Here is a 72,089-nt window from a genome sequence, read left to right as displayed (position 1 = left end):
AACACGTAATGATTGTATTATGATAAACTATTTCCTTTACTCGCCCCCCCCCCCCCCCCCCCAGCGATGTCGAATCGCCACGACACCCCGCATCGTTCTCCCCGAACCGGAAGACGACAACCAGACTGTATCAGTGGAAGGGAACGGCAGCGACGGGTCCGAGTCAATCAAGAACAACGCAACAGCGCCACCAAACTACGACTCCGCAACGGCGTTAAACGGTGAAAAGAAAGTTGATTACGAAAACGAAGGATTCACTCCGTTATAAAAATGACAAGGGATTATACTGAAAATGACACTGTTTAGTGCAATTTGAGTTTCACATCGGGGCTTTTTTTATCAGGATGAAATAAAAGCCCGATGAAACCTGCTGCTCCGCCATTGATGAAGCGTCGGCGATTTGGTGTCAAGGTGAACAAGATCTTCTTCTTCGAACGGTCTTCGTTTGAATCAACATGCATTCTTCATCATATGGAAATGATGGTATCGGAGCCAACTAGTAAACATAGATTGACAATTTCAGTCTTATTATACTGGCTCGATCATTCTTCCAATTTTTTTATCCCGCCATTTTGTTTCTAATTGTGTGAAGCGACTGTCCGATATTTTTTCCAGTCATCTGATAGTGGGGATCGAATCAAGGTTGTTGTAATAATGATGAAAGTGAAATCACGATGATGTATGATGAATCAGAGATGTCGATTTAAGAACGCCGAGGATGGTTGTGGCCCTCTATCTATTTGGTTTGGTTTGGTTTTATTTACCGCACAAAAATCACAATAAAATACTTTGCACAGGATATGAGAATAAATATAAATATATAAACATGCACATAAAAATATACGGATGGATCACTCTATTCAGAGCCATTGATGTAATGGCTTTGTTCTTCCTAGAGGTCTATCATAAGGCCTGCTTATCACATTTGCTCAACACTATTGCAGCATTGCTTGTTCCACATGCGGTTTGATCTAAAACCACTTTTATTAATATAAAAAAATGTCTATAGATGATATTTCAGTGATTCAGTCACTCGTGTAATAATGGTCCAGCTAATTTTCTACCTGCCTTTTTTTGGGGGGTCACTTCTTTTTAATGCCTCCGCTCTGAAGGGTGCCGAGGGCATAAATTGTTGCTTATTTTTTTCTCTCTCCTTCTTTCGGCACCTTCTTCTTGTCCTCTTCTCCTTCTTCGCCTCATTCTCCAGTTTTCTTCTCCTCTGTTTCATTTATCCTTCCTGTCTTGTCTCTTTTTTTTTTTTAATCTGCGCAAAAATTGTAGTCTAAGTTTCTTGAACTTGCCTTTTTATAAGACGAGATCATTTCAATCAGAATGGGAGTAATTCTTTTTTTTAGTGAATACTTTTTCTACTTAAGAACGTTAATGAACGCAGCTGGTAGGTCAGGTATTTAATCTTCACTTGGAGCAGTTGATTTGCAATTGACATTTAAACAAGTCAATATTATATTTCTAATTGTAAAATGTGTTACGTGAAATTATATCGTGCTATATAATGCATAAATTTTATTTTGCTTTTATCGTTATTTGTTTATTTGTAATCTATTGCATCTAAAAGGTGGTCGTTTCAGTGTCCTAAATTCTTACTGATTGGCTGGCACTGTTTAGGGATTTTTTTTATTAGAAAAAATGTTTTTGTCATTTCATCTCAGGAAATATTTTGTCTCCTTTTCTACCCCTCCCTCTCTCTATATATCCCTCTCTTTCAATATAATCATAGTGTAAGGTTCTATAGTACAGATAAGAAAACACTTTATTTTTGGAATTTGGATGAACTATATCATTAAAATGTATGCATATATGTATTATAGTGTACATAAAATAACATTGAATCCCTTCGTATACCACGGCTAGGATCAAAGTTGAGACTTTATTGTAAATGTTTATGCTTGGATAAATTGGAACATGACAACATCGATTGGGTAAAATATTTTAATTTTTTATTCAGAAAGAAGATTAGTTTAGAAGTTAGCCTAAAACTTCTTCAAATAGTTCTCTTATTTTGTTTTGATGGAACTCTCGACTTTCAAGACCAAGAGTTATATTTCAATCAGAGCATTCGGCTTACATCATTGCAGGAGCCTCTTTCACAACCAATTGTGAATATACTAGTTTTAGCTTTACCATTATGGTCAATTTCAATGGAAAGCTTGATTTTATTTGGCTGACGGTCGAGCCCTTTGGCCATGGTCAGATGGTAGTTGACATGGCAAAAATACTAAAATCGTAAAATATTTTTAAACGGGGAACCATATTTGTATTACAGTAAATGAACAATAATATTTTCTTCTTTTCTCTTTATCCTCCCATGTACCAGTCAAATTAAGATATTTTTTTCAATGGTGTGCTGCGGTTCGGATGCATCTAAAATTATACGAATTTGATCTCTACCAAATAAATGCAATAAAAGTCGAGCAGAATTTAAACAAACAACCAAATGACATTTGTAAAATAAGTTTCCATTCAACACGTAAAACGGTATATTGTTTTCCTTTTCTCATCCAAAAGTTGTAAGAATGTCTTTGTTTTGCTCACTTGATATGTTTTCAAGTTTGGTGTTGACCTTTTAGTGTTGGTGTTGGCCGTTGGGCCGTTTTTACAGCATTACACAACACTCTGGATGCTGCTCCTGCGGCGAATCTAACTAAGATCAACGCTGTGATTCAGGTCAATGTATATACTCAAATTTTGTATAAATTATATAGGAGCTATCAAATTCAATTTGAATTGTGTTCCAATACCAACGCATAACTTTGAAATTACCCATTATGATTGTAACTAGTAACATAAGGATTCTTTCCGTGTAGTATATATGCAGCATCAAACTGTATTGTTACACGAAAGATGAAAAGGCTGCGTATGTGTAAACATACTATATAAGTTGTTTGGTGATATTCACTGCTAGTTAGTTATTCGATCATGTCACATTGGTTTGTCTTTTGTATTTTCTATCAATGCACAATTTCCCCTTTGCAAACAGTTGATCTGTGTTGGTTAATGTCTCCTTGTGACGCAAGCATTCAGGGAACAACTCTGCAGTGCAGGTGTGTTTTACATTAAACTAGAAATCAGTATTTAAGTTCAACATTAATTCTCAGTTCCCTATTAGTTTAGGACTAAATAGCCTTTCTAAACTAAACGTATACAGCGATGTTCATCCATGGTGATATAATAATCCCGATGAAATTTAAAGAGGAAGATAATACAGAACTGAAGAATCGCTCTGATTCGCAACATAAATCGCCAAATGATATCAATTCATTTTCATTTATTTTCCAATAACGGAGTAGACCAGAAATTGAATATAAAATATACAGCTGCATTCATTCTGGGGAATACTTCAATTGCAGATTGACTTTGAACTATATATACATTTATATTTTGCGTGTAACATTTATTTGCTCACTCTAACTTCAATCTTTTATTTGTCTGTCTTCCTCCACATGTAACAGATGATTAAAGTATGATTATTTTTCTTCCACTTCTCAGAGATATTTGTATATTGTGGAAGATAATAAAAGAAGAGACGTTTCTTCAATGAGTGTGAAATAGTTATTTTTATGTGTTCTCCAAGAAAAAATATCATACATTGTTGGTCCAAGCCAAGTCACATAAATTTTTACCCCCCCCCCCCCCACCCCCTCTTGTTCCTCTCTTCTCGCCCTCTTTTCTCTCTCTCTCTCGCATATTCTGAAATCTTCATGATACATTTCCGATCCTATCCTCTTTCACCCAAAGTCCACACAGTAATTATCACATTATCAGGGTTCAGTGGCGTAGCTACGGGGGGCCTGGGGGCACGTGCCCCTGAGATTTGGTGTGCCCCCCCCCCCCCCAGGTGCCCCCCTTGAAAAAATTGGCAGAGCAAAAAAAAAAAAGGAAGAAAGAAGAAACGAAAAAAGGAAAAGAAGAGGAAGACGAGTGAATGAAATAATGTGAGGGGAAGACTTGCAAAAAAAAAAAAAATCTTTCATGTTACTATATAAAATTTTTGCTTGCGCTTCGCGCCAGAATTGCCTGTTCGATGAGATTCATATCTTGCTCAATAGGCTGATATGGAGCAAGTTTTGAAGTCAATATACAAAACATTTTTTTTTTCATTTACAAATTTAAGTGCTCTGTAAAATGTCCTTTTTATGGTCTAGTATATCAGCATTTTAAGCTCACGCTGCGTGGTCACATTGTTTGATTTGCCAATTCATATTATCTACGTGTATTCCATGTTCCATTAAACAAATGTATTCAGAATGCCCAGGTCTAAATCCAAAACATGCGCGATAGCCTGCATGTTCTTTATTCAAAATGTACTAAGATTATCCAGTTTCACATCAGAATATCAATAATTGTCTGTTCACGCTTCACGATCGCATTATTAATGATACCCAATTAACTATATCATATTTATGATTTACAAAATATGAATAGTGTCCCGCTTTATAGGTCTAAAATCTCAATTTTCTTCCCCTCGCGCTCGCATCAATTGTTTAGTTACATACCTATCCCATTTATTAATACAAAAAGTGCTTAGAATGACCATTTTGTCACAAAAAATTGCTCGCGCTTCGCACTCGCATTATTGAAATACATACCGTCTTCGTGGGTAACTGTAAGCAGTCCTTAACAGGTCCCTTTTCGACAATGCTAGAACAGTTAATAAAAATTTCTGCTCGCGCTTGGCGTTCGCAGTAACCATCTAGTTACATATGAATCTTGAATCAGGATCACACATAACGTTGCCAGAATATTAAATTTTCAGGACAAAATACATGAAAGTAAAAAAAAAATCGCTCGCACTTCGCGCTCGCACTTTTTATAAGGCTTATGAGATTATTTCATGTTTATGTTGTTTTATAAGAATAAAACTAAGAAGTGACTGATCAGGGAAAATATTAGCCTCTTGGCGAGGCCCTGTCGGCTATGGAACGCGGAAAGGCTAAAATTTGATCACTGTCACTTTTGATTTGATGGACCTCCGTACCAGCCATCATCAAATCAAGTGCAGCCATCAGTAAATCAAAAGTGGCCATCATCATATCAATTTTCAGCATCATATCCCTCTGTACCAGCCATCATCAAATCAGTTTCTAACATCAAATCAATGTTGTCCTTTCGGCGTTCCTGATGTGCGCGCCAAAAGGACACCTGTAAGTTGATGGCAGCCACTTTTTATTTGATGACGGTTACTTTTGACTTGATGACGGCCACTTTTTATTTGATGACGGTTACTTTTGACTTGATGACGGCCACTTTTTACTTGCTTTTTATTTGATGACGGTTACTTTTGACTTCATGACGGCCACTTTTGACTTGATGGCGGCTGCTTTTGATTCGATGATGGCTGCTTTTGATTTGATGATGGCTGCTTTTGATTCGATAGTGGCCACTTTTGATTTGATGATGGCTGCTTCTGATTTGATGATGGTTGCTTTTGATTCGATAGTGGCCACTTTTGAACTGATGATGGCCACTTTAGATTTGATGATGGTCACTTTCAATTTTTTTATCGCTTTTCATTTGATGGTCACTTTTTGTTTGATGGTCACTTTTTATTTGATCACTTAATTTGATGGTCACTTTTTATTTGATGGTCACTTTTTATTTGATGGTCACTTTTCATTTGATGGTCACTTTTCATTTGATGGTCGCTTTTAATTTGATGGGCACCTTTTATTTGATGATCACTTATTTGATGGTCACTTTTAATTTGATGGTCACTTTTAATTTGATGGTCACTTTTAATTTGATCATCAATTTTTATTTGATGGTCACTTTTAATTTGATGGTCGCTTTTTATTTAATGGTCACTTTTTATTTGATGGTCACTTTAAATTTGATGGTCACTTTTTATTTGATGGTCATTTTTAATTTGATGCTCAGTTTTTATTTGATGGTCACTTTTAATTTGATGGTCGCTTTTTTGTTGCTCACTTTTTATTTGATGGTCACTTTTAATTTGATGGTCACTTTTTATTTGATCATCACTTTTTATCTGATCATCACTTCTTTGACGGTCACTTTTTATTTGATGGTCACTTTTTATTTGATGCTCACTTTTCATTTTATGCTCATTTTTCATTTGATGCTCACTTTTAATTTGATGATAGATTTTTATTTGATGGTCACTTTTTATTTGATGGTCAATTTTTACTTGATGGTCGCTTTTAATTTGATGGGCACCTTTTATTTGATGATCACTTATTTGATGGTCACTTTTTATTTGTTGGTCACTTTTTATTTGATGGTCACTTTTTATTTGATGGTTACTTTATATTTGATGCTCATTTTTTATTTGATGATCACTTTTTATTAGATGATCACTTTTTATTTGATCATCACTTCTTTGACGGTCACTTTTTATTTGATGGTCACTTTTTATTTGATGCTAACTTTTTATTTGATGCTCACTTTTAATTTGATGGTCGCTTTTTATTTGATGGTTATTTTTTATTTGATGGCTACTTTAAATTTGATGATCACTTTTTATTTGATGGTTACTTTTTATTTGATCGTCACTTCTTCTTTGATGGTCACTTTTCTTTTGATCGTCGCTTTTCATTTGATCATCACAATTTAAGTTGATGGTTTCGGCATTCCATACATGGTCGCTTTATATTTGATGGTCGCTTTTCATTTGATCGTCGCTTTTATTTGATCGGCACTTTTCATTTGGTCGTCGCTTTTCATTTGATCATCACTTTTTACAGTACGTGCGCATAAACGTGTCGCAGTGAGCATGCACTGAGCAAATCCTCATGTACGTATAGCTAGCGCGCTCTTTTTGCTTCCGAGAATTGAAGTGCAGGTGCATATATATGAATCTATTGATCGTGAAAAAATAAATCTGGAAAATGGAGGGTATACTTAATAGTTTAGGGATGCCTATGGCGCGCCATCTGTTTCATAAAGGCGATAAACTCAGTTTATCGCCGAAAAACCTAGTTTATCAATCGAAAAACCTAGTTTTTCAATTGAAAAACTTAGTTTTTCGCCGATAAACTTAGTTTTTCGCCGATAAACTAAGTTTATCATTTGAAAAACTCAGTTTATCAAGAAAAACTAAGTTTATCGCCGAAAAACTTAGTTTTTCGATTGAAAAACTAGGTTTTTCTTGAAAAACTTAGTTTATCAATTGAAAAACTAAGTTTATCAATGAAAAACCTAGTTTTTCACCGATAAACTTAGTTTTTCAATGAAAAACTAAGTTTATCAATGAAAAACTAGGTTTTTCAAGTGAAAAGCAGAGTTTCTTGAATAACTAAGTTTTTCGACTGATAAACTGAGTTTTTCTAGATAAACTGAGTTTTTCAATTGAAAAACCTAGTTTTTCGCCATTTGTCCCATAAAGGCGATAAACTAGGTTTTTCGCCGATAAACTAGGTTTTTCAATTTCGATAAACTAAGTTTTTCAATTCGAAAAACCTAGTTTATCGAAATCGAAAAACCTAGTTTATCGAAATTGAAAAACCTAGTTTATCGGCGAAAAACCTAGTTTATCGCCTTTATGAAACAAATGGCGTTCTTCGATAAACTCAGTTTATCACTTGAAAAACCTAGTTTATCGCCTTTATGGGACAACTGGCGTTCTTAGAAAAACTCAGTTTATCAGATTCGAAAAACTTAGTTTATCAGAATTGAAAAACTAAGTTTATCACTTGAAAAACCTAGTTTTTCGCCGATAAACTAGGTTTTTCGTTTTCGATAAACTAGGTTTTTCAAAATTGAAAAACTTAGATTATCACTTGTTTATCGGCGAAAAACTAAGTTTTTCAAATCTGATAAACTAAGTTTTTCGAATCTGATAAACTGAGTTTTTCTTAGAACGCCATATGTCCCATAAAGGCGATAAACTAGGTTTTTCAAGTGATAAACTAAGTTTTTCAATTCGAAAAACTAGGTTTTTCGATTTCGATAAACTAGGTTTTTCGATTCGATAAACTAGGTTTTTCAAAATTGAAAAACTTAGATTATCACTTGAAAAACCTAGTTTATCGGCGAAAAACTAAGTTTTTCAAATCTGATAAACTAAGTTTTTCGAATCTGATAAACTGAGTTTATCGTAGAACGCCATTTGTCCCATAAAGGCGATAAACTAGGTTTTTCAAGTGATAAACTGAGTTTTTCTTAGAATGCCATATGTCCCATATAGGCGATAAACTAGGTTTTTCAAGTGATAAACTAAGTTTTTCAATTTGAAAAACTAGGTTTTTCGATTTCGATAAACTAGGTTTTTCGATTCGATAAACTAGGTTTTTCAAAATTGAAAAACTTAGATTATCACTTGAAAAACCTAGTTTATCGGCGAAAAACTAAGTTTTTCAAATCTGATAAACTAAGTTTTTCGAATCTGATAAACTGAGTTTATCGTAGAACGCCATTTGTCCCATAAAGGCGATAAACTAGGTTTTTCAAGTGATAAACTGAGTTTTTCTAAGAACGCCATATGTCCCATAAAGGCGATAAACTAGGTTTTTCAAGTAATAAACTAAGTTTTTCAATTTTGAAAAACCTAGTTTATCGAATCGAAAAACCTAGTTTATCGAAATCGAAAAACCTAGTTTATCGAAATTGAAAAACTTAGTTTATCACTTGAAAAACTTAGTTTATCAAATAACTCTGTTTATCAAATGAAAAACTTAGATTTTCGTTGATAAACTCAGTTTTTCGCCGATAAACTTAGTTTTTCAATTGAAAAACTAGGTTTATCAAAAAAAACCTATTCATCAAATGAAAAACTAAGTTTTTCGGCGATAAACTTAGTTTTTCTTGATAAACTTAGTTTTTCAATTGAAAAACTAAGTTTATCAAAAAAACCTTATTTATCAAATGAAAAACTAAGTTTTTCGGCGATAAACTTAGTTTTTCTTGATAAACTGAGTTTTTCAAGTGATAAACTTAGTTTATCGGTGAAAAACTAAGTTTATCGCCGAAAAACTAAGTTTTTCGATTGAAAAACTAGGTTTTTCGATCGAAAAACTAGGTTTTTCGGCGATAAACTGAGTTTATCGCCTTTATGAAACAGATGGCGCGCCATAGATGCCTCAATCAGTTATTAACAACTTTCAACGGGAAGGGGTAAGTTGAAGTTAGAATTTACTTAGATCTAGACCTACGCTTTAGATCTAACTTTGTTTGTCTATTTTGTTGGTGTGAAACGGTACTATAGGCCTTGGCCTAGGCCCTACTCCCTCACAACATTGTCACTGGGGTGTTGCACTGGGGCCTATGCTCTAGTATAGACCGGCTAGGCTAGGGCCCTATCTATAAGTGTCACTAGGCCTAGTCACTAATAAGCCTAGACCAACCTGACTCCATTGTTGAGAACTGTGCTAGTAACTTAGTGTTAGAGCCAGAGGCTACACACGAAACCCATGCAAATGCAGAAAAAATACAGTTAGTGTTCAGTTCTTAAATATTTTCAGATCTCTAGACCCTAATAATATTAATTTTAGCTGATGATTGGCATTGCCCATTTTGCAAATGCAGCGCGGCGGGGGCAGAGGGAGGGGGTAACACTAACGAGTAACGTTGAGTCTTATCCATTGTAGTTATACACTCAAGCCTAGCGCCTATAACATACAGTTCAATTGTTACTGTTAACCCCCTACCCTCTACTCCTGCCCCCGTTGTGTTGAAGAAAACCTTTTTTTTTTTTTTTTTTTTTTTGCTATAGGCTATTCATATTTATATATATATATATATATAAACAAGGCCATAGATATGAATAACAACAAACCGAGTCGCCCTTTTCCAAAACTCCCAACCCCCCTCCCCCCAGAAAATTTGTTGCGTCTATTATTGGGCTTATTTTCTTTTTACCCAAAATTAAGGGGGGGGGGCTGCGTGCGCAACCTCCCAACCCCCTTGGCGACGGTCATGCAGTTGACCCACAGAAATTTAGAAAATTTATATTTTTCTTGCAAAAATGCATAAAATTTACAAAAAATTGTGCAACAAATCCTTCAAGTTCTGCTCGATTGCTTCGCTCCCTCACTTTCGAATAGGGTCTATTTTTGAAAATTGCAAGAGTTTTTAACAATGATGGGATGAGGATGTTTTAAACACTCTATCAAAAGTAGGTTCAATTTTGCACCTTTACCAATGTCACACCTGGAACACATTTAATGATGCAAATTTGCACCTTTCAGAAAAGAAATCACCTTAAAAGGTACAGCTTAATTGCACCTATTTTTCTGAAAGGTGCAAATTTGCATCATTAAATGTGTTCCAGGTGTGACATTGGTAAAGGTGCAAAATTGAACCTACTTTTGATAGAGTGTTTAAAACATCCTCATCCCATCATTGTTAAAAACTCTTGCAATTTTCAAAAATAGACCCTATTCGAAAGTGAGGGAGCGAAGCAATCGAGCAGAACTTGAAGGATTTGTTGCACAATTTTTTGTAAATTTTATGCATTTTTGCAAGAAAAATATAAATTTTCTAAATTTCTGTGGGTCAACTGCATGACCGTCGCCAAGGGGGTTGGGAGGTTGCGCACGCAGCCCCCCCCCCCCCCCTTAATTTTGGGTAAAAAGAAAATAAGCCCAATAATAGACGCAACAAATTTTCTGGGGGGAGGGGCCGGGGTTGGGAGTTTTGGAAAAGGGCGACTCGGTTTGTTGTTATTCATATCTATGGCCTTGTTTATATATATATATATATAAATATGAATAGCCTATAGCAAAAAAAAAAAAAAAAAAAAAAAGGTTTTCTTCAACACAACGGGGGCAGGAGTAGAGGGTAGGGGGTTAACAGTAACAATTGAACTGTATGTTATAGGCGCTAGGCTTGAGTATAACTACAATGGATATGACTCAACGTTACTCGTTAGTGTTACCCCCTCCCTCTGCCCCCGCCGCGCTGCATTTGCAAAATGGGCAATGCCAATCATCAGCTAAAATTAATATTATTAGGGTCTAGAGATCTGAAAATATTTAAGAACTGAACACTAACTGTATTTTTTCTGCATTTGCATGGGTTTCGTGTGTAGCCTCTGGCTCTAACACTAAGTTACTAGCACAGTTCTCAACAATGGAGTCAGGTTGGTCTAGGCTTATTAGTGACTAGGCCTAGTGACACTTATAGATAGGGCCCTAGCCTAGCCGGTCTATACTAGAGCATAGGCCCCAGTGCAACGCCCCAGTGACAATGTTGTGAGGGAGTAGGGCCTAGGCCAAGGCCTATAGTACCGTTTCACACCAACAAAATAGACAAACAAAGTTAGATCTAAAGCGTAGGTCTAGATCTAAGTAAATTCTAACTTCAACTTACCCCTTCCCGTTGAAAGTTGTTAATAACTGATTGAGGCATCCCTAAACTATTAAGTATACCCTCCATTTTCCAGATTTATTTTTTCACGATCAATAGATTCATATATATGCACCTGCACTTCAATTCTCGGAAGCAAAAAGAGCGCGCTAGCTATACGTACATGAGGATTTGCTCAGTGCATGCTCACTGCGACACGTTTATGCGCACGTACTGTAAAAAGTGATGATCAAATGAAAAGCGACGACCAAATGAAAAGTGCCGATCAAATAAAAGCGACGATCAAATGAAAAGCGACCATCAAATATAAAGCGACCATGTATGGAATGCCGAAACCATCAACTTAAATTGTGATGATCAAATGAAAAGCGACGATCAAAAGAAAAGTGACCATCAAAGAAGAAGTGACGATCAAATAAAAAGTAACCATCAAATAAAAAGTGATCATCAAATTTAAAGTAGCCATCAAATAAAAAATAACCATCAAATAAAAAGCGACCATCAAATTAAAAGTGAGCATCAAATAAAAAGTTAGCATCAAATAAAAAGTGACCATCAAATAAAAAGTGACCGTCAAAGAAGTGATGATCAAATAAAAAGTGATCATCTAATAAAAAGTGATCATCAAATAAAAAATGAGCATCAAATATAAAGTAACCATCAAATAAAAAGTGACCATCAAATAAAAAGTGACCAACAAATAAAAAGTGACCATCAAATAAGTGATCATCAAATAAAAGGTGCCCATCAAATTAAAAGCGACCATCAAGTAAAAATTGACCATCAAATAAAAAGTGACCATCAAATAAAAATCTATCATCAAATTAAAAGTGAGCATCAAATGAAAAATGAGCATAAAATGAAAAGTGAGCATCAAATAAAAAGTGACCATCAAATAAAAAGTGACCGTCAAAGAAGTGATGATCAGATAAAAAGTGATGATCAAATAAAAAGTGACCATCAAATTAAAAGTGACCATCAAATAAAAAGTGAGCAACAAAAAAGCGACCATCAAATTAAAAGTGACCATCAAATAAAAACTGAGCATCAAATTAAAAATGACCATCAAATAAAAAGTGACCATCAAATTTAAAGTGACCATCAAATAAAAAGTGACCATTAAATAAAAAGCGACCATCAAATTAAAAGTGACCATCAAATAAAAATTGATGATCAAATTAAAAGTGACCATCAAATTAAAAGTGACCATCAAATTAAAAGTGACCATCAAATAAGTGATCATCAAATAAAAGGTGCCCATCAAATTAAAAGCGACCATCAAATGAAAAGTGACCATCAAATGAAAAGTGACCATCAAATAAAAAGTGACCATCAAATAAAAAGTGACCATCAAATTAAGTGATCAAATAAAAAGTGACCATCAAACAAAAAGTGACCATCAAATGAAAAGCGATAAAAAAATTGAAAGTGACCATCATCAAATCTAAAGTGGCCATCATCAGTTCAAAAGTGGCCACTATCGAATCAAAAGCAACCATCATCAAATCAGAAGCAGCCATCATCAAATCAAAAGTGGCCACTATCGAATCAAAAGCAGCCATCATCAAATCAAAAGCAGCCATCATCGAATCAAAAGCAGCCGCCATCAAGTCAAAAGTGGCCGTCATGAAGTCAAAAGTAACCGTCATCAAATAAAAAGCAAGTAAAAAGTGGCCGTCATCAAGTCAAAAGTAACCGTCATCAAATAAAAAGTGGCCGTCATCAAGTCAAAAGTAACCGTCATCAAATAAAAAGTGGCTGCCATCAACTTACAGGTGTCCTTTTGGCGCGCACATCAGGAACGCCGAAAGGACAACATTGATTTGATGTTAGAAACTGATTTGATGATGGCTGGTACAGAGGGATATGATGCTGAAAATTGATATGATGATGGCCACTTTTGATTTACTGATGGCTGCACTTGATTTGATGATGGCTGGTACGGAGGTCCATCAAATCAAAAGTGACAGTGATCAAATTTTAGCCTTTCCGCGTTCCATAGTCGGCTGCTAACATTGCGAAGCAAGGGAGAGAGCGAGCAGAGCGCCGCGAGACAGGGCCTTTTGACATCTGTGCCGAATTTCACCGACTGTCTTTTGTTATTTTATTGTTTTTACCAATATACCGACCAAAAACTGGTCGGTGAAAATCATCCAATGAGAGCGCGGGCTGCTATGACGTCATATTGAATATTCATGAGCTCATCATGAATGGCGACCAGTGGATTCTTGGCGAAGAGTGACGACGAAATATCAAAGAGCATTGAATATGCCTCTAAAATGCCGAATATTGACCGATCTAAGGATTTGCAAGTCGATAAAATTAAATCTGCACTGAAAGGACGAAATGTTTTTGTAAATCTACCCACAGGATATGGAAAAAAATGTTATCTTTCATGCGATTCCACTGTGTGTCGATAATCGTTCTCCGTGGTGCAGTGAGGGAATGCAGGAGTAGAATTGTTTCCCCTTGACCAGCGGCTGACCAGTATGCGCCGGGGGCGCCCGCGCAGTTTCGGGGCGGTGATGGGTCTTTTACGGCCAGTACTATATTAGTAGTAGTAGTAGTAGTACCACTGCTTGTAGCATTTTGCCGGTTATATCCCCTTTAGTGTCCCGCAATTAATTGAATCCCCTGCAGAATAGTGGACTACTATAGTATTCCGAACCCCGGACGAAACAGCTTTGACATTTCATTGGTTTACTAGGTGTCCGGTGATATTACAACTCATGTATATTCATTAGGAAGACGTTCCTCATGAATATATAATTCAGATCAGATGTCAAGAGGCCCTGGCTCGCGCCAGGCCTAATTCGCGAAGCGAATTAGGAAATCCCTCGCTTCGCTCGGGAAGCAGCCGCCAGGGCCTCGACAAGAGGCTAGGAAAATATAGGTGAAGATAATTTTGGGCCCCGTCCCCTATTGGCGAAAGTCGGATCCGCCCTTGTGACACATACACACACACCGGAAAAAATGGTGCCCCCCCCTGAAAAAGCAAGGACCCCCCAGGAAAAAAATCCTAGCTATGCCACTGTCAGGGTTCCCACAGAAATTCGAAAACAGAATTCCATGACTTTTCCATGACTAAATTGCTGCTTTCCATGACTTCCCGTGACGTCACAAAACTGGGAAAAATGGAAATCATGAACACTGATTATAAAAGCAGAGTATGAGAGTTGCGAGACACGGCAAACTGGAAAGCTGCCATAGCCAAGAGGTAAATGCAATTCCATGACTTTTCACAAATTTTCCAAATTCCACGACTTTCCATGACCAAAAAAATTTCCAGGATTTTCCACGACTGTAGGAACCCTGATTATTCCACACCTTATCGCTCATTAGATGAAATAAACGACAAAATAATGTCAAGAGATTAAAAAACACCAAACAAAAAATACGTGAGAAGGCAAACAATGTTTAGAGTAATTCCCCAACATCAGGGATATTTATTGATCTGTAGTCTAGTCTAGATAAATGTACAATGTACTGTATACTATACAGTGAAAACTCACTTTAACAGAGTCCTTACATCAGTTCTGTTAACCTTGTCATAGCAATATTATTATATCAGATTTGCATTTGAGCCTACAGCCAAATTATAACCTTGCTACAGTGTATACCAGGAAAAAAAATAATGTATTGGTGCAATGAAATTCCACTGAGCATGCAAGTAGATAAACAGTGATCGTAATAAATCATGATTTCAGTTATATCTTATTCTAGATTTCCATAAAATTAAATAGGTGAGAGAAAGTCAGACTAAAGAATGGGTTCTACAGATCAATTACAACTAAGTCAATAGAGTTTACAGATATGCCGGTCTTCAGGCTTTTGCCTGATTCCAGGCCCTGACAACTTCTTATTTCAGGTTATTTTCATGGTTCTGGCTACTTAATACAGGCCCGGCGAGTAAAACTGTTATCCCTACATGTAAAATTATGATTTCACAGAAATTTATTTAAAAATTCATGAAAGTTCAAGAAAAAATTAAACTGAAAGTGTTCAATATAACCCCCCCCCCCAACATGACAGATTTGTCTGAGGATTACCCTGGCAATGTAGTACTCGATACATTAGGAAACTGTCTTGCACATCTTCACTCTCCATTGGGCAAAAACTGAGGAAGGGGTGTCAGTCTGCACGACTTTCCATGATCTATTTGACATTACATGCAAATTATCATAAAAATACAAGTCCAATCACACCTAAAAATGTGTCTTGCACTGTTCAAGTTCATGATTACAGCAGTGAAAACAGGCATCTCGAGTATTTATAATGCTATGCAATAGCACCTGGGAAGTCTTGTGCTTTTTGCGCCATTGTACATACCTTTGATTATACTGCATGTCCACTAACACACTCTCACCTGTGCATTATTTGTAATATATCAAACTATCATATATCTTCCATTATGGACAAGTTTGCACATACAATCTTTTGACCAGAAGATGAATGAATCAAAGCTCCATTCACCAATCCGAACGCAGCTTGAGATCGCAATACCAAAACGTATAGTACAAGAAACAAGTACCTACATATATCCTAATAACACTGTTCTCAAAGCTCCTTTCACCATCTGAATGCAGCTGAGATCGCAATACCAAAACGTCTAGTACAAGAAACAAGTACCTACATGTAATCCTCATATACACTGTTCTCACATCAAACCCCTTGTATGGACTGATTTGGGAGAAAAGCTTATCAAACAATGAAATGAGAAATATTCCTTCATACATGTAATGACCCATGAAGGAAACTGCTAGCAAAGACATTTATTGTTGCACTGAATAAAGAGCCACAGAAATATTGAAGGTAAATAGATCTTAGCGTACATTTGTGTTTCTCCGACTTCTTTTTACAGCAGTTTGTGGCAAATAGTTCGTTATCAACTTCTGCTACAAACTAGGGAACATCTACATTATCTAAACCCTGTTCAGATGGCAGCACTCATACACTTTCATCATGATTGAAAAGTTATCACATATCTGGTTAGCTACCAACATGCTCTTTAGATGCTCTGTACTATCAAAACTTGTTACAATCCATTCCTGGGGCCAATTATGCATTTTTCTTTGTTTCATCATTCAGGACACTGTATGTGAAGAGAGCAATTAAACATGTAACAGGTACATTCATTACAAATTAGTTGAAAAAGTCATGCAATTCAATTTTTTTTTTTGCATATAATAACACAAATATAACAATAAGCAGCTCTTGTATAGTGCATATCACATGATATAAAGTCTCTATGCCCTTCCAATGGACTTGGATAATATAAACAATGTAACTTGTACAGTGCCAAATAAACTTTGCAGAGAGACCAAGGCACATAGAGACTTGAGAAAATAGAAAGGTTTTCAGCAAATTATGAGAGATTCAACATCAACAGAAGTTTTAATCTCTTTAGGAAGGCTGTTCCACAGAGTGGGGCATATGTGAGCAAAGGATAACGTGTTTTTTTTTTTTTTAACTTTGGGAGTTACAGGAGAACCAGATGCATAATATGTAATCACACATTACTATGATAGATCAATACATGATTTTTTACACAATGCAATCAATACATGTACCCTATTAAAACAATAAATGAATCATGATAAAATTGAACAGTGTTTTAGACTATAGAATTTACATTGAAAATTCATATTCATCAATTGTATCATTGATTCTTGTGATTTTGTATTAAAGTCTACTCGAGTTTAGAGAAAGCCATTGTTTAACCACTACCTTTTCCACTCCCTCCCCCCACATAAAAAACAATCTTGCAACCATGCAAGTATGCAAAGATCAATAATGTTCACTATACAATTGTGAATATTGTAGTAACCATTTAAAAGAAACACCATCTCAAAAATCCAAATGGACGTCACTGAAGGAAAGAAAGAAAAAAAAACTCAAATAATCTCACTCTGTAATATTACAGCATCCAGATCTTGCTTCGCCGATCGCAAATAAATAAAGTTTACATCACCTGTAACAGAAATTTCTCTCCTAAAACATTTTCAGTCCATTCATGAGTAAAATATCATCCTTTCCAAAGAACAGGTAAAGAATGATCAAACCATGAAGCTATAGCTCCATGATCAAACACTTATCAACAAATCAAAGTGAGATGTTTGTTCACCAGCTACTAAAAATGCAGCAATTATCTAAAAATATCGTGTTAAGGGCAAATCAAATAATCAAACGTTTGCACATCCAACCCACACTTTCCTCCATTCTTACTCCAAGTTGCAAAGTGCTCAAGCAATCATAAGTTGAGACCATTACAACATTTCATTTGAATCAAGAAAACAGGACAAACAACGAAACATATTTTCAGTAAATAGCCATCTTTCATTGATATTCTAATCAACATTTATTATACTGTTTTTTTTTTTATTTGACGGAAACTTTAAGCATGATCGTGAAAAAAATTGACCTCCATGGAAGACATTTTTTAGTTTGAATAGATAAAAGAAATCAGGGCCATTCATCATACTTCTCATGTTAAAGTAAATCAACACAACATCATGAAACATGACAAAAGACTGAAATTGTAGTCATGTATATGAAACTGATTATGATAATAAAACACATTCATATAGTGTATAACACATTAGCAAAAAAAAAATGTCTCCATGCACTATAACTATAAGGGGGAATGACAAAGAAATGTGTACCAGGTCCATGATTCAAATTTACATGAAAGATATTCAAACTGAAAAGACATGCCTTCAGACAACTGATAAAGTTTTCATTGGAATACATACTTTTTAGATGTTCAAGCTGCTTATTGCGGAAAAAAGCAGGCGAGTTATGAAAAATGCCTCTCATCATGATTTTTTTTCAAGGTTTTAGGGACAAAAACTTTGCAAAGTAGAGACATGGAACTAAATTTTTTTTTATATATCTAACTTGTCTATATATAAATTAATCATAACAATAATTGGGCTTTATATAGTGCCAAATCCACTCTGAAGAGGGCTCATGTAAAATACTAAATATGTTGTACACCAAGAACAAGGGTTAACATGTACAGTTCAAAGACAAATACCTCTCTTTTTTTTAAATCTTCGTGCTCCTTCCCTTTTTTTCTCATTTTTTCACACTACTTGAAAAATCATAGGATCGCAGTGCCCCCCTTCCCCCTTTTGCGCCTCCCCTATTTTGAGAGCTAAACAGACTCTTTTCCATGATTCCTTGATTTTTTTCTCCCCATATTCCATCACTTCACACAGGTTTCCACAAACATAAATATTTCATGATTTTAAGGTTTTTCCTCAACTGTGGAAATCTTGTACAGTATAGCAGAAATGACAGTGAGAGTACAGAAAAGGCTTGTTTTAGTGTTTGTTGTGTTTTCCAAATCAGAAACAGCAGCAGGAATATCGTTATCAAGGATCTAGTTGTTACTTTTTTTCCTTATATTTTTTTTTTCAATTTGAAAGGCAGTTTATCCCCCTAATGGGTGAATAACAACTGGAAACCATCACAAGGTGTGACTATTGATAGTATTCATCACCTAGCTGACTATTAAAAACGGGTCATTTACATGGCTGACTACGACTAGTAGTCATCACCACGACTGACTACCTCTTTGTACGTTGGTCGAAGCATGATGGTGTGTTCAAACTGGGCTGTGTAGCACCCTTTAGCATCGCACAAGGGTGGGTAAGGGTCCACCAGGCCTGTAGGAGTGGGAACAGAAGATGAATGCAAGCTCAGTAGGCTACTACAACAGAACAGATTCTGACACTGTTTCTTTAGAATATAGCCTCATCAGCCATCGAGACAAGAACTTACAAGCTGAGACCCCTTTCACACAACATGTTTGTAATTTTATATTACACATGTACATTTGTATACTAGTAGTTAATACTTCTGAATTTGTATTCAAATTACGAAATTGGATACATAAAAAGTGCAAATAACAATGATTCTGAGTGTAATTTTCCCACAAAAGATGAAATTTTATCACCTTGAAAAATGTTTCATTTATTAAAATGATATATTTACTTCATTATTTTTGTCTCCAAATTGGAAATATCTTTCATTTCTTTCTGCCATATCAAATACAAATATTCTATAAACTAACACACATATGCCTGTTTAAATGCCAGTCCCTCGCTTTCATACAGAATATTGTAAAATTTATAATTTAAGGCGAGATGTGGAAATAAGCTGAAACTGAACTATCAAGCTTACCTGTGTCACACAGATTCTTGAGAGCCATCAAGTACTTGGTTTCACCTAGTCTGTCGAGCCATCGGCGACAGAAGGCTAACGTCCCAAAGTTATTATTGATAGTCTTTAGAAGGGCCTTAGATCTTTGCATCCTAGACATGAAAAGAGGAGGAAATTGTTGTCAAGCTCAAAATAGGAAATAATCCTGGGCAGTCTTACAAAGAGTTACAATTGATCCGATCAATCGTAACTATGGACGGCCAGCAACGTCATCAACTATTATGCATGTTTGTTCAAAATATTTTCTAGCTATGATGTATATTCATGCATTCATTGTTTTCTTGAAAATTCACTGCGCTTCTCTTTGCATACACAGGACATTGTGCAAGTTTTTTTGTAGAAAAAAATTATGACACTGATGAATTTCCATAGTTACGATTGATCGGATCAAGCGTAACTCTTTGTAAGACGGGGCCCAGGGCAAAATGGGTAATGTTGCCCCTATTGCAGCCAAAATTGCTCTAAACAAATATCCCAAAAACATTATTCTTAGAGACTATTAACTTAAATATTGCCACAAATTCAAAACAAGAAAGTTTAAATATCCTCATTCAAAAATCATTTATATACTCCATAAATTGTTACATGCCTATTGAACAAGCCCAATAAAATGTTTGCACACCTATATAAGGACTAATGCTACTGAATCTTTGCATTGCTGAATCTTGTGATATGCACTAAAAAAAACTCGCTAAATAGAAAAGAAAAGCCCTAATTAGGTGAGGAACAGCCCCAATACCAATTAAGAAAATAGCAGTTTAGAGTACCTTATCTTAATGAATATCTTCTCTTACGGATTCTAAACCTTTTACATGCCTTATATCTGACATCATGCAAACCCAGCAGCATAACTTTAAGCAAATGATAAAGCTGGGAGACAAGGATGAACATCTATTTTTAATGTTTATGAGAGATAAGTTTGTTTTTTAGCATGATAAAAAAAACTGTGTGCGAGTCTAAAGTGTGATCAAACTGTATGCATATACACTGGTACAGACACACATTCCAGTGTTGACATCTGTCTAATTGATATTTAAATTCAAACTATTTTGACATTTGTCTAATTGATATTTGAATTCAAACTATTTTGACTGTTGACAGGATATCAGGACAATTTTATGTTTGATATAATTATTGCCAAACAAATGGCCTTTAATATCTATACATTTGGTCAGTAGGGTATACTTTTGGATCCCTGCGAGTTCGGACAGGTTTCAAAATTGTTGCAAATGGATTTCACTGCTTCTAGTCTTGATCATACCTTAGAGGAACATGGCCAACTTCGAAGTTTTTCATATAGTGAGAACATTCCATGTCGTCTCTCACAAAGCCTTTACCCGTACTTCCAAATGTTTCTATCGCGTAGAACTCATTCTCCTGTGAAAGATAAATTATGAGAAATGATGAACCAGTCAGCAAAACATATCTTACAACCAAGCAGCAATACTGTTAGCCATATATTTTGATATGCTGTTACAAATTTATTCAAAATAGGACTCTTTTAAGTCAGTAAGTCAGTCGTGAAGGTCTTTGTTGGCACTTAAGCACGACCATAACTCACACTGAATTTATTTTGAAACACATTATTTGTGGAAGAATATTTCTTGGAGAATATTTTTGTGTCAAAGATCCAATCAGGTTTCAGAGATTTTCATGGAGGCCAACTGACACAAGCAGAGAACAAATAAGCAGATATATAAAAACTGCAATTGAAGATGAAATTGGATATAATATTCCCCCGAGAGATGATGGAGAGAGTAGTATTTAATCTCAGTGTTGCTTTTATTATGGTGCAAGTTAATTCAAGCATTTCATTTGAATACATGTGCCATCAGTGTTCATTGTCATGAGGCCTCTTTTTTCATTTGCCAAAGTTTGCAGGTCAACAACCTTCTCTTAAACATGATAGCACGCACTGCAAGTGAGAATTGAAGAATTAAAGAAATACTGAACTGAATGAATTGCGAACCTTACTCTAATTTTGGTAATAATTCAGAGCAAAATAATTTTCTGAGACCTATCAAAACTTTATGAGCAATAAAAAAAATACTTACCTCCATCCTAGTTGCCTCTCCTCCCTTGACGATGGGTACCGTCTTTCCAGCATGTATCCTGTACTGTCCGATGGAATGTCCGTTGAGATTGCGGATGGGCTTCACCTGGTACGTCTTGCCATCCAACTCCACTTCATAGGATTCCATCACCTCCTGTATCCTCTCACCGACGTCACATAATCTCACATCGATTCCAGCTTCCTGTCCAGGGATAGATACAACAGCAATCAAAATTGGTTGGAGAAAAAAATATGCAACAGAATGATTGTGATGATAATGCTATTTATGAAATGTGCAATCGAAAATTAATAAGCGCCGCATGATATAACCCCCACGTTAGCACAGCTACCCTGATTTATAGTTGATCAAACATTTAAGGAATTTCTTTCTACCTGATACCCATTTATTACATCTGGGAGGAGTGGCAAATGTATATAAATGCCTTGCCAAAGGACATGAGTGCTACGATAGTTTGATTTGATTCAACTGAGGTGTCATCCCCCCTAGCAAATGTGTAAGTCAATCATGAGGCTTCGGGAATATGTATACATACAGAACTAATGCATCTACAAAGCAAAGAATCCAAAATTTTTATTCATCTTTTCTTCATTCTCCTATTCCCATTTTTTACAGTGCTAGGTACATATGGTGCTATGTACAATGATGAATCGCTTTCATTACTTCAAATCCAGTATAAGATTATAATTCCTGTTGATTTCAACAGTGTCACCGGGGAATATGTGTACAATTTCCATTATAATACAGGAGAATAGTATACAGAGAATAAGCAATTCCTGGTGACACTGTATGCATACTTGTAATAAGCGATATTTAGTTAGCACTTAATACAAATGTTTCTAAGTGCTACTAACTGACAAGCGATTGGGAATAAACTGATGTTTCAAATATTAACAAATACTTGACTTTATTTTAAATGCATCTTCAGTGAATAACTAACAGCAGGGCCCCATCTTACAAAGAGTTGTGATTGATCCCATCAATCTCAAGTCTATGGAAATCCATCGATGTCATAATTTTTTCTACAGGAAATTTGCAAAATGTCCTTTGTAAACAAAGGAGAACACACCAAATTGACAAGAAATCAATGAATTTATGGATATACATTCATATCTGGAATTTATTTTGAACAAACATGTATTTTATATATTGACTTTGCTGGCTTTCCATAGTTGCGATTGATCGGATCAATCGTAACTCTTTGTAAGACGGTGCCCAGATATATTTAACCTAATGCCCACAAGCCTCGGGTGGTCCCTGTACAACGTTTATGGAATTTCCAGAATTCTTTAGTTAATGGATTAATTAATACCTTGATGCCTGTATTTGTTGCATCCTTAACGGCTGCCAGCAATTGATCGTACCTTGGGTTGAATGTGACAGTGAAGGCACAGTCAATAATACGACCTGAGAGAGAACAAAAGATAATCAGATGTACTCTAAATATTAGAAACTAGTACTGACTTTATTGAAAATAAAAGCAGAATTCCTGTATGATTAACTCTACATCAACACCAGTTTTGATTAGTAATGATAAAGACACAGTAAACAAACATTTATTTACAGATCAAAATTGATTAAGCAACACATGCACTCGATTTGTAAAACAATCTCAGCAAATTTTGAATGCTTAACATTGCAATGTACAGTACTGATACATAGGCCTACTTCATATTTTAACATCAAAGTCAAAGACAATCATATCCACAGAACACAAAACCAGAGATCACTTATCAAGATTGTCTTCAGGCCTGGAAATCTCTTTGATAAGTTTTGTACACAGAAAATAGTTTCCTCTGGTAAGAAAATAACTTGCTAGGGAATATATTGAGGCTTTTACCTAAGGGCATTTTCACGGTAACTGACGTTACACACAATGAAAAGTGTGTAAAATTGTGCCGTGTAACTTCAGTTACCGTGAAAATGCCCCTAAGAGTATTTATCCCTGTGCTCGTAAAACATAATAAGTGGGACTGAAGAACATGTAAGCGCTATGCTTCCAGCTATTAAACAGCAAACACAACTATCTATACCCTTAACAGACATCATACCATTTATGTGAGTGCCAAAGTCAATCTTGCAGACATCATCATACTCTAGCACCGTGGGATCGCCAGCATTGGGTGTATAATGGGCAGCACAGTGATTTCTGGAACACCCTGTAGGGAATGCTAGACCTGCCTTCAAGCCACTCTCATTGATCAGTTTCCTAGAAGCAGTTTCTAATCTCTCGCTGCAAAAACATGGAAAATAACAAATAAGAGAATGGGTATGGTGATTGTATCAATAGGCATTCATATTGCACCTGCTATTGTAGAAGTAATCTCTACTGTTAGTACCCCAGGTGTAGCTCGAATTGCTGCTTCCAGCACTGGGCGCAATCAAGCAATCCATCCTGCCACACACCTCACCTGGGTTGAGTGCAGCACAATGTGAAAAAGGTATTTCACATACTTCATATCAACTTAGAAATCTGGTTGATATTCACGACAGTGTCTTATAACCCTGTCAAACCTAGGTTTCATTCATTTAGTCCTTTTAGTACAAAGGAAAAATTGAATATACAGGTTCTAAAGGTCACTCTAGGGATATACAGAAGTGTTAAAGGTTCACATTGCATTGGTATGTCCACATGCTTACCAAGATGTAATAAAACATTCAGCAAAGTAATAATGTTCAAAACAGTACAAAACCAGGACTTGTGCATTTATGAACTGGTTCTCCTTTTAAACTATTTCCTTAAAAATTTCCTTTCATTCTCCCTTGATATGACCTTGGAAACAATAAAAGTGATAAAAAAATCCTCGCCTGGTGAAGTCATTATTAGTTGTAAGCTTCCTTAACAGGATGACTATTTGACCTATCGGAAGGGAAAAAAAATATTCCTAGTCTCTGTTTCCTCCAGTGTGTCAATCTTATAGGCCTACATTAGGACCAATCCCCCCCCCCCCCCAGAATACAGAAATATGCACACAATTTGAATTGGTGTTGAGAGTATTAATCTGATGAACTACATAACAAAGCCATAACAAAGATTGCCAAAATCTTTTTTATAGCTAAACTTGAAGAGCAGCAATCCAACATCAGTCTCAATTCAAGTAAAGTGTTGTAGCTGGTGTTCGTTTGTCTAAACATCAACAGCAGCTTAAAAGAACAACTCCTGCACCAGGATCAACTTCCAACACAGAGACCAGCTTCTAACATCAACACCAAATTCCAAAAACAAACAGAACCGGCTTCTAGCACCAACATCCAACAACACATACTTTCAACACCAACTCTCGACACTGAAATCAGATTCCCATACCAATGTGAACTATCAACACAAACGTACAACACTGACACAAACATTCAACACCAATTTCCAAACTTACAACACTAACTTTCAAACTTCCAATATCAACACCTGCTTCTCACATCAACACCAGCTTCCCACACCACAACCAGGGTCCAGTCTTACAAAGAGTTACAATTGATCCAATCAATCGTAACTCTATGGAAATCCATCAGTGTCATAATTTTGTCTCCAGAAAATTTGCATAATGTCCTTTGTAACCCAAGAGAATCATACTGAACTGTCAAGAAAACAATGAATGTATGAAAAAACATATCTAGAAATAATTTTGAAGAAACGTATATTTTAGATGTTAATGTTGCAGTTGTGATCGATCGGATCAATCGCAACTCTTTGTAAGACAGGGCACAGTGAAGATCAAACTTGATATCATCCATTGTCTTACCATATATCTATCATTGTTAGGCCTGGTTTGATGAAACTCTGTACATATTTCCTAACTTGTCTGTGTGCCTCAGCTGCCTGCCTCAGTTCATTGTACACATCATTCTGTAATCTGTCCAATGCCTTCTTTTCTTCACTTGTGACTCTCCATTGCGCCGATTGCCTATATGCATAGTTAAAAAAAAATTAGTAATGTTTATGTACTGTATGATAAATAATTACACTTGCTTAAGAAATTTATGATGCTGACTGTTGCCCAGTTTGGAAAAGATAAGAAACTTCAATATGATATGGAATTTTCTACCTATGTAACAAAAACACCTGGATATGACATTTCCTAAGCCGAAATATTTGTGTAGTAAGGCTCATTGCACAAAAAACTTTTTTGTCAGGAGAGAAGAATTTGCATTATATATCTCCCATTTTAGTCAAACATTAAGCCTTGTGAAGATATGGTGAAACAAAGGTCTGTAAAATTTTCAGTGTTAAGTCATGCTGGCACAAATCTCCTCACATCTTTCATGAATCAAGTTCTTAAAATGGTCTGAACAGTACATGGAAACAGTCAACACATCACAATGAAAGACCCATTTTATATGACATCTTATGATTTCATCATGATGATCGCAAAACCTGCACAACATTCGGCATGTTTATAATGATATGCAAGTTTTGATTGGACAACAGCTTTTTGTTACCTTGCAGTCAGAAGACATATTTTGACACAGCTTATATCTCATTGATACAAGATGATGTTGAGCTATTTTGTTGCCCAACTGTGACACACCATGTCTGAATAGGCTTCACTGCTTTAGACACTGGACCTCCTACCTACCCATCAACATCTGGGTGAACCACTTCCTGTCCGACTGGGTAAGGTCCTCCAGAGAACAGTTCTGATATCGGCACAGTGGGCGGGTCTGTCTGCTTATTGCTCTTTGCTTCATTTACAAATGATACAGGAATAAAAGAATGAGCACATGATAGCGCATGATAATTAAAAAAATAAAAGCACATTTAATAGTTATCCAGGGATGCCAGTGGTAAATGGCTCCAGGGCCTAAAAAAAATTTCGAAGGAAGATTATGCGTGCATTGCGCATGACACGAGCCCAAAATGCAAGTGCAAAGTCCATCGGCTTGGGTCCCTTGAAATGTGCAAGGCTGCCCTCTGTTGCCATCTGGGCATATCTGAGGGGTCTTTCCTCCTCAAATTTAATCATATTTAATGGGAATATCTGATATATTTTGTAATTTACAAAAATGGAGAGATGGAATTCTAGCTTTAGCCAGAAAATTGGCATCCTTGGTCATCATGTTTACTTCAAAGTGGTCCAGTGTAGGAAAAGTTTACTTGCAGCTAAAGTAACATCCATGAGCTTCAATGAAATAAAAAAATGTGTTTGTTTGGGGGGGGGGTTAATATAAACTCCCTCATGTACTAAAAATTTACACCATGATTCATACGGATTTACTACCTACACTCCCAAGCTGATGAAAAAAAATAACCGTGTAATCTTTATCTACACACTCACCGAACAGAAACATGGAAACTGAAGATATTTCATGAATTGCTGCAACTAATCTATGTGCAGAAAGAATTAGAATCTATTTTACTATCCACAAGGCAATACGGAAACATGGTGAATAGACTAAATGGCGATTAGACTACACAGTTATTAGATCAAATGATTTTTTTACAGGATTTGATTCATTCTAGTGGAACTAGATCAATACAAGAAATTTAAAGGGTAAATGATGGCAGGAAGTGAATTCCACAGCCGACCCGTCCCTGGTATATAAAGAGAAGTGTTTGACTTTGGGACAGTGACTCTGTAGGGGTGGGCAGCTGCAGTAGAGCGTGTCAAACTGACCTTGGGGGCCAAGAAATGAAGAAATCCAGACAACTCATGGGATGGTTTCAAGACGCAGTGACAGTAGAAATTAATTGAACGAAGGAAACAAACCAACCTTGTGAACTATTGCCCTTTTCAGCACCTTGATTCTCGCCTCCTTCACCACCACCTGCCTTCTTCTTTTTCCTTTTTCTTTTCTTCTTTCCTCCTTCTGCTCCGCCCTCCCCACCAGCTCCATCCTCCTCCTTATCCTCTACATCGTCAGGGATGTTTGCTTCTCCTGGCAGAGGATTAGAGGTAAAATTAAGTTCAAGAAAAACCTAACACTGGGTGATGTTTCAAATTCCTTCCATGGCGTTTCAGAAGTACAAAGGTCAATTGTTAACAGTTCTTTGACCTTCGCCTAGTGACCTGAAATTACTTTTGTCCATATGTCAATACCTGATTACCATTATATTAAGGTTAATGTCTTCATGTGCTTCCCAAAGACTTGGATATTATTACCCTGAGAAGGGGAGTTCTGTTATATTTCCAAGACAAAATGATTTCATCTGGGTATATTTTGGGGGGTTGAGATTACATCAATACCTGATCAGCAGAAACAAAATAACATGTTACAAAACCATTAAATTTCAATCCAAAATCAGGTTTATCTTAATTTCCAGTCATTAAAAAGTAGATAAAGAAGATAATCTTCCAGGGAAAATTTTCATCAACATATAACAATTCTATAGGATTTCTTGAATTGTTAGAACGGTCAAACATTGAATTCATTACTAGCAACAAATTAAGTAAATAAGAATTATAAATCATTTATTCCATGTCTTCTTAATTTGATCTATTCTAAAGAATTTCTAAGAATGTATTGTAGCACTCACCATTGGGCTGTTTATCCTCAATCTTTTGATTTTTCAGATCTTCTGTCACTTTCTCTATCTCCCCATTCACTGCACTCCCTTCATTGCCCTCACCTGATGTTTTGAAGAAAGGATTGAAAAAAAAAGATTTCAAAATTCACGTAACTTTGGTGAAAGTCAAACATATTGTATTCTATTCTTCTCAGAATACTTAGGTCTACTTTCAATTTAAAACTATTCATTGTGAGATTATTTTAGTCGGCATTTTCCGTTCCGAGGACTATCGTGCCATGACGACTCTCCCTCCTTCCTGCCTTAGTTAAGCAACCTCCTGACGTGACCTTGTTCACACCGACCGTAATGCTTTCTTTCTTCACATCTCTCCAGTAATGACTGGTTTTCCCTTTCCTCTTACTAGTCTGACAAGTGACAACCATTCCATTGTGACTTGTGTGACAACATTTCAACTTGTCAAGGTTAATTAATCAAAAAAGTTTATATTGCATTGCAGACGTGTTTTTTTGACATGTAGAGTCTATGTAAAATCGCAACGTGCCATAGATCTACACATTTTTTATAATGCATGATACAATTAGGCCTAGATAAATTATCCACTTGTCAAGGAAATCCCCCCCCACCCCCCCCCCCCCCCCCAAAAAAAAAAAAACTTTTCCTCGGTGAAGAGGGCAAGTGGTACAGACCTTGGTGCAAACGTGATCAGAGATTGATGTCGGTGAATGTCAACAATAAAATAATGAGCATGACTAGCATGAGTGATAATCTGATAATATGAATAAATGTCAGAAATCTGGGCCAAAAAATAAATATTTGTTTGTAGACCTGCATCTGTGTATTAGTTGTGGATATTTAATTAATTTTAATCAGCTAGTAGAGGCGCACTGCCAATTTCGGAGACAGTCTCCTATATCAGTAGAGGCGCTGGTCCAAAAATTGGGATTGTCCCAGAAAACAAGGATATCCTCATAAACCAAGACAAATCATGTCTTGATAAATTGAGACTGTCCTTGTTTATGGGTACGTTTTTTTTTTCACTTCCCCCTACGGGACAAAGACAGCAATTACGGGAATTGAGAGTGCTAAAAATAGATTCAGTGACCTCAATTCCCCCCAGTTCACCGTCTATTTTTCATGACTTACTGTCTTCCAATAATCTTGTTATGAAACCCGATATGTTTACATTGACTAGCACACTTGATTGGTGTCGGCACTTGACAGGTGAATGAACTTTCCTAGATTTCTTGTGTGAAGAAATCCTTATAAACTGAGACAGTCCCTGTAAACTGGGACGATCCCAATTTTCTGACCAGCGCCTCTACTGTATATGGGAGATTATCTCCAATATCTTTATCAGAGACTTTTGTAAAGAATTTGGGTATCCAATTTCAGAGACAGTCTCCAGTTTGGAAGATTCCTCATTAAAAATCAACCCTTTTCACCCAAAATTCACCATCTACTCATTCAATGAACAAGGTTATGCATCTACTTTTAAATTCACACACACTACTTTTATTTTGATACTTTGTCTTTGACACAAAACAAATGGGCTTCTGACCTCAGTGATACGAAATTTTGGATGGAAAAATTATGTTCTAATCTTGTTCTGATTTCTTTGGTCCTTTTGAAATTGAAAAGCAAGTCTCCGATATTGGATTCTTATAAATTGTTTCCAATATTGGACTTGGAGTCTCCCATATTGGCTCTGTTAATTTGATCTAAAACAAAAGTAAAACTAAAGTAAAAGTAAATATGTTTAAGACATGATTGAATTTATGATTTTTTTTTCCAAAAATGTTAATGCTAACTACCATACACGCGACATTACATTACAGAGCTCCCGGGGCATGCACGGTTGGTCTGCACATGCACAGCCATGATCTGAGTGATGATCATGTCAATGACAATGAAAATGAGAGCACTAGGTCTAGGCCTTCGCTGCTGCCGCTGCGATGGCGCGCGCTCTTCACGCGAGCCAAGCTTGCAATGGCATGGTGCATGGACCCAGGCCATGCATGCCAGCCACTGTCGCATGCAGCAATGCGGGCTACTTGAAAAAGCATGTCACGATTGTCACCTGTATTTTTCTTTTTCTTTCTTCTTCTTTTCTTCTTGCCCTCAGATGCTTGTGGATCAGCGGGGTCAACTTCTTCGATCTCATCTTTCGTTGCACCACTTTCATTCATTTCACAGGCTTTTGGTTCGGGAACCGCATCCACCACCGCTGCCATCTTGACAAGATTGTTTTGATCAAATTCGACCGACCTGTAGGTGGCGCCATAACACAAGATATTGTACACGCGAATACAGACCGAGAGAGATTGACAAAAAATGAGTATTAAAAGTAAACAAACAAAAAATAATGGAGGAAAAGAAAGAAATTAAGAAAAAAGGGAAAAAAAAGTAAGAAATTGGTTAGTGGTTAAACGACACTTATGATAAATCATGTTCTGTTGTCATCGTAAACAGCGTTTTATGAAATTTTGAACAGCGTTTTTACTATGAAGGCTTCCATATTGCGTTAATAATATTCCGTTGACAAGACAATCTTTAACGACGTTTTCGACGTTAGAAGTAAAGAAAATGCAATAATAAACAATTATCACAGACATTTTAAATTTTGATAAGAATGTTTCACATTATATGAAATTAAAATGAATTACAGTTTGCTAACTGAAAGGGCTTCCCTGTTGAAATAAAACGTGAATAAATAAATACATACATAAATAAATAAATACATAAATAAAAGGGGTCCTTCCGCCTTCTTATTACCCCTTCTGCTTTTACAAATCAAAGCAAGGTTAAATAAAATTCAACACGAGCCAGGACCACTCGGCATGAATACTGCCAATAAGTACCGAAGATACCCTGAGTAGATAAAAATGATTGTTAGCATTATATTTAATCAAATACAGCCTGAAAAAATACCACTAAGAACGATTCAGGTCATATAAATCATTCTAGCATTTTCTGTTTACCTTGGTCACCGTCACCATCAAAGCAGTCACGTTGCCATTATAGAGCTGTCCTGAATATAAATTGTGAGATGTATTAATGTTTTTAAACTGACGTAAAAATAAAGGATACACAATTACATTTTTCTTAATTTACATTTAACTCTTTTTTCCAATTTGTTAAATATTAATTTCGAGGTTCTTCCATTCCAACTTTGCCTGATCAAAGATATTTTTGTAATTAAATTTGATATCTCTCAGCATTATTTTGTGGTCGTTTTCGGAATCGTAAAAATTCTACATTGTAATATTATTCATTTCGTTCTTTATCTTGCTTCTCAAAAGGATATCATTGCATTAAATTATGTATTTTATAGAATAATAATGGCCTTTCATGGCTTTTGATTAGTGTCAAAGCGAGAAATCACAGCTTACATTATACATTATCACTTACCTTTATTATGTTTATATCTGATAGAGGAAGGGTGAATGTGAGGAACTTGTTTTACAATGATGCGAGGGTGTTCACGTTCAGAGTGATTAAAGTTGCTCCGTGATGACAGGGTTTTGAAAAAGGTAGTGGTAAATGGAAAACGACTTGCTTTATATATGATGATGAAAGAGTGATCACGAAGATGGTAAATGGAAGGTGACTTGTTGATCTATGACCGTGATGAATGCAGAGCGTTGTCGACTATTAGGTGAACGGCTGTGTTGGAGGATATGTTTATAAAATGGAAGCCGAACGGCGACTGCATCTGTTAATTCTAAAAAAATGTATATGAGGAAGACAAGGGGATGTTTAAAAAAATAGAAAAATGTCCACTGATCACGATTATTTCTACATTTGTTATGATATTATATTCATACAGGTATACTTTCAAATTGTCATAGTTTTAGTTGTAGACAGGTAGTAAATGTGAGTGGCTGTAAAGTGAGTCAAAGGACACTCATGCAAATATATCGAAAGATGATTATTCATAAGATACAAGATCTCTCATGGCCAGGCGCGGATCCAGGAGGGGGCCGAGCCGGCCCCGCCCCCCCCCCCTATTTTTTGACAACCTGCAGAAAAAGTGTACTATAGGAAAAACACTAAAGAAAAGTAGGAAAGAGGTATCATACCCAGGATGTGTAATTTACAACCTCGTAACGGCCGGCCCGACCCCGAAAGGAAACAAGAAAAGGGTGAGGGGAAGAATTGGAAAAAGAACTTTATATAAAAAATTTCGCTCGCGCTTCGCGCTCGCATTGCCTGTGCCAATGAATCCCATTCAAGCGGATTAAATGACACTTATATATCCAGATCTGAAATCAATTTGCACACAATATTTTAGCTCGCACATCAAGCTTTAATTATTTTGTTTGTTTTACACAAATTGTTTATTTCAAAATTTTCAGCTCGCGCTGCCCGCTCGCATTGTTTGATTTGTGAGTTACCTATCCTCTTTGGAAATTCTTACCAAAATTTGTCAAAATGCTCCTTTATCATGTCAGTATATAAAAAAATTGAGCTTGTGCTTCGCGCTCGCATTTAATTGTTTGAGACACACAGCTTTTTCTGTATTTGAATAAAAACGCGCTTAGACTGTCCAGTTTTCAGGTCGGAATATCAAAAATTTTGAGCTCGCGCTTCGCACTCTCATTATTTAATTGGTGATACTTGTATCCTCTTCATTAATCACTATATAAAAACAGTCCTAATTGAGTCCCTTTTCACGTTACTATGATAAAATTTCGGCTCGCGCTTCGCGCTCGCATTGTTTAGTTGGATACTTATCTTTTTCATGATTATAAAATCTCCTCAGAATCTTCAGGTCTAAGGACATAAAATATCAAAGAATTTGAGCTCGCGCTTCGCGCTCGCATTATATATTAAGACCACATGAGATACCTTATCTTGTTTATAACAATAAAAACTAACATATACTTAAAACTTCAGTCTCTAGTTAGGACTACCCCCTGAACCCCCCCCCCCCCCCCCCAAAAAAAAAAGCTGGATCCGCCCCTGATGGCTGTAGAGTCCAATGCTCGAAATACTCTGCCGCATCTTGGACATTTATTTTATGGGCTTGATCGAGAGAAGCATCTTGATTTCGGACACGGGCTTTTCGTTTCTTGCGCCGTTCCCCCAGGGAAGAGAGTGTCCTGCTTCGAATGAGACATCTGCAAATAGTTCATTCTTCTTTAACAGCAAACTGGAGATTTCCTCGTCATCCTCGTCAAACCAGACTGTTTCTTTTGTAGGACGGGGACCCAAGACCTCTTCTGAAATGAATGACTGTCTGTTTGACTCCAACTTCCTTTTCATACTAGAGTCTCGACTACGATCATATTCACAAAATCGGCCGTGTAGTACTTTTTATACTTTTCTCTATATAGGTTTGAACCTGAATCCTGTTGACATCAATCTTCTGTGAAGGCATGGCCCTACTGAAGCACCCCCCAAAATTACTTTACTTATTCAATTTACTTACTCAATTTTTCGCGACGAATGATTTAAAATGATGTCCATATTTTTAGTGAAAACCCTTAATTTTTTTGGGCTTTTCAAATTTCTCAGGACCCAATTTGATCTTCATTTTGTAGTGAAAACCTTTTTTTTTCTTCTTTCTTTTCAAATTTGTTGGGGACCATTTTCAACTCCATTTTGCAATGATACCCCTTTTTTCTTTCTTTTCAAATTTACTTCAGCACCCCCACTCAAAAATCGTTCCCAGTCCCAGACCTGCAGTAGAGTGTGTAGCCAGTCTAATAAGACTACCTTGCTCGATTATAGGAGTGCAGATCTTCGATGTGGACAGTTTGTATCCAAGTTGTCCAATAAGGTCCTTACATAAGAGAGATTGATGCTGTTGTTGTTCTGCATTTTCATTTTATAGTCTGCTGATGGTTTTCTTTCTTTCACTTGATTTCAACCTCATAGTAATTAAGATGCCCGTTGACCATGGTGAGGCAACTGGGTGCACTGGATACGGGCCACATTTCCGACAACTTCTCCGGATTGGAGCGATCAGAGCTCTCCAAAATGTCCAAAATAAGGTTGTTTGGTCGCATAGAATGTGCCAGGTGATGTTGTGAAACCCACTACCCTCTACCCATTGATGAATATTTAGTTGAAAACACGATATGGAATTGTTGTTGACGAGGATGATTGGCAAACTTGGCGAAAGTGACCATGGTGACTATTTAAGTTCATGATTGAAAGAGATTACTTATTGTCATTTTGACAAATCAATTTTGTTACAGAAACCTGTAAAATAAAACACACATTAAATAGCCTGACCGTCAAAATATCTATAATTACCACTCGAATCATATCTAGTATTATTCTTACCAAAAGGTCTACATGTTTATCACTCTTTACAAGATATCAAAAGACAAACGAAAAGAATCATAATCATTCCTCTTTAAAAAATTGATAAAATGTTCAGTTTCATGAGTATCGGCATGGCATAGTTGTTGTTATCGGCCTATATAATCATTCAACAGGCGTAGTGAATTGCTCAGAGCTTGGTTCATTTTTCATGAAGTTTTCCTGGTCGACGTGGCTGTATAACCTTCTCCCCAACACGTGAAAATAAATCACAATCCCACATCTGTAAAATAAACAAGAAATTGGTAATAATTTACGTTCGTTGTAATGACCGACTGTTTGGCATCTTTATCACATTTCTTAATTTCAATTTACATAAAAATGCACCACATAGATCTCGAATTTAAAATCAACCTTGCAGAATGGTGTCATTTCCTATTAATCATCCTGAATGTAGGTTTGTCTATTTGTGACGTAGATCTATCAATAGAAAATATCAAACCAATGCTGCTGCTAGTTTGATTATTATCATTATAAATTTGGCGTAATTTGTTTTTATCCCCTTTCGTTTATCTAAATTTTACGGTAATTTCGCTATATGTCTCTAACTGCACTACGTGCGTGGGAGTCTTGTTCTGTAAAAATAAAACCAAACCTATTACAGCAATGTTGATAACGAATAATAAGAACAAGACATATTTAAGTGATAGATGTGTATAAATGAATTGTCAAAAGAGTGTAAATAAGATTTAACTTACCGCAAAATGCCTTGCTCAAGGGCATAAGTGCCGTGCCAGCCGAGAATCGAACCCCGATCCTCGGAACTGCAAGCAAGCGGCGCGTCTTAGACTACTCGACCACGGCACCTCCACTTAGAGTAGACGAACGAGACGATCGATCGGCATTATGATGCGCAAATCGGGCACGATGATTGTACGAGATTAAACGAACATGACAATGAACAAATAGTCGGACGAAAATCAAGTCTATAACATCAGAAAGCAAAATGTTGAACGGTTGTAAATAAAGAGCAACCTAAATGGCATCTTTTTCGAAACAGTCGATAAAATCCCGATCACGTAAAAAAATAAGCAACATTTGGGTGCCAATACATCAGCTTTAAGCTGTTAGGCGCCTATGGGGAATTGAATGTTTGAGTTTTGCCTATATACAAATCCTGGCACAAACATGACAAACCTTGGCTTCACAAACCAACTCGCTGGAATACATAGTTTCATGAATATCTAAATTGAGCAACAGGTAAACTCGTACACTAAACAATAACCAGAATAAGTGATGAGTGAGTACTGTAGAGTCCATCCTACCTGCTCTTTGGACTTGTCAATCCCTTAATGCCTGTATTTCGTCTCTCATCTTCCCCTTTGACTCTTTATCACCTTTTCTAGTTCTCTCTCTTTTCCCCGCTTTCTCTTCTACTTCCTCTCCCCTTTCGTTCTTCTTCTTCTTTTCTTCTTCTTCTTCTTCATCATCTGATTCCTTCTATTCTCTCCGTCCCTTTTCCTTTACCCTTACTTCTTCCTTTTCACCGTGTATCTCTTAACTTATTTATTCCTTTTCCTCCTCATTATCATCTTCTCTCTTCTTTTCTGTATAGTTCTCAATTTTCCCCCCTTTCCTGCTATTTACCTGTTTGTTTTTTTCTTCAACACAAACACTTTCCTTTTTTGTGACGATGCAATCTAGTACAATACATACAACTTATATATATATTTTTTTATCTTCACAGTTTACTTTGTTGAATTCTAATTATCTATAACTTAAACAGATTCTTTTTTTTTTTAGTAGCCCCGCTATTGTTCTCTTTTGCCCTTCTTTTGTATCGTTGCATATATTTACGTTGTATCCCCCAATTATTTATTGTTTTCACTATTGATCAGTTACTCCATCTCGTTACGTATGTGTTATTGTTCTTTTCTTTTTTTCTTCCGCCTTTAATTCTACTTGCTGTTCCGTTTCTTTATCCTTTTGTCCCTTTCTCCTCGCTATATTCTGCCTATATTTTTTTTGCCTTATCCTTCATCTCTTGTGTATTCTTATATTTAATTTAATCCTTAACTGAATAACTGTACACGATCTGGAAATTTTTTTGTTTATTTTGCATAATTTTTATGTATCATCTTTTTTACTCATATTGATTCTCTGACTTTGTATTTTTTGTTTTATTTGTGTGATAATCGACGTTAATGTCATACTGAACACATTTTGTCTTGTGATAATTTTTGTGTCATATACCATATTTGTTGCTTTATTGTATTATGTTTTTGTTGTTATATATACTATACACAATGCTTCCTTATGATTTCAATCTTTTATATTGTAAAAGCTTTTTGTAACTTCGGCTCTGTGCTGCGATGTAAGTTTTTATCTCAATAAACCATTTTGAAATGAAATAAAATGAAACTTACTCGTGAAGGATTTGTTTCCATGTTCACCAGGTTTCATGTCGACAGCTCAAAAAAGTCACCATTATTTTTTTACTGTCCAAATGCGAACTGGCTATAGTGCTGTTTAGATATTTTGAGCATTCAATATATACCTGAAACATAAAGACACACACAAAAAAGTCAATATAATAGTTTAGTTCTGATAATGATTCCTTATTTCAATTCAACTATGCACTACTATAGATCTAGCAGATATAGCATTATTGGCTGTTTCATTTTTGGCAATTATCATTTTATCACTATCATAAGCATCAGCGTCATGAATATTTAACAGAAGTACACTTCTGTTTCAGCTAGGTCTATTATTAACAGAAAGTTTGGCCTATATTTTGCCAAATAGTCTATGATTGTTATCATCGTCCCGTTTGGTTCCGTCTATTTGCCCCAAAATCCACGATCCTTGGAGGAACCTACATGACAACGATATAATTATCTAGATCTATAACTATATACGTGCGTGGGACTTTTTTGTAGCTTCATTCTGGAATATTATTGTCCTTCTCTAGACCAAATTCCTGAGTAACAATTACTGTACAATACTTCTTCCGCTGCCTGAACTATTTTGGTTGGGGACAAGAAAATACCAGAAATTGAAACGGTTATTCCTGTCTAGCCCCTGTCCACTTTTGAATTTGAATTTGAAAAATTGCGGCGGTGAGCGTAGTTAGCGAGCCTTAAAAAAGTTGCGTCGGTCGTTTAAATAATATTCATTAAATACAGAGGATGATAAGGGTAAAATATTATCAATTACAAGAAACATATAAAAAGAAAAAATAGGGTTTGAATAGTCGAGTTTTGTTCAAAGGTGAGATGAGAAAGAAAACAAAAAATAGGATCATGATTATCAGGAATAAGGGTGCCATATGAATAATCATAGGCCATCACAGGCCACAAACTTCCAAAACCTGGAATTATCACAATGATGAATACGTAAATGAAAGATTTCGAATGATCTTTAAGATTATGGGAGATGATGCAACATTCCAAATTTTGAGCAAAATTCATTTATGAAACATTTATTACATTGTTGTGTTAATTACTGTGATTTAAAGTCCCCTATAAATGGATAAAATGATAAAGATGAATGTTTTATTAAAGGACAAGTCCATCCCAACAAAATGTTGATTTGAATAAAAAGATAAAAATCGAACAACCATAACACTGAAAATTTCATTAAAATCGGATGTAAAATAAGAAAGTTATGACATTTTAAAGTTTCATTTAATTTCACAAAACAGTTCTATGCACATCCTCGTCGGTATGCAAATGAGGAGACTGATGACGTCATCCACTCACCATTTCTTGTGTATTTTATTGTATGAAATATGAAATATTCAAATTTTCTCCTCATTGTTAAGTGAAACGACGATTATTTCCTCCCTGAACATTTGAAATTAGCATTGTTTAATATTATGTGGTTCAGTAAAGTTGGTACTTATTGTCAAATCTGTAAAAAATGAAATATTGTATAATTCAAACAATAAAAAAGAAGAAATAGTGAGTGAGGGACATCATCGACTGTCTCATTTGCATGTCACTGAGGTGTTCATATCACTGTTTTGTGAAAATTAAGCGAAACTTTAAAAATTCATAACTTTCTTATTTTACATCCAATTTTGATGAAATTTTCAGCAATATGCTAGTTTGATTTTTCTCTATTTATTCAAATCAATGTTTTCCTGGAGTGTACTCGACCTTTAACGGCACTGATTTGATCAATGTCTTCAGTAACTCATTGTATACTTCAAAATTTGAAGAATTACGGTAGGCCAAATATTTTCCGTACAAAATCCCCGCTTCCACAAATATACCAGATGACCCCCTCCCATAATCACGAAAATGTATTTAGAAGATGTTTTAATTCGTTTATGATAAAAGTTGTAATCATATTTGTACGTCATTGGAATCACATATTCATATGGACTTATTATAACTAAACTCACATGATGTAGTGGATGTAACCTTTATAATAATCTAAGCGTAGGGATTTGTCACGGCCAAATTCTTGTAAGAATACATAGGTTGAGCGCAGGAGCGGAGCGACCACGCGAGAAATTTTGCATTCTTAGAATGCAAAATTAGGTCAATTAAAGCACTTTGACTGCATTTAAAGATGAATCCACACATTAACAGTAGTATTAACCATTTGATGATTTAAAAAAATATTTTTTTCTCTCTTGAAAAGTGGGGGGATGATTGTACATGCCATCCCCCCGCCTCTCCGAAAAGTGGGGGATGTACCCCCCCCCCCCCATCCCCCGAGATTTACGCCCGTGTCTACAAGTTCAAAAAAATATCGGATGTTTAGTATATACTTGGCAAACTGCACAGCAATTTTATTTCCAGCCCATCGGGTCTTTTTGGCCACATTTCTCATTGAGATTTATTTCCTTAATTGTGGCATTGTAGCCTGTAGTGAGGTCGACGATAAGTACATTTTGACATTACAAAGGCTTTTACGAGAATTTCAAGTCTTAAAATGTGGAAATAATTGTTAAATGTCCGTTGTACTTTTTCATTCCATCTTCATTTCCATATTTCGAAACGGATTCCAGATAACTTGCGAATTCCAAAATTCCGAGAAAACTGCGAAAATCAATAAAACACGCATAAAAATCATTATTGCCATTGCAATTCATTGGATAGCTTCTGTATTGTCAAACAGGAAAAGAAAGTGAAATATTCATTTTATACTTGATGAAAAAAAATAAAGATACACAATGCAAATAACAAACTAACCTGTTCGCTTTCCTTTCTTATGAAACTTGTTGTCCTATTCTGGAGGATAAAATACATGTACGTGGAACCAAAGCCACTCATTCCAACATACAAGAACTATATAGTAAGAAGTGATCTGGAAATGATGAATGATGAGCTCAGATAATATGTATTCACAGTGAGCATGCAGTTTAACAATAATAGAGATATTAGCTCCTTCGACAAGGCATGGCGAAACATTTACAACTAAACCTGTTGATACAGCATTACATTAATTGGGGGCACAGAAAAATTGGCAAACCCCTACAAAAAAAAGAGTGAAAACGGTTTTCACTAAAAAAAAAGGTCTTTACAAGGGGCGGCTTGGGTATTCCAAAAAAATTAAGGGGGGTTGAACCCCTGTAACCACCCCCTTGCGTATGCCACTGGCTTGAACCCCCCCCCCCCCCCCCCCCGCCGCATAGACCCGACAATGGTGGTTACTATAGTCAGTTTGAGGACAACATAGGTTTTCCAAATTTGGAGAAATAGTATTGTCTATGAAAATGTAATCTTTTGGGGGGTTGTTGTTGGTGGTGGTGGTGGACCCTGGCAAAGATATTATTATCAAAACTTTCAAATAAACTCTCCTCCCCCCTTTAATTTGGTATACCTTGTAAGAAAATCACGGGGGATACCGCCTCCCTCCCCCCCCCCCCCAGTCATTTTGCGTCGTCCATGCACGGATAAAGTTATTTATCAGATCAGAGGCACTGCTATGTATGCATGTGTACAAAGATATATCTTGTAATAATCAAGTAAGAGCAAGTATGATGTTACACTTTAAAAGATGAATCCATCTTTTATTCTAATGATAATAATATCAATTTCAATTAAATAAAAAAAATATTTATTCATCAGTTTCTCCTTTAAAATGCAGTTTTTATATATTACATGTCAAACTTTCAATGCCAAGATATTTGTTTATCCTATGTGTGTATTAGTGTGTACATTGGTTGAATGTGCTTCATTCATTCATTCAATTAATATCTATTTCAGACAGAAATACTCATTTGACCCCATCCTCCCCCCCCCCCCCCCTTCTTCACATCCATTGGTTATTTTTATCATAATCTGGCAATGACTTAATCGTGTATACATGGATATACAGTCATGTACGAGTTTTCACAGACTTGTATGTATAGATGAGACGTAGATGGCGCTATGCCAGTTCGAAACTTGTCGAGTGTTCTGGATTGTTCATGCACGAACGACTGGTCTCTAAAAATAGAAACGCTATTCGAGCGCTCTCTCGAATGATCGCCGCTTTGATGAGAATCGTATAAAATCAGCTCTTTCGCTTGGAACAATTTAGTTATTTCTCACATCACTAAAGGAGAAACGCCTCAGTATTCGAGAGTACCAGTATTTTACAACCATTTATTGTTGATTTCAGTTATTAGCAATCGAAGTGTGAAGATGGAACCATTTTTCTATCCGTCATTTTATCCCAGCCGATTCTACCAATCGGAGCCACAATTCTCTCCCAACCACTGGATGCCAAACATGAACCCATGGTATGGTGGTCAACCATTAGACCACTCATACGGACATCGTCGTCCATTTCGCTGTCCTTTTGCAACAAGGGGAGGACGCAATGACGGTAGAGTTTGGAGCATGTTCGCTCAACCTCCCAAAAGGTCGAGAGTAGCATCCATTCGTTCACCACTCCAGCAGATCTTTGGTGATGACTTGTTTAGATCTGCCTTGGCTGACGATATCATCTGCCTTCTTGAACATCACTCACAGAATCCTGATGAAGCAACCAACAAGACTCCCGAGGGTAGATTGATAACTGGTGAAAAGAAAGATTCATCCACCGCCTCGAAGGCTTCGTCACCTGACCCTAACACACAGCCATCGACGTCTTCAACTGAACCAAGCTGCAAAGAATCATCATCAAGCTCCAACATCAAGGCGACAAAGAAAGACACAGACTCAGAAAAGAAGAAGTTTGGTGATCCTTGCGAAGGTTACATGCTTCGATTTGAACTCTCTCCCGATGGATTCTATCGCCCTGTGTATTCTCCTGTTCCTGTTCCTACTCTTAGAAGAAAACAGCTTCTCAACGACGACTTCTTCAAGTCTGTCTTTACTGATGACCTCGTCTCCTTGCTTGAACACCACGTCAAGGAAGCCGATGATGCCTACAGAAGGGAGGCTGTGCAGAACGAGACTGACACGTCGTCACTGTCAGAAGGAGCTGTTGCTAAGAAAGAAGCAGATGACAAGCCTGGCAAACCATTCAACGTCTCGCTGAAACTCGGTGATTTCAACCCCGAGAATGTCAATGTAAGCCTAGATGGTCGGAAGGTGATTGTGAAAGCAAAGCAGGAAGAACAAGGCAGAGACGACCATTGGAAACGCCACAGCCATGTTGAATACAGCTTCTTGCTGCCTGAAGAGACGCCTGCAGAAAGTCTGACGTCGAGCTTTGATAAGGACGGTATCCTGTCGATAACAGCCAAGACTCAGAATGATGAATCTACCAACAACTTGAAGGCCGTAAAATGTTCGTCAGAGGAAAAAGTCGAGACGGCAAAAGATACAGAAGAAGAAACTAATTAGCATTTTAAAAAAAGTAGGAACATCGAGGAGAATAATATTGATGTAAGTTTATAGACCAGAAAACAGTCGGAAACCATTATAATATTTGTTTCTTTGTTTGTTTGTTTTTGTCATTTGTTATTGCTTTGTTTTATAGCGTATTTCTATATCCTACTGTATAAATGGTGAATTTCATTTTTGTTATTGCATATTGATTGTGCATGGTATTGCTAGAACACAAAAAGAATGTTTGATATAATTATGTTAAATAATTTTGGGAGATTCTAATTAGTGATCTAAAATGAAAGTCTTGTAAATGTTTGTCAGATTCCAATCATCAAAGAAATGTGGAAAAATAGGCATTTTAATGCCCAAATAATTTTGACGAAACCATTTTAAAAAACAGGAGAGAGAAAGAGAGTTTTTTGTTTGTCCGTCTTGTGCTATTTCCGACTCTAAAAATATGTCTATCATTAAATGACTTTAATTTTTTTGTATGGTATTGTTATAGATAAAAACGCCTATTCTAAACTTGGTTTGTTTATAATGTTTTTTCATGAATAAATTGCGTGTATCTTTTTAATTTGATGAACCAGTTATTCATACAAAATTATTTTCTTGACACTCCTTTATTCTGTTGACACTACTTCAGTGATATTGTTGCGAAATAATGGCAACTTCTGATTTCTTTAGTTTCAAATACTTCAAATAATTGATTGTTAAGTTAGAAATTATCACATATTTAATCATATATGATTATATAATGTGTTCTTTGAAATATATTATAAAATATCAAGCAATAGTAACATATGATTTCTTTAGTTTCAATTACTTGGAATGATGTTTTTAGTTAGAATGATCATGTATTTCATTCTAATATGTAATATGTTCTTAAAAATCATGGAAATGTTCATAAAAATGGCAGACAGTGATACAGTTTGTAATTTATAATTTGCAGAAAACAAAATAAACATCTAAAGTTATCCAAATGGAAGATTTAGATTCAAAATATGATTCTGAATATTTTATTATCGTTTTCTGTCGAACATCAAGATCTTGAAAAAAGAAAGTACTACATGAATAAAAATAAAATAAAAAAAGAATGGTGGGTAATTTTGTATATTGCAAGATGAGCAGTCGGTCTTGTATTTCAGTTTGTGTCAATAAAAAAATTGAAGATAAAAGTCATAAAAAGTCTTTATTTTATCATCAGGATCAATTTTGATATGATACGTGTATTGAGCGGGTGAGTTTGTGATACAATATTTTAGGGTCTGTGATCAGTGTTGACAATACATGGTGATGATGACTATAAAAGTGATGATGATGATGGTGGTGGTGGTGGTGATGATGGTCGGGTGGTGATGATGACAATGATGATGGTGATGATGATGATGATGATGGTGGTGGTGGTGGTGTTGGTTGTAATGATGGTGATTTGATTTGATTTATTGTTTTCTTCTGCATCCATGGAACATTCATATAATACATTTTCCATAACATAATAAACATAATATGTTAGCATTTTTGGCATGAATCATAAATAAAGTGTACAAAAAAAAATAATGATAATAATTCCAGACAAAAATGATTAACTACCAAATTATTATATGATATTAACAATTTGCAGGAGAAGGATTGACATCATAAGCATATTGCTTGAAGAAAATATGACAATTCCAAACTAAAACTAATTAGATTAATTGATACATTTATAAAGCAGAATGGGCATATATTTTAAAATACGAAACATCAATTCATGCAATATTTTTAGTATGAGATGAAGATGATAAAGGTGAGGGTGACGGTGATATGATGATGATGATGATGATGATAATGAAGGCCATGGAGATGATGGTGGTCATGATGGAGATATTGGTAATAACTAAATCGAAGGAGGAATGAACAGGGGTGTGGGAGTTCAGATTTTTATCTGATTTCAGATTTTTTTTCGTTTTGATTTTCAGCTTAATTTCAGCTTATTTTTGGCTTTCCTCTGTACAAAAAGTATGGGAGCTCTTTCTATTTCATATTTTTTCTACAAGTTTCAGCTTTTTCAGATCTTTTTATTTGTGACCACTCACACCCCTGAATGAATTCACGATAAAAAAGGATACAATGACACAAAATTTTTACTTCAAATATTCTGATAATAACATTAACGTTTGCCTTAAATGAGTGAAGAGACGAAGATTGTTTTACAGACTCTGGTAGAGAGTTCCACAAATCTGGACCAGGGTGTCTTATGGATCTCTGCGCAATAAGCAATTTGGGGTTGATTAAATGGAAATTTGAAGAGTTACGGGTAGGGTATGAATGAATAAGATGTATTCAGAGTATAAAATGAAGGTGGGAGCATGTTATTTACGTACTTGAACATAAGTAGTAAACTTTGAAGTGAACTTATGTCAAATACTGTTAGAGTCTTTAGTTTATGGAATAATGGATTTGTGTGTGATAAATATTGGGAATCAGTACAGATTCGAATTGCTTTTTTCTGTAATAAGTATATTGTATTAATTTTAGTTTTTGCACATGTTGCCCAACTATGTTGCAATACGATATATAAGGTAATATCAATGAATTGTATAGTATGATAAGAGTTGTATGTGGAATTATGTTTTTCATTTTGTAAAGTATACCTACGTTTCTAGAAATACTAGTAGTTATACAACGTACATGTTCATTCCAATTAAAATTTTCATCTATTGTGACACCTAAAAACTTTGTTTCTCTTTTCCTTTTGAGAGGAATATTATCTATGTTTATATTGAAAGGAAGTTCGTTACCATGTGAGTGTTTATACTTGAAATATATAAAGGTTTTTTTAAATCTATATTGAGTGAAAGCTTATTACACTTAAACCACAAAGATAGTTTTGGCAATTCACGGTTATCTACTAAAGTTTCTAAGCCAGTCATTCTCAATTAGTTTTGTTGAAGCGCCACATTTCTTGTTGAGAATCTGTACTGCTCCACTGGCGCTAACGAGCGAAATATTGATGAGGGGCCCCTGGTGGGCTCGAGGGGGCGGAGCCCCTTGAAGCTTTGGAATATGAGGCTTTTTGAATGGCCAAGAGGGGATCTAATCAATATCAATACAAGAAACACAAATGCAAACAAACTACACAATTTATTATTTTTCAAATGATAAGTGACTTTTCACAACATACCAGTGATACCGCTAGTTCACGAGGGCATGCACACATCACAACAGGCAATACCTTAATTTCAGCATTTCTCTTTCACATCCTTGGATTATAAATAATCGGCTTCGGAAACAAGTTTCTGATTTTCAATATGTCTAAAACTCCTTACTCCTGTGAACATTATTTGATGGTTAAAACTTACCCGACTTACTTTTCGTGATGCCACACTAATATGCAAATTAAAAACTTTATTTTATATCTGTATATATGTCACCACATTTTCCGATATGATATTCATTTAATTCAATTTATTTTTTCATTCTTCAACATAATACAATTTAATACAAGATAAATGAATTCAATTCAAATAAAAGCATGAACGAATTCAACATTGAATAAGTGATATACATATTCAATAAGTGATTCAAATATGAATTAATATGCATGTCAAATTTAAATCAATATAATCAATATAAATAAATATAATTAAATCAATATAATTATATATCATGAGAAGAATTGAGAATTTGATGTGCTTTGCCAGGAGTCCAAGTTGTTGATTAAAAGCATGGTTTGTCAAGTACAAGAGTGTTAAATCATGGATTTATTGTCATCATTTCAAATGCTGCATCTGAGCAATTCCATCAATTTTCGATGTATAATCTGGAAATGGGAAATTACTAGCTGTAGAAATAGTTGAAAACGTGATAGATATCCGAAGAACGGGGCTATCAGATCACTTGTGATCAGTATTTTGTATACCTCTATCGTGATGCACATACTATTGACAGTCGCACATGATTCCATATACACCAAGCATATAAGAACCATAACGTTAGGATAAATAAAAATAAAATTCAATAAAGAATTAAGTTTAAAATATAACTGACTTGTTTTTCCCTTTGTGTAAAATTATCATCAAGCATCAAATCTACATACATATTTTTCCAATTGTTTTTCATACCGGCTCCCACGCGCCACTCCGCAAGGCTCGGTGCGCCAATCCCTGTTCTAAGCTATTATGTGAACAAAAAATGTTGGTGTCATCTGCAAATAATTATGATAACAAAGGTGTTACAGTAGTCAAATCATTGATATATGTTTAAAAAAGCAAGGGGTCTAGGATTGATCCTTGTGGAACTCCACATTGTATTAACTGAAAATCAGAAGGAATATTATTGTGAATTACATATTGTTTTCTATTGGACAAATAACTCTTAAACCATGATAGTGTAATTCCGCGAATTCCATAATTTTCAAGCTTTTTAAGTAATATCTGGTGGTCAAGAGTGTCAAAGGCTTTGCTTAAGTCCATGAATACTCCTAATATATGTTCTTTTTTTGCCATTGCATTTGTAATTTTATCGTATATTTGTATTAAAGCCTGATCAGTCGAATGTCCTTTCCTGAATCCATATTGGTTTGAATTTAGAAAATGAAAAGTATCTAGAAACTTATAAAGTCTATTGTAAATAATCTTCTCTAATATTTTGGAAATGCTGGGAAGAATAGAAATAGGCCTGTAATTTGTTATTTCATGCGGATTGTCTTTTTTTTTTTACAGGATTTATCTTTGCAATTTTTAGGGAATCAGGACATATTCCGGTGCTAATCAACAGATTAAAAATATGACGCAAAGGAGAGGCAATATAGTGTATGATCTGCTAAAGAAGGGAAGTACTAATTCTATCATTCCCCTGTGATTTGCTTGATTTGAGATTTTTAGTTATTTCAATTAATTCCTGAAAATTTGTTGGGTTAAAGAATAAAGAAGAGTTAATGGGTGTGGGAAGAAATTTTCCAAAAATTTCATCAGGTCTGTCAAGTTTGTTTGCCAATGAGGGTCCTAAGTTCACAAAAAAGGAATTAAAGGTATCAGCTACATCTTCTGAATTTATCCCAACATCATGAACTGTGAAATTATCTTTGGGTAATTATTGGGTTTCTTGCCAATCAAATCATTTATAATCTCCCACGTGGCTTTCATGTTTGATTTAACTTTGTAAAGCTTCTCGGAATAAAATAATTTGCGAGAAGCTCGAATTGTATTGGTTAGTCTATTTCTATAAGTTTTATATTTATGTTTGTTTTGAATAGAAGGGTTCTTTAAAAATGCCTTGTAAAGTTTATTTCGGGTATGTATGGATCTTAAAATTGCTTTAGAAATCCATGGCATTTTTGCCTTCTTTCTTTTGACCTGTGATATCAGAGGAAATATTTTCTCGTAATATGTCTGCAATTTATTGTTAAAATGTGTGTATGCAATGTTTGAATTAGACTCATGAAATACATCCAACCATTTTTCAATTGCAAGATCCCTTTTAAACGATTCAATGTTATTAGGAGATTCTTTTCTATACATTGTCGATTTGAGTATATTTTATTTTGGAATATCATTATCGCAAAATGAAAAACCCGGCAAATGATCCGATATATCAGATATTAACAATCCGCTCGTAAATGTTGTCGATAAGTGTTGATGAATGGCTATCAATTCTGGTCGGTTTATCTAAATGGGGATAATAGCCAAATGAATGCATTGTGTGTAGGAATAAATCGTGTTCATTATTTTGGGATGAAGGCACGTTTCAAGGTCTTCACAAAATAAATTTACTTTATCATGAGGGGGTCTATAAATCAATCCAATAATTATATTTTGGCTTTCGGCTTCATGATTTCTAGGAATAAAGTTTCACTCTGTTTTAATATTTCTTTAAATAAATGAAGGTGATGATGATGATGACGGTGGTGATGATGGTGATGATGGTCGGGTGGTGATGATGACAATGATGATGGTGATGATGATGATGATGATGATGATGATGATGATAGTGGTGGTGGTGGTGGTGATAATGATGATGGCGGTGGTGATGATGGTCGGGTGGTGATGATGACAATGATGATGGTGATGATGATGATGATAGTGGTGGTGGTGGTGGTTATAATGATGATGATGATGGCGGTGGTGATGATGGTCGGGTGGTGATGATGACAATGATGATGGTGATGATGATGATGATGATGATGATAGTGGTGGTGCATGGTGGTGGTGATAATGATGATGATGATGTTGATAATGAAAGTCTTGGTGGCAATTATAGTGGAAGTGATGCAGGGTCGATAATGATAAACGGTGGTGTTAGTGTTGACAGGGAAGTGGGACTGCCCTGGTGTTGATTTAGGGCCTATGATTATGATCCATATTTATTTATTTCCGTTATTTTATAGTGACAACCTGTGGTCCCTCTGCCCAACACTCAGTCAGAGGTAACGACGTACCGTAAATAAAAGTCAGAGTTATCAATAGACAGAGTGGCGACACGCGCACTGAAAACAGGATACGCGCGGTCAAAGGTCAGCCATGGGGGGCTGATTAGTTCCCTCTGCGCGCACATGCAATTGATTTGGCAATCATCGCTATTATCATAATTGATTTTCGACAAACTAGCCTAGGTCCGGAAGAAATGATAATGAATCTAATGTAATTTCTTCTCTTTGGTTTAGAGCTTCATGATAGATCCCCCATTTCGGTTTGTCTGGCATTATCAATAATATTATTCAAGATGAATTCCACTTTTTTATTGAAAATTAATGTGATGAATTATAGAAGACTTGATTTACTCGATGAATGAAAAATGGAAATAAAGAGGAAAATAGGCAATAGGCAAATAAGGAATATGGGAACACGAAAAATTAACAAGGTGATGCTGAAGACATAATGCCCCCATCCTCGCAAGCTATGCTTTTCTTGGGGTCCTTCCGATTTTTATTTATGAATTTTGTATGTATTTATTTTGATTGAGTTTTTAATGGAAAATAAATGAATTGAATTGAATTGAATTGACTGGAAAACTCGGGGGAAGGGGGCAGTAGGGTGACCAGATTTCACAAAATGAAATACGGGACAATCGACAAAAAATCAACATAGAAGGCTACACAGTGTTATAGAATTGTGAAAAAATATAAAGAATTGGAAGGAAGGATGAACGAAAGAATGAAGGAGAGAAAGAAAATACGAAAGAAGGAAAATATATTAATTGAGAATAAAGAAATAAAAAATGAAGGGGAAAATGAAGGAAAAAGGAAAAATAAAAAAAGTTAGAATAAAAGGATAAAAAAGAATAAAAAAGAGAAAAAGGTTTCCGTCATTCTTTGAAATGAATATAGAAAGAAAGAAAAAGAAAGGAAGGGAAGATGAAAAAATGTGTGAAAGACGAAATAAAGGAGAGAAAGAAAAAATAAAGTAAGAAAAAGGAGCGGAAAGAAAGAATGAAGGAAAGAGAAATGTTTCCTTCATTCTTTGAAAAAAAAAGAAACAATAAAAGAAGAAAAACAGGAAGGGATCGCGAAGCTAGGGAAGGAAGAAGGATGGAAGGGAAAGAAAGAATAAGGGAAAGGAATTAGAAGGGAAAAAAATAAAGAATGAAAGAATTAGGGAGAAAAGAGAGGGAGGAAAGAATAAAAGAAGAGAAAATAATGGAAGGAGAAAAAGAACAAAAAGAAAAAAGGAGAGAAATGGAGAAGGAAGCAAAGAACAGTTTAAAGAAAGAAAGAAGGAAGGAAATAATAAAAAGAAAATTTGATAAAGAATGCAAATAAGAGAAAGAAGGAACGAAAGAAAAATGAACACACAGCGAGAGAAAGGATCATGAAAGAAAGATAACAAATAAAGATAGATGGAACAAAAAAGTGTCAGCAGCGCGAAGGATAGAATAATGAAGAAAGAAGAATATAAATGAAAGAAAGAGGAAAAATTCAAACTTCCAGCAAACAAAAACAACCATCTGACAAAAATAATTATTATATATGGTGTGTTTTTAATATATTTAAAAATTAAAAAAAATAAAAAACTTGCAAAAGTTTAGTAATCGATTATCTGTTGGTTATTTGATGAACATTCGTCACTTTTAAATGTATTAACTACATTTTGTTCAATATACTGAAATACGGGACAAATAGACGTCCCGGGAGGGGTTTGTCGGATAAAGGAGCAAAATATGGGACCATCCCAGGAAATACGGGACGTCTGGTCACCCGGCCTGGGGGGGCAGTTTTCTTCTTCTGAATCACTGCATTGAAATTTTGTAATCACACCACCGGTATCGTACGTGGAAAATAAACAATTAAGGAGCAAAAAAAAGTACAGTGATCACAAAATATAAAGGAAAAGCATATATTTTGAAATATTTTCAAATGATATATTCTATTAAAAGTTAGAGCATAATTTAATATAGTCCCCTGACAAAATGGGCTATTGATCTGTGGTGATTTAGGGGGACGGGCCCAGGTGACAACTCCTAGCTTACACTATTTTCACTGCACTGACTGTCAATCAATAATGGAAATAGGAATATTGTACTTAGATCGAATTTCATGATCTCGAATAATTTTAACAGTCCGAATATTTTTATTCAAAAATTTAACCAACCTTACCCTTTCTTATGTCACATTAAAATTAACCATTTATCTTGATGTTTTGTATAACGAAAAGGGGAATGTTATTGGTAAATTATTTTTTTTATTGTTGTTTTCATTACTATTACTATTATATGACGATCAATATTGTCACTATTAATTATTATCATTGAAATCAATATTTTTGTTATGATCATTGTCATCGTTATAATTACCATCATCATCAGGGCGGCGAATATCCTGCTTTCTTTCTCTCTCTTCTTTTTTAACTAAAAAAAGTTGAGGCAGTTGTCCCCCCCTAATCATCACTATCAAAAGTATCATATGTTATATTGAGAATGATCCAATATGTGTGGATTCTAATCAATAAATTTTGAAATTTACTAACTTCTTTTAAATAGGGGACAAAGGACCCAAGCGTTATATCAACTTTTTATCAATCGAAAAATAAGGGGTATAATTACTTAATTTCTCTTCTTTGTTTGAACTTTTTTAATAAAAAGTAGGGGCGATCAACCAGCTGACCAGTGGCGCCCGATCATCATTATCATATCTTGTAAATATCTGAAGAAATGTAATCTATAGTTGTTCATATCCTAACTTTCATCAGCGGCTGCCATGTTTTTATTCTAAGTGAAATCATCTTGGCTCATTCTGAAATTATTATCTATATGATAAACTCTTGCACTCTATAGAAAAATTTTGTGAAAAGTAAGCCATGTGGGAGGGTAATTATGTGTCCATCTAACATCTGGCATTTCTTTGGGGCATTTTTATTTATCCAGTGTGATTTTTTTGCCCATTCTAAAGTAATTGCTTATTATTTTTCAACCTCACCGGACAATATGCTTCCTGCATTGGGTAAACATGGTAAAATACTTTCCAAAACAGGTTGGACACATAATTACCATCATGGTGGTAAAATTTTACTCATTATTTTTTACAGTGTATTTTCGGCACTTTTTTATTTTCCTATAGTAATCGTGATTTCACTTGATGATGAATTTGCTGATTGGCAATAGTTGTCACATTTTCATTCCATTCCCTCTGATTGATTTAATCTGACAATTCTGGCAAATGGTGAAAACTGTCAATAATCTTTTAGTTGTGAATATACCCCTCCCTTTATCTATCACTCTCTTTGCCCCTCTCATCTCTGGGTCTCTCTCTCTCTCTCTCTCTCTCTCTCTCTCTCTCTTCTGTTCTCCGATTTCCCTCTCCCTTTCTATTGTGTGGTGTAACACTGTGTAATGAAAAAAGGAAAAAAGAAAAACAGAGTCTCAACTAATTAAACGCTTGTAATGCATAAGATGGAAAGCTTATAGCTTTAACAGAATCAAGGACGATTATTTAAAATGAGAGACAAAATAACTAGACTACATAACCTGAAAGGATTTATCTGAAAGAGAAAACAATAAGATATCATAAGTGATTTCCATGTAAGAAATACATTTCTCTATGCACAAGAAGGTGAATCCAAACAATACTTTGTTTGTAATATTGTGTTATGCCACTCCCTCCTTCACATCCACTAAAGCTCAACTGATTATAATCATAAATAACTTTGATTTGCGCGTGCACATCCTATATATAAGCCTATTTAGAATGACAATAAAAATGGAAATAAATTTCAATTGGAAAATCACATCTTGGTGAAAAAAAATAAGGATGAACAATTTATTTTTCAATTTTCCAATTTACATTATCACATGCAGTGAATTAGACATTCAGGCTGTTGAATCGATTTTAAATAAACTAGATTTTTTATAACTGAATTTAAAATTTGAATAACAGACACTATATTGAAATGCATTTTGATATAACCTAAAAAAGATGGGTATATGGAAATAAAAATGTACATCCTGCAACATAAGGTGATGACAAGGAAATTTTATTGAAAATGTAATACAATAGTCCCAATGACATGATGCATTTGTGGAAAAAAAGGAAAATACCATGACGACAAATTTATGAAAATAAAAAAACAATTATACATAAAATTGATATCAATATAAAGTTGTTCATTCTTTCAAAATTGCACAGTTATTACAAAGGGGATTGAACATATATTTTACTTAAGTTCGATCTTGCATTATTTTTTGATTGTGTTAACATTCATTCCTTGATAAATTGTTTTAAAACATTATCAGCTGAGATATTTCATTTCATTTCATTTATTGGTTTCTGCAACACTTTTTCATAAACACATTAACAAAAAAACACAATAATAATATACGGATAACTGACAAGCAAAACATTGAACAAATTGAATTTTATATTAATACATATTTATATTTTTCATTTCATTTACTTATTTATTAATTTTTCCAAAAAAAAAATTATAATACAATAATTACAATAAATAAAACATAACATCAGAAAATACAAATGACATAAATCTTCAAATAAACCAAATATGATTTTTAGAAGGTTGCAGGGGTTGCCACTTTTAGCTAAGCTTGACTGCGTGGCAACCCCAGAAAACAATAATTATTGATTACAGTCTATGACTCAGAAATCACCTTTAAATTAATAAACTCTGTTCCCGGAACTCTGTTCAGCTAGTCATTTCCAAAGTTGATGCTTAAAACTTGTAGTCACTGAAGTCATTACCTTAATTGCATGACCTTTAAAAGCACATGCCATTATGATAACAAAATTAGTGAGCAAGTACAATTACCAGCAGATAATCCATAATGTGACTATTAGACCTGTGCCATTTTCGTCATCAGTCCAAGCAAGTGTTGTTGTCACAGTTATAAGGTTAAAGCTTATACATACGTTAACACATATTGAATTAATCACACAAAGCTAACGTACTCTATGAGTGAATAAAGGTACGGTAGTGAGTACTGTCAGTATAGGCCCTGAACTTGTACTAACATAGTAATAGCTAGATGAACTCACGACAATCACCACACACCAAACACAGATGGGTTACATGCAGCATGGACCTACTAGGTCCATACATGCAGCAAATCTGATATTTGTACATGTAGATGTAGATCCATTATTGCTTGTGAGGACACAGGTCAAAGCACTTTGAATCATCATTTCTTTTGTTTGCATTAATAAAGTAATCTTAATTGAATCATTGGCTGTCTTGATAGGTAAGCTCTGGTCTTGGACTTTGATTTTTTTTATCTAATAGGCCTAGACTAGGTCTACATCTACTATAGATCTTCACTAGACCCTAGTCCAGAGTAAATAGACTCGAGCACTGCAGTTCCTTTGTTAGATTAAAAATTGTAATGTAACAACTCAACCATGTCAACTGCACTGCATGCAGTGCTGCCTTCAGTCTTAATATTAACTCTAGTCTTAGGGTCTAAATTAGACCTAGGCATACGGGTTTTCTAAAATCAGGAGTTTTAACACTTTGGCCTTAATAACAAAATAGTCTAAATATATAGGGATATTTTCCCCTCTAATGGGATATTTCCATCTATATAATATTAGTAAAATTCAGATTAAGACAAGTAGTAGATCTAACTTTAGATTAGACCAAAAGCTTCAGTCTCTGTATTTTGGTTGTTCCGCTGGACTGTGTTGGCTCACTCATCAATACATAAATGGGGATTATAAGAAAATGTCACGAATTGTTTAATAAAATCCCAGAAATGACGGTTATTCCTGTCTAATATAAATTAGACTAAGTTGAAAAGTGCCTTCACCCGTTGAGTTGGTGGCGCCATCCCTGCAATTAACCGCCTACGGCCTATAGAGTGGGCTAAGGTTTCCGCCGCCGAAAGCTCCGGCGGCGCAGCTCCTTATCTTTGGCTAGGGTCTTATGAAGGGTAGTCCCATATGCTAAATTTTATGAACTGTTTTTGGTAGAAAATAAATTGATTTCCCCCAAAATAACATAAAACAACTTGTTAAAAGATCATTCAACCTTGACAGTCATTGTAAAACACTATTTTCAACACGTTGAGGTGATTTGTGCAAAACATGATTACACAAAACTTGAAAAAATGCAATTTTTCTCTCTTACCAAACACTTTTTTCGACATTATTTTGGAAGCCGATTTATGCAAAATAACACCAGATGTATCTACAAAAAGGTAACTTTATATGTTAAAATACTCACATTGGCGTCTTGAAAATATATCCATGAGTTGAAAGTGTCGAGGTATTTTATCACTAAATGTGAGAAAACGTGTAGTTTATTGAAATTTCCGGAGGCATGCACTAAGCAGAAGATCACAAGCGCAGAAAATATGGCAGAGGGAACTAATTGGGGCTCCATAAAATATCGGACCAATCAGAGCACACTTCCGGTTTCGCCACTCTGTCTATTGATAACTCTGATAAAAGTCAGAGTTATCAATAGACAGAGTGGCGACACGTGCACTGAAAACAGGATACGCGCGGTCAAAGGTCAGCCATGGGGGGCTGATTAGTTCCCTCTGCGCGCACATGCAATGATTTGGCAATCATCGCTATTATCATAATTGATTTTCGACAAACTAGCCTAGGTCCGGAAGAAATGATAATGAATCTAATGTAATTTCTTCTCTTTGGTTTAGAGCTTCATGATAGATCCCCCATTTCGGTTTGTCTGACATTATCATTAATATTATTCAAGATGAATTCCACTTTTTTATTGAAAATTTATGTGATGAATTATAGAGACTTGATTTACTCGATGAATGAAAAATTGAAATAAAGAGGAAAATAGGCAAATAAGGAATATGGGAACACGAAAAATTAACAAGGTGATGCTGAAGACATAATGGACTGGAAAACTCGGGGGAAGGGGGCAGCAGGGTGACCAGATTTCACAAAATGAAATACGGGACAATCGACAAAAAAATCAACAAAGAAGGCTACACAGTGTTATACATTTGTGAAAAAATATAAAGAATGGGAAGGAAGGGTGAACGAAAGAATGAAGGAGAGAGAGAAAATACGAAAGAAGGAAAAGATATTGAGAATAAAGAAATAAAAAAATGAAGGGACAAAAAAAGTTAGAATAAAAGGATAAAAAAGAATAAAAGAGAGAAAAAGGTTTCCGTCATTCTTTGAAATGAATGTAGAAAGAAAGAAAAAGAAAGGGAGGGAAGATGAACAAATCTGTGAAAGACGAAAAAAAGGAGAGAAAGAAAAAAAAAGAAAGTAAGAAAAATGAGCGGAAAGAAAGAATGAAGGAAAGATAAATGTTTCCTTCATTCTTTGAAAGAAACAATAAAAGAAGAAAAACAGGAAGGGATCGGGAAGCTATAGGGAAGGAAGGAAGAAGGATGGAAGGGAAAGAAAGAATAAGGGAAAGGAATTAGAAGGGAAAAAATAAACAATGAAAGAATTAGGGAGAAAAGAGAGGGAGGAAAGAATGAAGGGATGAAAGAATAAAAAAAGAGAAAATAATGGAAGGAGAAAAAGAACGAAAATAAAAAAGGAAGCAAAGAACAGTTTAAAGAAAGAAAGAAGGACATAATAAAAAGGAAATTTGATAAAGAATGCAAATAAGAGAAAGAAGGAACGAAAGAAAAATGAACACACAGCGAGAGAAAGGATCATGAAAGAAAGATAAGAAATACAGATAGATGGAACAAAAAAGAAAACGAAACGAAAGAAAAATGAACACACAGCGAGAGAAAGGATCATGAAAGAAAGATAAGAAATAAAGATAGATGGAACAAAAAAGTGTCAGCAGCGCGAAGGATAGAATAATGAAGAAAGAAGGATATAAAAGAAAGAAAAGGGGAAAAATTCAAACTTCCATGCAGCAAACAAAAACAACCATCTGACAAAAATAATAATTATACATGGTGTGTTTTAATATAATTTTAAAAACTAAAGAAAAAAAACTTGCAAAAGTTTAGTAATCGATTATCTGTTGGTTATTTGATGAACATTCGTCACTTTTAAATGTATTAACTACATTTTGTACAATATACTGAAATACGGGGAAAATAGACGTCCCGGGAGGGGTGGGCCGGACAAAGGAGCAAAATATGGGACCATCCCGGGAAATACGGGACGTCTGGTCACCCGGCCTGGGGGCAGTTTTCTTCTTCTGAATCACTGCATTGAAATTTTGTAATCACACCATCTGTATCGTACGTGGAAAATAAACAATTAAGGAGCAAAAAAAAGTACAGTGATCACAAAATATAAAGGAAAAGCATATATTTTGACTTTTCAAATGATATATTTTATTAAAAGTTAGAGCATATTAATATAGTCCCCTGACAAAATGGGCTATTGATCTGTGGTGATTTAGGGGGACGGGCCCAGGTGACAACTCCTAGCTTACACTATTTTCACTGCACTGACTGTCAATCAATAATGGAAATAGGAACATTGTACTCAGATCGAATTTCATGATCTCGAATAATTTCAACAATCCGAATATTTTTATGCAAAAATTTAACCAACCTTACCCTTTTTTATGTCACATTAAAATTAACCATTTATCTTGATGTTTTGTGTAACGAAAAGGGGAATGTTAATGGTAAATTATTTTTTTTGTTTTATTGTTGTTTTCATTACTATTAATATGACGATCAATATTGTCACTATTAATTATTATCATTGAAATCAATATTTTTTGTTATGATCATTGTCATCGTTATAATTACCATCATCAGGGCGGCGAATATCCTGCTTTCTTTCTCTCTCTTCTTTTTTTTAACTAAAAAAAGTTGAGGCAGTTGTTGCCCCCCCCCTAATCATCACTATCAAAAGTATTATTTGTAATATTGAGAATGATCCAATGTGTGGATTCTTATCAATAAATTTTGAAACTTGAAACTATCTTCTTTTTAACAGGGGACAAAGGGCCCAAGCGTTATGTCAACTTTTTATCAATCGAAAAATAAGGGGTATAATTACTAAATTTCTCTTCTTTGTTTGAACTATTTTAATAAAAAGTAGGGGCGATCAACCAGTGGCGCCTATCATCATTATCATAATATCTTGTAAATATCTGAAGAAATGTAATCTATAGTTGTTCATATCCTAACTTTCATCAGCGGCTGCCATGTTTTTATTCTAAGTGAAATCATCTTGGCTCATTCTGAAATGATTATCTATATAATAAACTCTTACACTCTAACACTCTAAAGAAAAATTTGGTGAAAAGTAAGCCATGTTGGAGGGTTATTATGTGTCCATCTAACATCTGGCATTTATTTGGGGCATTTTTATTTATCCAGTGTGATGGTTTTTTTGCCCATTCTAAAGTAATTGCTGATTATTTTTTAACCTCACTGGACAATATGCTTCCCGCATTGGGTAAACATGGTAAAATACTTTCCAAAATAGGTTGGACACATAATTACCATCATGGTGGTAAAATTTTACTCATTATTTTTTACAGTGTATTTTCGGCACTTTTTTATTTTCCTATAGTAATCGTGATTTCACTTGATTATGAATTTGCTGATTGGCAATAGTTGTCACATAACAAAAATGTTCTTTCCATTTCCTCTGATTGATTTAATCTGACAATTTTGGCAAATGGTGGAAACTGTCAATAATCTTTTAGTTGTGAATATACCCCTCCCTTTATCTATCACTCTCTTTGCCCCTCTCATCTCTGGTTCTCTCTCTTTCTCTCTCTTCTGTTCTCCGATTTCCCTCTTCCTTTCTATTGTGTGGTGTAACACTGTGTAATGAAAAAAAGAAAAAAAACAGAAAAACAGAGTCTCAACTAATTAAACGCTTGGAATGCATATTTAAAATGGAAAGCTTATAGCTTTAACAGGATCAAGGACGAATATTGAAAATGAGAGACAAAATAACTAGACTGCATAACCTGATAGGATTTATCTGAAAGAGAAAACAATAAGATATCATAAGTGATTTCCATGTAAGAAATACATTTCTCTATGCACAAGAAGGTGGATCCAAACAATACTTTGTTTGTAATATTGTGTTATGCCACTCCGTCCTTCACATCCATTAAGGTCAACTGGCTATAATCATAAATAACTTTGATTTGCGCGTGCACATCCTAAGCCTATAACCTATTTAGAATGACAATAAAAATGAAAATAAATTTAAATTGGAAAATTACATCTTGGTGAAAAGAATAAGGGTGAACAATTTATTTTTTCAATTTTCCCATTTATATTATCACATGCAGTGAATTAGACATTCAGGCTGTTGAATCGATTTTAAATAAACTAGATTTTTTATCAATGAATTAAAAATTTGAATAACAGACACTATATATGGAAATGCATTTTGATATAACCTAAAAAAGATGGGTATATGGAAATAAAAATGTACATCCTGCAACATAAGGTGATGACAAGGAAATTTTATTGAAAATGTAATACAGTAGTCCCAATGACATGATGCATTTGTGGAAAAAAAGGAAAATACCATAACGACAAATTTATGAAAATAAAAAAACAATTATACATAAAATTGACATCAATATAAAGTTGTTCATTCTATCAAAATTGCACAATTATTACAAATGGGGAATGAACATATATTTTACTTAAGTTCGATATTGCATTAGGTTCTGATTGTGTTAACATTAATTCCTTGATAAATTGTTTTAAAACATTATCAGCTAAGATATTTCATTTCATTTCATTTATTGGTTTCTGCAACACTTTTTCATAAACACATTAACAAAGAAAATACAATAATAATATACGAATACCTGACAAGCACAACATTGAACAAATTGCATTTTATATTAATACATATTGATATTTTTCATTTCATTTATTTATTTATTCATTTTTCCAAAAACAATTATAATACAATAATTACAATAAATAAAACATCAGAAAATACAAATGACATAAATCTTCAAATAAACCAAATATTATTTTTTAGAAGGTTGCAGGGGTTGCCACTTTAAGCTAAGCTTGACTGCGTGGCAACCCCAGAAAACAATGATAATTATTGATTACAGTCTATGACTTATCAGAAACCACCTTTAAATGAATAAACTCTGTTCCCGGGACTCTGTTCAGCTAGTTGTTTCCAAAATTGATGCTTAAAACTTGTAGTCACTGAGGTCATTACCTTAATTGCATGACCTTTGAAAGCACATGCCATTATGATAACAAAATTAGTGAGCAAGTACAATAACCAGCAGATAATCCATAATGTGACTATTAGACCTGTGCCATTTTCCTCATCAGTCCAAGCAAGTGTTGTTGTCACAGTTATAAGGTCAAAGCATATACATACGTTAACACATATTGAATTAATCACACAAAGCTAACGTACTCTATGAGTGAATAAAGGTACAGTAGTGAGCACTGTCAGTATAGGCCCTGAACTTGTACTAACATAGTAATAGCTAGATGAACTCATGACAATCACCACACACCAAACACAGATGGGTTACATGCAGCATGGACCTACTAGGTCCATGCATGCAGCAAATCTGTTATTTGTAGATGTAGATCCATTATTGTTTGTGAGGACACAGGTCAAAGCACTTTGAATCATTATTTCTTCTGTTTGCATTAATAAAGTAATCTTAATTGAATCACTGGCTGTCTTGATAGGTAAGCTCTGGTCTTGGACTTGGATTTTTTTATCTACTAGGACTAGACTAGGTCTACATCTACTATAGATCTTCACTAGACCCTAGACTAGTCCAGAGTAAATTTAATCGAGCACTGCAGTTCCTTTGTTAGATTAAAAAGTGTAACAACTCAACTGCACTGCATGCAGTGCTGCCTTCAGTCTTAATATTAACTCTAGTTAGGGTCTAAATTAGATCTAGGCATACGGGTTTTCTAAAATCAGGAGTTTTAACAGTTTGGCCTTAATAACAAAATAGTCTAAATATATATAGGGATACTTTCCTCTCTAATGGGATGTTTCCATCTATATATTAGTCCCGGGGGGGCCACTTACATTGACGAGTGGATACCATGCGCGACCAAAAAAACACGTAAAAAGGATGTCTTTTTCACGATAGGGCACGTTACGTACGTAACGTGATAAGGGTGTCAAAAACACAAAAATAATGAAAAAAGGGTATCTTTTTCGCTAGGACAATTACGTGTTTAGGGTCGAATTTGTGGGGATGATAAAACAAAATTAAAATGCTTTATAAAGGATGTCCTTTTTGCCCCAACACTTCGTGTTTAGAGTCCAATTTGCGCGAGGTGTAGAAGCTAGGTGGGGTCGTACTAAAGCAAACAAGGTAAAGCCGACGGCCGAAGTACCCGTAACAATAAAACATTCCTGAACTTGTTTAGGGGTTCATTTCAGGGAATATTTGCCAACAGTATCGTTTTGTTTCCAATACTTGTTAAGGGTAGGGTTTCACACGCCAATACTTGTTAAGGGGTGCATTTTCAAAATATGGAAATTACGTGTTTAGGGTGCTTTTCGAGACCCCGTGGTCGCGCATGGTATCCACTCGTGAATGGAAGTGGCCCCCCCGGGATATTAGTAAAATTCAGATTAAGACTGGACTAGTAGATCTAACTTTAGCGTTGACTTGAGTTGGTGTCTATTGATAACTCTGGTATCGGACAGAGTTATCAATATACAGAGTGGCGACACGCGCACTGAAAACAGGATACGCGCAGTCAAAGGTCAGCCATGGGGGGCTGATTAGTTCCCTCTGCGCGCACATGCAATGATTTGGCAATCATCGCTATTATCATAATTGATTTTCGACAAACTAGCCTAGGTCCGGAAGAAATGATAATGAATCTAATGCCGATCTAATGTAATTTCTTCTCTTTGGTTTAGAGCTTCATGATAGATCCCCCATTTCGGTTTGTCTGGCATTATCATTAATATTATTCAAGATGAATTCCACTTTTTATTGAAAATTAATGTGATGAATTATAGAGACTTGATTTACTCGATGAATGAAAAATTGAAATAAAGAGGAAAATAGGCAAATAATGAATATGGGAACACGAAAAATTAACAAGGTGATGCTGAAGACATAATGGTCTGGAAAACTCGGGGGAAGGGGGTAGCAGGGTGACCAGATTTCACAAAATGAAATACGGGACAATCGACACAAAAAAATCAACATAGAAGGCTACAGTGTTATACACTTGTGAAAAAATATAAAGAATGGGAAGGAAGGGTGAACGAAATAATTGAAGGAGAGAAAGAAAATACGAAAGAAGGAAAAGATATTAATCGAGAATAAAGAAAAAAATGAAGGAAAAAATAAAAAAAGTTAGAATAAAAGGATAAAAAAGAATAAAAGAGAGAAAAAGGTTTCCGTCATTCTTTGAAATGAATATAGAAAGAAAGAAAAAGAAAGGGAGGGAAGATGAACAAATGTGTGAAAGACAAAATAAAGGAGAGAAAGAAGAAAAAAAAGTAAGAAAAAGGAGCGGAAAGAAAGAATGAAGGAAAGATAAATGTTTCCTTCATTCATTGAAAGAAACAATAAAAGAAGAAAAACAGGAAGGGATCGGGAAGCTAGGGAAGAAGGATGGAAGGGAAAGAAAGAATAAGGGAAAGGAATTAGAAGGGAAAAAAATAAAGAATGAAAGAATTAGGGAGAAAAGAGAGGGAGGAAAGAATGAAGGGATGAAAGAATTAAAAAAGAGAAAATAATGGAAGGAGAAAAAGAACGAAAAGAAAAAAGGAGAGAAATGGAGAAGGAAGCAAAGAACAGTTTAAAGAAAGAAAGAAGGAAAAAATAAAAAGGAAATTTGATAAAGAATGCAAATAAGAGAAAGAAGGAACGATAGAAAAATGAACACACAGCGAGAGAAAGGATCATGAAAGAAATATAAGAAATAAAGATAGATGGAACAAAAAAGAAAACGAAACGAAAGAAAAATGAACACACAGCGAGAGAAAGGATCATGAAAGAAAGATAAGAAATAAAGATTGATGGAACAAAAAAGTGTCAGCAGCGCGAAGGATAGAATAGAATGAAGAAAGAAGGATATAAAAGAAAGAGAAGGGAAAAATTCAAACTTCCAGCAAACAAAAACAACCATCTGACAAAAATAATAATTATATATGGTGTGTTTTTAATATAATTTTAAAAACTAAAAAAAAAACTTGCAAAAGTTTAGTAATCGATTATCTGTTGGTTATTTGATGAACATTCGTCACTTTTAAATGTATAAACTACATTTTGTTCAATATACTGAAATACGGGGAAAATAGACGTCCCAGGAGCGGTGGGCCGGACAAAGGAGCAAAACATGGGACCATCCCGGGAAATACGGGACGTCTGGTCACCCGGCCTGGGGGCAGTTTTCTTCTTCTGAATCACTGCATTGAAATTTTGTAATCACACCACCGGTATCGTACGTGGAAAATAAACAATTAAGGAGCAAAAAAAAGTACAGTGATCACAAAATATAAAGGAAAAGCATATATTTTGACTTTTCAAATGATATATTTTATTAAAAGTTAGAGCATAATTTAATATAGTCCCCTGACAAAATGGGCTATTGATCTGTGGTGATTTAGGGGGACGGGCCCAGGTGACAACTCCTATAGCTTACACTATTTTCACTGCACTGACTGTCAATCAATAATGGAAATAGGAACATTGTACTCAGATCGAATTTCATGATCTCTAATAATTTCAACAATCCGAATATTTTTATGCAAAATATAACCAACCTTACCCTTTTTTATGTCACATTAAAATTAACCATTTATCTTGATGTTTTGTATAACGAAAAGGGGAATGTTAATGGTAAATTATTTTTTTGTTTTGTTGTTGTTTTCATTACTATTACTATTAATATGACGATCAATATTGTCACTATTAATTATTATCATTGAAATCAATATTTTTTGTTATGATCATTGTCATCGTTATAATTACCATCATCATCAGGGCGGCGAATATCCTGCTTTCTTTCTCTCTCTTCTTTTTTAACTAAAAAAAGTTGAGGCAGTTGTTGCCCCCCCCCCCCCCTAATCATCACTATCAAAAGTATTATTTGTAATATTGAGAATGATCGAATATGTGTGGATTCTTATCAATAAATTTTGAAACTTGAAACTATCCTCTTTTTAATAGGGGACAAAGGACCCAAGCATTATGTCAACTTTTTATCAATCGAAAAATAAGGGGTATAATTACTTAATTTCTCTTCTTTGTTTGAACTATTTTAATAAAAAGTAGGGGCGATCAACCAGTGGCGCCCTATCATCATTATCATAATATCTTGTAAATATCTGAAGAAATGTAATCTATAGTTATTCATATCCTAACTTTCACCAGCGGCTGCCATGTTTTTATTCTAGTGAAATCATCTTGGCTCATTCTGAAATGATTATCTATATAATAAACTCTTACACTCTAACACTCTATAGAAAAATTTGGTGAAAAGTAAGCCATGTGGGAGGGTAATTATGTGTCCATCTAACATCTGGCATTTCTTTGGGGCATTTTTATTTATCAAGTGTGATGATTTTTTTGCCCATTCTAAAGTAATTGCTGATTATTTTTTAACCTCACTGGACAATATGCTTCCCGCATTGGGTAAACATTGTAAAATACTTTCCAAAATAGGTTGGACACATAATTACCATCATGGTGGTAAAATTTTACTCATTATTTTTTACAGTGTATTTTCGGCACTTTTTTATTTTCCTATAGTAATCTTGATTTCACTTGATTATGAATTTGCTGATTGGCAATAGTTGTCACATAACAAAAATTTTCTTTCCATTTCCTCTGATTGATTTAATCTGACAATTCTGGCAAATGGTGGAAACTGTCAATAATCTTTTAGTTGTGAATATACCCCTCCCTTTATCTATCACTCTCTTTGCCCCTCTCATCTCTGGGTCTCTCTCTTCTATTCTCCGATTTCCCTCTTCCTTTCTATTGTGTGGTGTAACACTGTGTAATGAAAAAAAAAAGAAAAAAAAAGAAAAAAAAAGAAAAACAGAGTCTCAACTAATTAAACGCTTGTAATGCATATTTAAAATGGAAAGCTTATAGCTTTAACAGGATCAAGGACGAATATTGAAAATTAGAGACAAAATAACTAGATTGCATAACCTGATAGGATTTATCTGAAAGAGAAAACAATAAGATATCATAAGTGATTTCCATGTAAGAAATACATTTCTCTATTCCCAAGAAGGTGGATCCAAACAATACTTTGTAATATTCTGTTATGCCACTCCCTCCTTCACATCCACTAAAGGTCAACTGACTATAATCATAAATAACTTTGATTTGCGCGTGCACATCCTATATATAAGCCTATAAACTATTTAAAATGACAATAAAAATGAAAATAAATTTCAATTGGAAAATTACATCTTGGTGAAAAGAATAAGGGTGAACAATTTATTTTTTCAATTTTCCCATTTACATTATTACATGCAGTGAATTAGACATTCAGGCTGTTGAATCGATTTTAAATAAACTAGATTTTTTATTAATGAATTTAAAATTTGAATAACAGACACTATATGGAAATGCATTTTGATATAACCTAAAAAAGATGGGTATATGGAAATAAAAATGTACATCCTGCAACATAAGGTGATGACAAGGAAATTTTATTGAAAATGTAATACAGTAGTCCCAATGACATGATGCATTTGTGGAAAAAAAGGAAAATACCATAACGACAAATTTATGAAAATAAAAAACAATTATACATAAAATTGATATCAATATAAAGTTGTTCATTCTATCAAAATTGCACAATTATTACAAAAGGGAATGAACATATATTTTACTTAAGTTCGATATTGCATTAGGTTCTGATTGTGTTAACATTCATTCCTTGATAAATTGTTTTAAAACATTATCAGCTAAGATATTTCATTTCATTTCATTTATTGGTTTCAGCAACACTTTTTCATACACACATTAACAAAGAAAATACAATAATAATATACAAATAACTGACAAGCAAAACATTGAACAAATTGCATTTTATATTAATACATATTGATATTTTTCATTTCATTTATTTATTTATTCATTTTTCCAAAAAAATTATAATACAATAATTACAATAAATAAAACATATCAGAAAATACAAATGACATAAATCTTCAAATAAACCAAATATGATTTTTAAAAGGTTGCAGGGGTTGCCACTTTAAGCTAAGCTTGACTGCGTGGCAACCCCAGAAAACAATGATAATTATTGATTACAGTCTATGACTTATCAGAAACCACCTTTAAATGAATAAACTCTGTTCCCGGGACTCTGTTCAGCTAGTTGTTTCCAAAGTTGATGCTTAAAACTTGTAGTCACTGAAGTCATTACCTTAATTGCATGACCTTTGAAAGCACATGCCATTATGATAACAAAATTAGTGAGCAAGTACAATAACCAGCAGATAATCCATAATGTGACTATTAGACCTGTGCCATTTTCCTCATCAGTCCAAGCAAGTGTTGTTGTCACAGTTATAAGGTCAAAGCATATACATACGTTAACACATATTGAATTAATCACACAAAGCTAACGTACTCTATGAGTGAATAAAGGTACGGTAGTGAGTACTGTCAGTATAGGCCCTGAACTTGTACTAACATAGTAATAGCTAGATGAACTCATGGCAATCACCACACACCAAACACAGATGGGTTACATGCAGCATGGACCTACTAGGTCCATGCATGCAGCAAATCTGATATTTGTACATGTAGATGTAGATCCATTATTGCTTGTGAGGACACAGGTCAAAGCACTTTGAATCATTATTTCTTCTGTTTGCATTAATAAAGTAATCTTAATTGAATCACTGGCTGTCTTGATAGGTAAGCTCTGGTCTTGGACTTGGATTTTTTTATCTACTAGGACTAGACTAGGTCTACATCTACTATAGATCTTCACTAGACCCTAGTCCAGAGTAAATTTACTCGAGCACTGCAGTCCTTTGTTAGATTAAAATTTTAATGTAACAACTCAACTGCACTGCATGCAGTGCTGCCTTCGGTCTTAATATTAACTCTAGTCTTAGGGTTTAAATTAGACCTAGGCATACGGGTTTTCTAAAATCAGAAGTTTTAACACTTTGGCCTTAATAAAAAAATAGTCTAAATATATATAGGGATACTTTCCTCTCTAATGGGATATTTCCATCTATATATTAGTAAAATTCAGATTAAGACTAGTAGATCTAGACCAAAAGCTTCATTCATTCAGTCTCTGTATTTTGGTTGTTCCGCTGAACTGTGTTGGCTCACTCACCAATACATAAATGGGGATTATAGTAAAATGTCAGGAATTGTTGAATAAAATCCCAGAAACGACGGTTATTCCTGTCTAATATAACTTAGTCTTAGACTAAGTTGAAAAGTGCCTTCACCCGTTGAGTTGGTGGCGCCATCCCTGCAATTAACCGCCTACGGCCTATAGAGTGGGCTAAGCCTAAGGTTTCCGCCGCCGAAAGCTCCGGCGGCGCAGCTACTTATCTTTGGCTAGGGTCTTATGAAGGGTAGTCCCATATGCTAAATTTTATGAACTGTTTTTGGTAGAAAATAAATGGATTTCCCCAAAAATAACATAAAATAACTTGTTAAAAGATCATTCAACCTTGACAGTCATTGTAAAACACTATTTTCAACACGTTGAGGTAATTTGTGCAAAACATGATTACACAAAACTTGAAAAAATGCAATTTTTCTCTCTTACCAAACACTTTTTTCGACATTATTTTGGAAGCCGATTTACGCAAAATAACACCAGATGTATCAACAAAAAGTTAACTTTATATGTTAAAATACTCACATTGGCGTCTAGAAAATATATCCATGAGTTGAAAGTGTCGAGGTATTTAATCACTAAATGTGAGAAAACGTGTAGTTTATTGAAATTTCCGGAGGCATGCACTAAGGCTCTAAGCAGAAGATCACAAGCGCAGAAAATATGCCAGAGGGAACTAATTGAGGCTCCATGAAATATCGGACCAATCAGAGCACACTTCCGGTTTCGCCACTCTGTCTATTGATAACTCTGATAAAAGTCAAGGCCCTATATAAACAAGGTTGCGACACCGGAAGTAGCCGTCATTTGCTCATGGAGCTTATGAATAGTTCCAAATTCACCGAAGTTTGTGTACAAAGTCAATGGGGGAGATTTTTCGACAGCAAATTTCAGGTAATAACAATTGTTATTAAGAAAAACAAAATGATCGTTTTTAAAGAGAATTTTATGTGCTTCATTTTGATATGATTGGTTTGCAATAATTTTGAATTTTAACATGCTTTTTTACTAATTTTTAATAGTTCCAAGGCGTAAACATGACAGTAAAGATACGGTATGGGACTGGCAACTGTAGCCGGCAGTGCGGCTGGCTCAGTAGCCCGATATACGCTGTGGTTGTGTTTCCTGACGGGTTGGGTCCGGACTCACGACATCTCCTTTAATTTTGAAAAGTTTACAAAAAATACAAGCAAATAAGCAATGTCTTTGATTTTTTTTTTAGCTCAGAATGTAAGAAAATATTATAAAGAACAAATAATGATGGTGATAAGCATTATCCAAGCTATATTTTTTTGCTTTATTTTGCTGAGAAGTGAGATAAAATAAAAAAAAAATGAAAAAAAGTCAGTGAGATAAACAACAGCAAGCCTAAACTTCTACAAATACAAGGCTTCATTTTTCAGTGTCCGGACACCAAACCCCTCATCGATGTTCCACAGATCCAAAACAAATTTCCTGAAAATGAATCCCAAATTTTCTGAAATTCATAGACAATTCCTGGAATTTTCCATTTTGATTTTTCAAATCTGGCAATAATAATTAATACAGTGAGCCTAAATTTGGTCCAAGAAGTGACCAAAATCAAGAAATAAAACATTTTTGTTCGTCATGTCCTCTTGAAAAATAGGAACAAAATTACGAAATGACGAGGGCAGAAAATTTTGAGCTCCGACGACGGAGCCTATGTCTGGATCCGGAGGAAGATCTAATGTTAGATCTAAATCTTTGTAAAATATTACATGAATATTTTAAAGTTGCTACGGTAAATTGTCATTTAATCGTAATCATGGGCGGATCCAGGATTTTCCAAAAGGGGAGGCACATTTTCCTGAGGAAAAAATTGACATGCAAAAATAAAAGGGACTTCACGTTCAAAGGGGGGGGGGGGGCACACTTCTGCATTTCTACATTACAATTTTAAATTTTGCTTCTCAAGGGGCCCCCCTTGTAATTTTTGGATTTCCCTGAATTTCCTGGAATTTTTTTCATTTCTGGAACCTTTCCTGGAAAAAGTAAAAGTTTCTTGAATCGCGGGAAGAGTGGAAGCACCCCATCCTCTTGCACTCTCCAACCACTCTTTCTGTCTACGCAACATTCATGTACAATGCACACTCAAAAAGACAGATCCATTCAGTTATTTGTTTTCATTCTAGACTTAGAAATCTTTTTTTTTTTATTCACAAGAGCGCTCAAAAACTTTTAATTTTGAGCATATTTTTGTGAGGCCCTCTGTGACTGATGCAGATCTTCATCTCCACAGACTCTCTTTTTAATCTCTTTTTAATTAGAAAAAAATTATAAATTTCAAGAATTCAATTTAGTTTTGTGCCAAGGCATTTTTTTATGATGATGAATTCACTGTATGGTCAAAATTGACTGTTCCAAAATATCAAGTATTCATCCAGTCTAGATCAAGAGAAAATTGACAATCTTGTTAACAATCTTGTTCACCACACAGGTTACTAACTGTGGACAAGGTTATCACAACCTTGTGATAAAAGTGGTGTTAGCTTAGCACTGCATTTTTTAAAAGTGGTTTAAGACCACATGGATGTTATCACAACCTTGTAGTATTGGACAAGTGCCCCTATCATACCACTAGTTGCATGTCCGGACAGGTTGGGTATCTAGACCAAAAATTTCTTCGACTAGGCCAAGTAATTTGAAATGGTTTGGAATTAAAATCAATTCTTTGTAGTTTTTCAAAGAAACTTTAAAGGCCTAATTTAGCATACATGCACATGTAGACCTCTACTCTGTTGATATGTATGGTTTGATAACTAAGTAATTACAAAAGCCAATGATAATACGTGCTTAGTTGACAAGATAATCATTGATGCACCAAACTTATCTAAGTTAGATCTAAATGTAGATTTTTTTTTCAATTTGATTGTGGAAAATAAAATAGGCCCTACATGTAATTGCTGCCGATTGATCTGTTTTGGATGAGAGGAACTACTGGATAAGCCAGTAAGCTGTGTAAGTATGATTGTTTGATTTTCATCATGATTGTAAATGTAATAAGATGTGATTATATTACATACATGTAGGGCTACATTGTGCAGTCAATCTTTCTTATTTCCTTGAAATGTTCTCCTTTAAATCTTTCATCATGTATCATTCCGCCTGTCTTCTGACCGCATTTTGTGCAATGTTGGATGAGTTCGACTCTCATGAAGTTCCAAATTTAAATTAAGAACTTTCATTGGTGGCAACAGCATAAAATGAGGGTCAATCTCTCACTCTCTACCTATTGTTTCTTTTATTTCATATTTAGTGTACATGTAATGATAATATAGTTGGATCATGCGTTAATTTAGATAGTTGTAAAGAGGTTGTTTTATTAAGCAAATACATTTTAACGCCAATATGAACTTTATATGGCATTGGATGGGTGAGGAGGTGCCATGGCCACATTAGTTTAGTCTGCAGGCACAGACTGAATGAAACTTGTTCTAAGTGTGGCTCCACGTAAGGACTAGCACATACAATACTTGCTGTCTGAGCGAGAGGGCTTTCAGTACACAAGGCATGAGTAGGACGACAAGAACACACTTGTCGCAACGTCAAGATTGGGTGGTCCTTTTCAGGACCAACATTTGCCCAAGAAAGATACATGATGACCATGAAACCTACTACACTATCTCAGATGTTTTTTGCTACACTATTCTTTTTTGCCATGGAAACTTCCAGAACAACATCTGAGATGGTACAGAGATTGAAGATTTTTGGTCTAGAAAATGTGCAAAGTATTGGCAGTGCAGAAATGAAAGTAATATTAAAAAAAAAAAAGGGAAGCTACATGCAAACCAACTGGATTACTAAACTCATTTGTCCATGTACTGACACCATGAAAGCATTTAGGGTTATCATAGACTTGGTGGTCAATGATGTTCGAATATGCCTCGTGAGAATTGAACTCACCCAGTACACAACAAAGAGTTTATAGCCAAATTGGTACTAGGCTAGACAGGAATAACCATTTCTAGGGATTTATTTAACAATTTCTGACATTTTACTAAGTGAGAGAAGCCAACACAGTTCAGCAAAACAACCAAATACAGATACTAAAGCTTTTGGTCTAGTACTGTACTAGGCCTACTTGGGTATTTCACTTTCCTTCGGAATAGTTTTACATCACGGTGGCAACTATAAGGATAACCCTGGCCTGTATCATATATGAAAATAAAATAAAGCATGTTGATCTCGAGAGCAACGAGGTACATGTATGTAAGGCATTGAAATGGTATAAAATCCAAAGAACACCATGGTATGTTTTTACAGGGCATAAAGGGTAGAAATATTAAGAACGCTATGAAAAATTCTGTAGCGATAGGAATATAAGGGGAAACTAGCACTAGCCTTATTCTGGTGACAACTGACAAGACCACTTATCCAATGTAAAATTTTATGATATAAGTAACCTAACGTTATCCTCATTTAGTAAATCTTGTGCTGTGTGGTGATTGAAATGAATAAATATTTATTTACTTTCTTTTTTTTTTATGTTCTTTTGATCTAAACTGGATAAAGCACTTCACTATTTGGTACAGTCCTGGTTGTAAATTCACTTTATGCATTGGCCCCAAGCCCCCAAAATAAATTGAATTCTTAAAATTAATTTTGTTCTTAATAAAAATAAGGTTAGTAGAATTGAATATCTGCATTCTGCACAGCACTTATCTCTCTTTCCATCAATTAATAGGCAATATATGTTTCATCTTCAAAATCTAAATTCACAGGATTGATTCAAATTGTCATAGTTGATTTTAATATTAAATGAACATAATTCCCAATTAAGGATACCAATCATCTTTCCTATAACATGTTCGCATACATTTTTTGCCTACATTTTGTCATGTTTATTTTAACTCACTGCAGCTGCATGTAGATCTAACGTTAGATCTATTTGGTATTATTAATAGATCTAGTAACATTTTTTGCTGTACTTTTTTGTTAATAGGGCCACATGGAAAACCACCAAGTTGAAGATATGTGCCGCCCTGTGGCCTATTTAAATATCAGAAATCAAAAATAAATAAATAATTAGGCCTAATTAATGATTAAGGGGCCCACTCAGTCAAACTCAAACTAAAGACAGGCACAAAGATTATATGCTCAAATCATTCATGTTTTTGAGTGCTCTGGTAAAAAAAATCAAATTCAGCTAAATTTACTACGGCAAAAAATCTACAATAAGAATTTAGGACATGAAACTAGTATTTATGGCACCACATGACATTCCGGTACATACTCACCTCTCGCTCTCCAAACGACCCGTGGGGGCCAGCAGAACCTTACATCCAGCCCGACAGTTCC

The 72,089-nt window shown here is 34.9% G+C and overlaps 3 protein-coding genes across 3 annotated transcripts in view; 2 read left to right on the top strand and 1 right to left on the bottom strand.

Annotated features, from left to right (window-relative positions):
• LOC129256012 (sodium- and chloride-dependent taurine transporter-like) overlaps positions 1-3,556 on the top strand; it is a 20,309-nt gene extending 16,753 nt beyond the window's left edge. Inside the window, exon 11 of the mRNA XM_054894323.2 lies at positions 65-3,556. Within this exon, the coding sequence (XP_054750298.2) occupies positions 65-268 (204 nt within the window). The 3' untranslated portion in view covers positions 269-3,556. The remainder of the gene's footprint in view (positions 1-64) is intronic.
• An 11,143-nt stretch (positions 3,557-14,699) lies between these two features.
• LOC129257942 (methionine aminopeptidase 2-like) lies at positions 14,700-30,315 on the bottom strand. Its single transcript, XM_064096190.1, has 11 exons — positions 30,125-30,315; positions 28,054-28,146; positions 27,291-27,455; positions 26,156-26,261; positions 25,322-25,483; positions 23,633-23,814; positions 22,894-22,988; positions 21,564-21,764; positions 20,771-20,886; positions 19,471-19,601; positions 14,700-18,953 (listed from the first exon to the last, which is right to left on the bottom strand). Exons 1-11 carry the CDS (start codon positions 30,276-30,278, stop codon positions 18,832-18,834), a joined length of 1,527 nt encoding a protein of 508 aa, XP_063952260.1. The 5' UTR covers positions 30,279-30,315; the 3' UTR covers positions 14,700-18,831.
• A 10,472-nt stretch (positions 30,316-40,787) lies between these two features.
• Positions 40,788-44,784, top strand: LOC129256579 (uncharacterized). Its single transcript, XM_054894747.2, has one exon. The coding sequence runs from the start codon at positions 40,959-40,961 to the stop codon at positions 42,105-42,107; it is 1,149 nt and encodes a 382-aa protein (XP_054750722.2). The 5' UTR covers positions 40,788-40,958; the 3' UTR covers positions 42,108-44,784.
• The last annotated feature ends 27,305 nt before the right edge of the window (positions 44,785-72,089 follow it).

This window comes from Lytechinus pictus, chromosome 3 (genome assembly GCF_037042905.1).
Source record: "Lytechinus pictus isolate F3 Inbred chromosome 3, Lp3.0, whole genome shotgun sequence".
NCBI classification, from domain to species: Eukaryota; Metazoa; Echinodermata; class Echinoidea; order Temnopleuroida; family Toxopneustidae; genus Lytechinus; species Lytechinus pictus.
The sequence above is the reverse complement of the archived record's forward strand: the minus strand, read 5'-3'. Positions and strand labels throughout refer to the sequence as shown.

Bases quoted from the DNA above. Each gene is read 5' to 3' on its own strand.
- LOC129257942 (XM_064096190.1), bottom strand. From the start codon at position 30,278: ATGGCAGCGGTGGTGGATGCGGTTCCCGAACCAAAAGCCTGTGAAATG. The intron at 28,147-30,124 runs GTGACAATCGTG...TCAAAACATCAG, and splicing joins AAAGAAAAAGAAAAATACAG to GTGAGGGCAATGAAGGGAGT. The intron at 21,765-22,893 runs GTATTAATTAAT...ATCCCTGGACAG, and splicing joins CAACAAATACAGGCATCAAG to GAAGCTGGAATCGATGTGAG.
- LOC129256579 (XM_054894747.2), top strand. From the start codon at position 40,959: ATGGAACCATTTTTCTATCCGTCATTTTATCCCAGCCGATTCTACCAA.